At 33.2% G+C, this 72,089-nt stretch overlaps 2 protein-coding genes, 2 long non-coding RNA genes, 2 other non-coding genes and 3 pseudogenes across 6 annotated transcripts; 5 read left to right on the forward strand and 4 right to left on the reverse strand.

The window, feature by feature from the left end:
- The first annotated feature begins 136 nt into the window (after positions 1–136).
- Positions 137–7,586, forward strand: LOC120194696 (annotated as a pseudogene).
- A 743-nt stretch (positions 7,587–8,329) lies between these two features.
- LOC120194705 lies at positions 8,330–17,340 on the forward strand. Its single transcript, XR_005522998.1, has 5 exons — positions 8,330–8,592; positions 8,663–8,707; positions 9,103–9,230; positions 17,063–17,171; positions 17,255–17,340. It is a non-coding gene; the product is annotated as an uncharacterized LOC120194705 (long non-coding RNA).
- A 2,874-nt stretch (positions 17,341–20,214) lies between these two features.
- On the forward strand, positions 20,215–21,185 carry LOC120194721 (extensin-2-like). Its single transcript, XM_039196953.1, has 2 exons — positions 20,215–20,418; positions 20,494–21,185. Exons 1-2 carry the CDS (start codon positions 20,215–20,217, stop codon positions 21,109–21,111), a joined length of 822 nt encoding a protein of 273 aa, XP_039052884.1. The 3' UTR covers positions 21,112–21,185.
- A 2,761-nt stretch (positions 21,186–23,946) lies between these two features.
- Positions 23,947–24,747, reverse strand: LOC120194824. Its single transcript, XR_005523009.1, has 5 exons — positions 24,675–24,747; positions 24,486–24,644; positions 24,306–24,359; positions 24,090–24,209; positions 23,947–23,987 (listed from the first exon to the last, which is right to left on the reverse strand). It is a non-coding gene; the product is annotated as an uncharacterized LOC120194824 (long non-coding RNA).
- A 782-nt stretch (positions 24,748–25,529) lies between these two features.
- LOC120194730 lies at positions 25,530–32,503 on the reverse strand (annotated as a pseudogene).
- A 3,653-nt stretch (positions 32,504–36,156) lies between these two features.
- On the reverse strand, positions 36,157–37,563 carry LOC120194832 (annotated as a pseudogene).
- Positions 37,564–46,128: 8,565 nt separating this feature from the next.
- LOC120194712 (transcription factor MYB46-like) lies at positions 46,129–48,910 on the forward strand. Its single transcript, XM_039196947.1, has 2 exons — positions 46,129–46,421; positions 48,206–48,910. The coding sequence occupies exons 1-2, from the start codon at positions 46,129–46,131 to the stop codon at positions 48,837–48,839; spliced, it is 927 nt and encodes a 308-aa protein (XP_039052878.1). The 3' UTR covers positions 48,840–48,910.
- A 3,181-nt stretch (positions 48,911–52,091) lies between these two features.
- Positions 52,092–52,173, reverse strand: TRNAS-GCU. Its single transcript has one exon. It is a non-coding gene; the product is annotated as a tRNA-Ser (tRNA).
- A 2,192-nt stretch (positions 52,174–54,365) lies between these two features.
- Positions 54,366–54,438, forward strand: TRNAE-CUC. The gene has a single exon. It is a non-coding gene; the product is annotated as a tRNA-Glu (tRNA).
- The last annotated feature ends 17,651 nt before the right edge of the window (positions 54,439–72,089 follow it).

Below are 72,089 nucleotides of genomic sequence, written 5' to 3' on the forward strand. Positions count from 1 at the left end.
TTATCTAAGGGTAATAGGGGAACATAGAAGAGGAAAAAGGAGAAAGAAACCAACATATTAATAAAGGAATAGATGAATCCAAGCAAATCTATGAGTGATGAAAATCAAGTTAAAAAAAACCATTTTCCAAATCTAGATAAATAATTTACAATGGACTCTTGCATCTATACCATTGATTAAAGCCTTGCAACTCACTCTATCTTTCCTTTTCTAGTATTCATGCTTTTATCTTGAGCTATGCTCCCTGTGGATGACATTCAGAGTGTATATAACTGGAGTACTCTTTCAGATAGTTTCATTTGTTTCCTTTTTGCTCATCTCTTATGGCTACTGCATCACCTGCGAACGCCTTTCCATAACGGAGCGTAAAACTACTACTACACTCGAATGTGTATTTTACTTGACTCTTGTTGTCTATCGAGCTTTTGTACCTTATTTTAAGGTTCTGTTACTGTTTAATTACATGATTTCTTTTTATGTAATTTTTCACCATATATCACAAAATCTATTAGTGTTGCGGGAGCAATTGACCTATATTGAGGATGAAGAGGTCCAATTAATGCGTGATGTTGTTTATATGAAGTATAGAATGTTAAAAAAATTTCAGGGTGTTATGCATATAGTTGCAGTGGACAAAACTATGATATACATTAACATTGATGACTCCTCAGATAATTATTGGCTTTGGTCATTGGTTCGGGAATGGGCTCAATTCTGCATCTTTATGTACATTGGATGGACATTTAGGTCACAAGAATTGGCACCACGTTTTTCGGTTATGGAAACTTTGAAATCTAAAGTGGATTTAATAGTCCCTCCGATCCATCGTATAGAAAATTATTTGGAATCATATTTGTACGATGGATGGTCCGTGTTTGTGAGAAAACGATTGGAAGCTAGAAATCAAGTTGGTGAGATTAAACTTGAGAGTCATATTTTGGATTTTGTTGACATCCTGAGTCTGATTCTGAATTCTGTTTCGTCAAATTCGAACCCGATAAGCTATTTTTCACTGATTTATCACTCGATTCGATCCGTTTTTCGCAATTAAGCTCTATTTTTAATGAAATTTATGTTGATATGTATTCGAGGAATTATTGGAAGTTGATTTCAAGATCGAGGGTGTTCGAATGGAATTTAAACGGTCGATCGATATGGCACGAAAATCGAGATAATACATTACTACCTTTTCATGCTTTATGGAATATGCTGGTATTGGTAAATGCATGAATGAAAATTTTGGTTTTATTTGGATAGTTAATTAATTCCTACACTTGATACGAATGCGGTAAAAAGTAGGTAACTGAATATGGCTCAGATGACTAATATAAGAAATTGAAGGACAGTTGTAATTAAATTACAAGTTCTGGGATTAAGTTATAAAGGATTCAACCGTGGATTTGTAAATTATAATTTATCTCATTAAAGGTACTTTGATGATAAATTATGAGAATACTTCGATTATGTAAAATTACGAAAATACCCTTATATTGTAAAAAGATAAGAATTGACCTTGGAAGTTGGATAAGAACTTTGTAAAGACATATTGATATGATGAAACTATTGACGTACATAGAAAATACTAGTTTTTCTTAGTAAATCTGGATAACCGATTTCTAAACCCAAGATGGCTTGTACAAGATATTAGAAGTTTGATAAGGAATAATTTCAAGTTCAGAGATTATCCGGGAAAGAAATTTACCTTAGGATCTCCAAATTATATTTATTCTTGTTAAGAGTTTTAATACCAAAATTATCTGGTTACAAAATTACGAAAATACCTTTGAGAGGTATACATATTCTGAGTTAACTCTGAGTGAGACCTGAAGAATAATTTATCGAGGGTGCTCTTTTATCAGAATTGTTTGCAAGGACTGGAATAGATGATAAGTTTGAATTAAATAATAAGATTAGACGAAAGGAAAAGATTGAAATACCTTGGATCTGTATAATGACCAAAATACCCCTAGAATGGAAATGACTCAAGCCCATAAATAAATGGATATCCTCAAGCTTTGAATTGAATGGAAAAACATTAAACACTAAAATGACCAAAATGCCCTTATAACCTAAAATAAGTAAATATCTTGGATTAATTGAGAAATCCAAATAATCATGGATGTTGTATTGCTCTTAAAAGTTATCGAGCATAGCTTAAACTGGTCGACTAACGCGGGTGCCATATCAGTACCTGAATGGAATATGTACCACTTGAATGCTTGTTTGTCTCCTCAAGTTTGGATCGATGATAATTCTGAAAGTACTTAGCTTAGCTAAACTTTAGAGCGCATTCTATACTAAGAAGGGGATATTCGTTAGACAAATTAACCACGAAGACCAAATTAATCTGAATGGAAGTACAATATGTATCAAAATTCAGAAAACGTATGAATTACTCTGGAAAAATTCTAAAGTAATCGGGATAGACTTGACTGCTAAATGAACTAAGTAACCTCAATGATTGAGGATTAAATAAATGATTTGGATGAGTATGGGAATGCTAATGAACTTACATGATGTACTATTTTTATGGGTCATGAACAATAAATCAAGCACGTCAGCATTTCATGATATCGTGGAAGTTTGGAAATAAAATAAAGACCATTGGAAGATCTATTCAACGATGATTCTGAAGATGATCTATGGACAAGAATTTGTGATATTAAAGAGTAAATACCCTGGAATGACAATGAATTGACCAGTCGACAAGCATTAGTTTTGGGAACTATTCATCTAGAGTTATTCGATAATCCGATCAATCGACATAGATTGTAAAGGTCATGAATCTTTATTCTTCCCTATCAGCAAATCACTCTGGTCATATTTGAAAACACAAGTAACTCAGATGTAAAGAATTCTGAATACCCTTCTAATTACGTAGAGCTTCCGAAAAATATCCGAGTAAGATATGATCCTGATAAAACACATTTTTGAATAACTGATGATTCCGTCAGTTAATGAACTCTTCCAATAGTGATTCTAACTTCTGACATTCTATCGGCATACTGAAGATCTGTGTTTCTCTGCCCGATAATATTATCCAGTATCTCTGAATAATATTTATAAACACTAGTGTATTCTCTAATTATATGAATGTTTTATCTGATTTCCGATTTGAATTCTGTTCTGATTTCTGATCTGAATTCTGTTCTGATTTCTGATATGGATTATGTTATGATATCTGATTTGAATTCTATTTTGATTTCTGATATCTCCATTTACTGACGGAAAATGTTTTATTTGGGGGTATTATTGGAGGAAGTATTTCTGCAGGTTCCTCGGTTTTGTGCTCAGGGCCTTACAGGTTATGTGGGTTGGGTGTATGGTTCTGGGGAACCTACATAAACAGATTGTGAAAGGATGGAGGTAGTGTTATGTTTTTAAAAATATTTTTTAAAAATATATTTTAAAAAGATCTGTATCTTTTCACTGGTTTTACGGGAACACACTAGATAACATATTATGATCTCCTGAACTCAGTCATCCGAAATATTTCTCTAAACTTAAAGCTCACTGTCTGCTACTACCTGAAATGTCAGTAGGAATATCAGTAGGATTTCCTGTAACATCCTCAATACCGGGTTAGTGATTAAAGTGTAAGATTTTAAAATATCAGTGATCAAATTAAATTAATCGAAAAAGCGAAAGAATTAATTAAAGATGTTGGGTAGGATAAATTATTAAGTGAATGAGAATTAAAAGGGTAAAAGAGTCATTGAGCAAAGGTAATAATTAAATAATAGATAATGGGTATTATAATACCCAAGTGAAAGAAACAAGAGTTTCCAGATAACTCTTGATTCTTATTTCTTCTTCATTTTCTTCTTCAACGTGAAGAGCCCAAGCTAAGGTGAGTTTAATTTCTCTTGATTAATCCTTCAACTTCAAGCGTGGTTTTAATTATAGAAGCCTTAAGAAAGATTATAGAAGGAAAAAGAGGTGTAGAAACTCAAAGAATTGTAAGTTAAGGGAGATTAAATGTTAGAAGCCATTGAATTAAATATTGGATTAGAGGTTATAATAAGAATTAGAAGTTGGATTTGACTTGTTATCAAGCTAATTAAGAAGTATAAGGTAATAGAATTAAAGTTAGAACATGTTGGTATTTTAGTATGATTCTTGAATATCATGTAAAAGATAGGATTTGGAGTTTAAGGAAGTAATTATGGAGTAGAAACGAGTTTAATTATGTGTATGAAAGTTAGGAATATTAATGGAAGTGAAGTATGAGGTATGGAGCTGAATATGAAGGGATTTTCGAGTTCAAAAAAAATGATTTATGGGCTAGGGGAATCGATACCCATTCAAAGGGGTACCGATACCCTCTCAAATGAGCAGAATTCCAGAATGTCATGAGGGTATCGATTCCCTCATTAGGGTATCGATACCCCCTAAAGGAAAATGGAAATGTTGATTTCTTAAAGTCGTTTAAGCTTTTAGTATCAAATTTTAAGGTTACATTTTGATAGATTGCCTTAAATTGTATATTTGTGTAGATACCGAGCTTAAATCAGTTTTGGAATGTTTGGGAAGTAAGAACGATCGAGGGAAAAACAAGGAGATCTAGGTGAGAGCATATGCATAGCATGATTATAGAACTATACTCAATTCTAGACTTGTGATAAGTCTAGATTTTATATTTTGATACATGATCATATTCTGTATTATGAGACATGACATGAATTTATACAAAATGCATTACGTGATATGAATATGCATGAAAAGTTATATGAGCTATGTGAAAAGGTAAGAATTTACATGTCTACGCGATATAACTACGTGAAATATAAAAGCCCATGTTATGTAGATGAGAACTATAGGTATAGTTGGCATGCCAAGGGTAGAGGGTCTACGCGGTCCTTCGGGACAAAATTCTACGTGGTCCTTCGGGATATGTATATATTCTTTGGAACATGTGTGAAGTCTTGTGAGACATACTGATCCCTAGTATGTATATGATTCTTAAGAAATTATATGTGGTCCTTATGGACATTATTATATGGCACTACGGTGTAATTCTACGCGGCACTTCGGTGCATTTATATGAGCTGTGGTGACAACATAGTGCACAACCTCATAGTACTCACATACCTTAGGTTCTCAGTATGGTATCATGGGCTAGTAAACTTAATAAATTGAACTCATGAATGTTAATTTGATAAGTATACATGTATGAAACATGATTATGGTTATTGCATTGAATATATATATATTATCTTAATACTTCATCCCATGTTGACATTTCCATTATATTTCATTGTTATTATTATATTGCCTCACTAAGTCGATGACTTAGCGTGTGAGTGTTTCACACGTAGGATCCGAGAAAGTAGACGAGCAAGGTTAAGCAGCTGGACAATATTACTCTTGCAACCATCAGATCAGAAGCAACTTAATCAGTAGGTCATTTTGTTATGTAATTGGAAGTTGGCATGTAATTAAAGGGTTAAGTTGTGTATGCTCTGAATATTTTGGCAAACTTATATTACCATATATATATTATCGTATTTTCTTAATATAAGTTCAAGTATTTTGCTATTATTTGTTAAGAGTTGTGTTTTAAAAGTAAATGTAATATCTCTGACTCGTATCCGGGTCGGGTACGAGTTGGGGTGTTACATTTCCGCTCAACATAAAGATATGTAGATGTCTGAACCGATAAGGAAATATATGTTTATCTGTATCTGCACATTCTTCAGCATCATCTGGTAGTTCTGTATTATTGAGCTTTCCAAATCTCATTCTGTTACTCATATTTTCAGGTTAAAAGATTCGTACCAGTACATCTATTGACATCAGTAAAGAAGTTCTTCTGCATTGGTTGCAGAGTATGGTACATGTGATTATGGGGTATGTAATTGTATTTTGTTATATATATATGAGTTTGAAAATCTGTTTTATTTCTGAATACTGATAAATTTTATTTTGTATTAATAAATCATTTTATGAGTTTACATGTTTTGACAATGGTTTTAAATTTTCTGAGATTTTTACAGTGGGTTGCTCCGGTGGCCCTAATGTGACACTCCAGATCGGATAAGGTTACCCGCATCAGTCTGAGGGGGTTACAATTCTTCCTTCTATAGTCAATGAGATTCTGTTTTGAAGGTGGTATTAATGTGCTATTGTGAGGTAATGTCAGTGGGGTTGGTTTAAAGAAGGTATTGAGTTTGGGTAAGGTGGGTTTTTAAAAGGTTTCTGCATTATTCTATTCTCAAACTCAACAGATAATTCATACAACTTAGCTTGCATGTATACTTCAGGAAGTGTTTTAAGGTCTAGAGCCTTAACCATGTGTTTAATGTCTTCGTTGAGCCCAGTGATAAAAAGAGATACAAAGAATTCCTCACCTAAGGTAGGATTTTGTAATAGCATGTGAGGTTGTAACTCTTCAAATCGATCCTGGTAATCTTCCATAGAGCCTTTCTGGACCAGTTTTGTAAATTCCTCCACTATATCAGAAAAGGATCAATCAATGAACCTGTGACAAATATATGCCTCAAACTCATTCCACGTCACATGGTGTTTCTGCAAGATGTATCCATCAAACCAGATCACTGCCTTTCCCGTTAAATACATAGTGGCTACTTCTACCTGTTGATCTTCAGGAATACTACAGATGGAAAAATACTTAAAGGTATTTTTTATCCACCCCCGTAGATTGACCCCGTCAAAGGAAGATAATTTAATCTTAGGTCGATGCCACATAGAACCCGAAGTATTAAAGGAACCATTTGATTATCAGGCTTAAAATTGTTCTTATTGGCTGGAAAATCATCCGGTTTAGCTTTTAAAATCCCAGGTTCATTAGGCTTATAAGAATGTTGGTTCTTGTCATTAATCATCATGACCATAACATGTTTCTTCCCTCAGTTTTTGAAGTATTAGAAGTTTGTACCTATTCGCTAGCAGAGAGGTCCTGATCTCCATTTCTGCCCGTCAAAATCTTCAAAAACTCCTTCACATAACCCTGATTTATTGCCATTCTGGATTCCAATGAGGTAATATGTCTTTCCCGATTCCCACCATTTTGGAGGGTTAGTTTCTTCTGGGATTGTTTCACGAAGGTTGTTAAATCCTCCAACTGTTTTTGTATTACAACAAAGTAAGGAGTTTCTGGCATATTTTGATTTTTATTTGGCATACCAGACAATAATTACCAAGAATGAAGGATCTAGATACCAATTGTTATATTTATGAGAAAAGAGAAAAAAAAAGAAAAAGAATAAAAGAAGAGAGATACGAGAGAATTGAATTTCATTCAATATTTGCATAGTGTTTCTCTACAAGGTATTCGGTTTATTTGTTTACAATGGTACTGAGAATCTATGGAGTGCCAGGTGGATGTCCTTGCTAACTAACTCTATATCTCTTTTGCAGGTGTATTGGGCTCCCGAGTTTGGGTTGATCCAATAGCTTCTGGGTCAGCTGATGAGAGTCTTAATCTTTCCCGTGCTTTTCACATCCCTGCTGATACAATTCCTAATTTTGCTCTTTCAATCCTTAACCCTTGCTCTTCAATTCCCAATTCCTCTTCGGTTCCTCGTGTCTTCTTCTCCTGCTGTGACACTTGTATGCTAGCTTAGCTAACTGAGTTGTCAGATCAACATAAACACCAACTACTAACAAATATGCTGTCCAGTGTATGTTTTTTAGTCTTAGGTGCAGAGTTGTTTAAAACATTGATTGATCCTGATTTGTTATTTGTTATGATTTGTTAAAGAAGAAGTTGGTGTGGTGGGGCTTCATCAATATTAATTTTCTCTAATAGTGTAAATCAATCACAATTTCTTGTTGTCATTTGGTTGGTGGCTCCCTATTCTTGTAACAGTATTTAACTACATTTTTTGAAAATATTCCTCATTTGTGTCTTTCTATCACTTTCTTTATAGGCCCACGAAGACCGCATAATGCTTATGATTACCAGCTCTCTCTTCTCTCTCTCCCTCTCTCTTCTCTCTCTCTCTATCTCTCTTTCTCTCTCTCTCTCTCTCTCCCTCCCTCCTCCCTCCCCCCCCCTCTCTCCCTCCCTCCCTTCCTCTCTCTCTCCCTCCATCCTTTCTCTCTCTCTCTCTCTCTCCCTCCCTCCCTCCCTCCCTCTCCCTCTCTCTCTCTCTCTCCTCTCTCTCTCTCTCTCCCTCTCTCTCTCCCTCTCTCTCTCTCTCCCTCTCCCTCTCCCTCTCTCTCTCTCTCTCTCTCTCTCTCTCCTCCTCTCTCTCTCTCTCCTCTCTCTCTCTCTCTCGTTCTTTGTTGAATATATGTGTACAACTATCGTTCTTTGTTGAATATATGTGTACAACTCTCGTTCATTGTTGAATATATGTGTACAGTCTTTCTCTCACAAGGCCATAAGGTCTGAAGTGGCTGGAAAATAGGTTTACACAAGTGTTTTGCTTGGACTCAAGGCTAAGTATACAATATATGTATGGACTTTTAAAAGAAAGGAGGGGGGGATGGCTCTTTTTCTACCTTTTGGTTCCATCCTTGCTCACACACACTATGGATTTTCATATCCATAATTGTTAGTTGATTATTTGCAACAACATCTAATATGGATGAATTGAGTCTTCTAAGGTTTTATGCTTTATACATGTTGAGTAATTTAAATGCTTTCCCAAGAATAAGTACTTATAGGGTTATAGAGGCTTTTGATGCTAATGAGGTCATTTGGTAAGGTAGTGTTGATCCTGACAACATGACTTATGAGGTTACAGCAAAACTTTCCTAATTCTTTTTCTTGGTTAATTGTTGGATTCTTTTTTTACTATTTCTCTTTTGCCTTTCAATTGAATCATATTTTTAATTTGGTACAACTCTGAATACGAGAAAAATTGGAAGATGCAATGAATTTATTGGCCCAATGTTTGTGAGTTGCATTTGAAGATTGAAACCTTGTTTTTAAGATCTATGAAGTTATCTATTAGCAATGCTATCCTTTGCTAGGAGATTTCATTGAGTTTAATGAGCATGGAAAATTATGTTGACTAAACTTTTATTTAGTCGTACATATTTCTAGAAAATATGAGTTGTGTATTTGTAAACTTTTTTTTTGGTTTACTTTATTTTTTTTAATGTCATTCCATTATATAATTATCACTTCAGGAATTGCTTGAATTAGGGGAGACTGTTGGAACTCAAAGTCGAGCTCTCTCCCAATAACTTATTTCTTTGCTCCCAGTTTCAAAATACAGGTGCAGTTTTTTCTCGAGGAAGAAATCAAATAATGAGAGGTACTGCATGTGCTTTCTTGCTTCATATCCATTAAACTTGATTTGCTTTTATCAACTGATGGTTATGCTCTTTAAAAGAAATTAAACTAAAATACACAAACCTAGTGAATCTGTGGGTTTTTTTTGTTGCTAAACTGTGGTTCCTTATGTATAATCTTTCCCGCTTGCAAGGCGTTGTTTATATTTAGGTAGGCCTGTAAATGAACTGAACGTTCAGCGAATGTTCATGAACCGTACGGCAGGAAGTTCGTTTATGTGCGTTTCTTTATTAAATGAACGAACATGAACAAGAATTTGTGTTCGTTTAATTAAATGAACAAACATGAACATAGGTATCGTTCGTTCATTTACGTTTGTGAACGTTCGGTTATGTTCGTTCGGTTATGTTCGTTCATTTATGTTTAACTCAATATTCTTAAATCAATTTTGGTGACCAATTTGTAAGTATCTTAAAAATATTAATTAATCTGATATTCTGATGACCAACTCCATAATTAACCCAATTTTATTTGGAGATTAAATCCAATATGTTAACTCGTGAGGCACCTCGCACCTATATTATTTCCCCCTTTTTCCCAAACCCTAGTGTTCACTGGAGAGTGGAGACGATCGGTCCACTCTTCAGTGAAAGCTTCAAAACAAGTTATATTATAGTGCAATCTGAAGTTTTACAGGTCTGTTTTCATCTCTTTCTCTGTTTTATTTGGCTTAATAGTTGATATGTAAAGTTATTGTAGGTATCTTCACATCTAAAACTCAAGAAAACATCATACTTCTTTCTAGAAATAGATGGGAAGATAAAGGTAACAATCGGAAGTATATGAGCATCAGTAAAAAGAAAAATATATAGAATTTGCCAAAAAATAAAACAAAGGTTTCTATGTAATTTCTGAAAAAGAGTGTAATAGCGGAAGTAATGGGTTTTCCAGGAAGAACCCATTAATAAGTAGAAAATACACTTTGACAATGAACTTTTGTTTTCATAGTTCTTGTGTGAATCATTTAATATCTTTAAAAGATCGATTGAAATATCTTATATCTTCAAACATTTCATCACTGCTAATCAGCTCTTACTCTATTTATCACTGTAGATTTGGTTGATTTGCATTGTCGACTATTTTTCATGAAAGAAAAATAGAAGGTAGGGTCTCCAACGTTTATGTTCGTTTATGTTCTTTTTCATTTATGTTCGTGTTCGTTTATGTTCGTGTTTGTTTATGTTCGTTTATTTATGAAATGAACGAACATGAACAACCTATATTCCTTAATGAATGAACATGAACAAAAAAAATTTGTTCGTTTATGTTCGTGTTCGTTTATGTTCGTTTATTTATTAAATGAACGAACATGAATATACCTCCGTTCGTGTGCGTTTAGTTCATTTACAGGCCTATATTTAGGGTAAACTACCCTGTGGTCGCCAACTATTACGGAGATTTGAATTTGGTCACACAAGTATGAAGGCTTACAATCTGCTCACTTACGTAAATGACATTGAAAAATCAAGTCACTCAGCCATTAAGTGATAAACTGCTCGCCGACGTGGACTTTTTTTAATATAGCTGCAATGTCTGGCTAAAACCACCTTCATCATAGCACCACCATCATTTGGAAACACTTAAAACCTCCACCGTCAATACCATTGCTGAGGGCACTTTCATCTTTCCATCCAATTGCTGAGACCATCACCACGGTCTACCTCTCACAGTCATCGTCACAACAACGAACACAATCCAACCCCAATCTAGCCCTACCACAATTGCACTTACATTTCACAACACCCACGCGCACACCCCAAGCACACAATAAACAAAATAAAAGGAATATTCACCATGAAGTTTGGCCAAGCTTATGTTCGGAGATAGTTTCCTTGAATCCGAAAGGTGTCTTGTGTTGAAAGTGGACGATTACATGCAACAATTGTTGAACCATTGAAGCATTCTAGATGGTGTTTTGGAATTCAAAGGTGGGTTGCGTGGGCTGCTGGTTTTTGTTGAAAAATTAGCTTGGGTAAATTACACTTCAACCATTGCATTTTAGGGTATTTACAAGATTTAGTCCCTAAGCTTCAACTATAAATACCCTAGCTCATTTAGCTTCAAAATCATCCCAAAATCACAAATCATTTCTTTCTCCCAATACTAGAGAGTTTTCTTGTGAGTAGTGAGTGTTTTATAAACATCTGTAAATTTTCTCTCTTAGTAAAAGATCTACAGCAGTTCAGAGATGTAAGCAAATTGGCTGAACTCCGTTATCAATTTCAGGTATTATTTTTCCGCTTTTATTTCGCATTCTCACTAATTTGGTTATAGAAAAATTACTCGTACTCTGTTTATTTCCCAACAACTGGTAATTAGAGCTTTTGGTTGTGAATTTTTTCATTTTTTTGCGAGGTTGCTATTCATTACTATTAATATGAATAGTGAATTTCATAAATAGTGAAATTTTGTCGGCGATACGAATTTGTCAACGGAGGTGTTCTAATACACGGCGGTTCGCGAAAATTGTCAGAACGATCCAAAGAAGTCATATTCGAGTGGGAGTGATGGCTGCAGATGAAGGGAAGATGAAAATTAAAAAGTTCGATGGTGCGGACTTTGGCTTTTGGAAGATGCAGATTGAAGATTTTCTGTACCAGAAAATCTATATCAACCTCTCTCAGCAAAGCAACCAGAGGACATGAAGAATGAAGACTGGGCTCTTCTCGACAGACAAGCCCTCGGAGTTATCTGACGTTATCCCACAATGTTGCTTTCAACATAGCAAAAGAAAAAACCACAGCGGGTCTTATGGAGCCTCTCTCCAATATGTATGAGAAGCCATCGGCCTCAAACAAAGTGCACTTGATGAGGCGATTATTCAATTTGTGGATAGCGAAAGGGGCATCAGTAGCTCAACACCTGAATGAACTCAACACAATCACAACCCAGTTGAGTTCAGTGGAAATTGAATTCGATGATGAAGTTCGAGCTTAAATTCTCTTATCATCTCTACCAGATAGTTGGAATACTACTGTTACGGCAGTCAACAACTCATCGGGAAACAACAAATTAAAATTCGACGATGTTCGGGATCTGGTATTGAGTGAAGAAATTCGACGAAGAGAATCGGGTGAAACATCAACCTCCTCACCTTGCACACGGAGTCTAGATGGAGAACTTCATAAAGAAATTCAAATCATAGCAGATCCAAATCCAGAAGGGGAAAATCAAGAATGGGAAAGAAAGATTTTACCTATTATAATTACGGCAAGAAGGGTTACCTTAAAAGAGATTGTCGAGCACTGAAGAAAAATATCGGCACACAGGAATCTGCCAATATGACAGAGAGATAGGTGATGCCATGATTCTAAGCGTCAACAGTCCGATTGAATCATGGATCTTGGATTCAGGGGCATCTTTCCACTCCACCCCATGCCAAGAAATCATAGAGAACTATGTCAGTGGTGATTTTGGGAGGGTTCATCTAGCTGATGATGAAACCTTGAAGATCGTCAAAAAGGAGACATCCGATTAAAGTTGCTAAACCAGACCACCTGGACGCTGAAGGGAGTGAGACATATTTCTGGCCTCAAAAGAAATTTGATTTCTGTAGGACAGCTTGATGAGAAGGATATAACACAACCTTTTCAGGCTGTGAATGGAAGATTACCAAATGATCACTCGTCATTGCCCATAGTAAGAAGACTGGTACTCTCTATGTAACCTCAAACTTAGAGAATATCATTGTTGAAGCAGATGCTGATGGAAAATCAAACCTATGGCACCAAAGGCTTGGTATATGAGCGAGAAAGGGATGAAGACACTTTTTTCAAAAGGGAAGCTGCTAGATCTAAAGAATGTAGATGTCGGACTAGGCAAGGATTGCATCTTTGGCAAACAAAAGAAAGTCAGTTTTACAAAGATTGGTAAGACACCCAAGGCTGAAAAGTTAGAGTTGGTTCATACTGATGTATGAGGACATCTCCAGTTCTATCTCTTGCAGGCTCATTATATTATGTCACATTCATCGATGATTCTACAAGGAATGTAAGGGTTTATTTTCTGAAGAAGAAATCAGAAGTCTTTGATACCTTCAGAAAATGGAAGGCCATGGTGGAAAATGAGACTGATCTGAAAGTCAAACGGCTGAGGTCTGACAATGGAGGAGAGTACAGAAATAGGAGATTTAGAGATTTCTATGCAAACAATGGGATCAAGATGGAGACAACAGTTCCCATGACACCGCAGCAGAATGGCGTAGCAGAGCGCATGAACAGAACTATGAATGAACGTGCTAAAAGCATGAGGATACATGCCGGCTTGCCCAAATTTCTATGGGCTGAAGCTATCAACACTGCAGCTTACCTGATCAACCGTGGGCCATCAGTTCCTTTGGATGGCGAAAAACCAGAGGAAGTTTGGAGCAAGAAAGAAATAAACATTTCATACTTAAGAGTGTTTGGTTGTATTTCTTATGTACACATAAATTCTGCTGAAAGAAGTAAACTTGATGCCAAGTCCAACAAATGTGTCTTTGTTGGTTATGGTGGTGATGAGTTCGGTTATCGGTTTTGGGATTACGAAAATGAAAGATCATCAGAAGCAGAGATGTCATTTTCAATGAGAATGTGATGTACAAAGACAGGTCAACTGTAGAATCAAGTAGCTCCAATACCGAAGCTGAAACAAAGGAATTTGTTGAGTTTGAGGAGATTCCTGGAAATGATGTTCAGATCAGTCCTGAAGCAGTTCAAGAAGAACCAGGCACATCGGAACTAAGACGCTCCTCCAAATTCCTAAACCAACCCAACGGTATTCTCTTCTTTTCACTACTTGTTGTTGACTAACAATGGTGAACCAGAGTGCTATGATGAAGCAATGCAAGTGAAGGATTCAGTCAAGTGGGAGTCTTCCATGAAAGATGAGATGGACTCGCTTATGTCAAATCAGACATGGAATTAGCTGAATTACCACCAGGAAAGAAAGCGCTCCACAACAAGTGGATTTACAGGATCAAAGAAGAGCATGATGGGAGCAAACGCTATAAAGCAAGATTGGTTGTCAAAGGTTTTCAGCAAAAAGGAGGTATTGACTACAATGAAATTTTCTCTCCAGTCGTAAAACTGTCTACAATCAGACTGGTGTTGAAAATTGTAGCTGCAGAAAATCTATATCTTGAGCAGTTAGATGTAAAGACAGCTTTCCTTCATGGTGATTTGGATGAAGAAATCTATATGAGGCAGCCAAAAGGCTTCATAGTGGCAGGAAACAAAAACTTGGTATGCAGGTTGAAGAAGAGCTTGTATGGTTTAAAACAAGCTCCTAGACAGTGGTACAAGAAGTTCGATAGCTTCATGAGTAGCAGTGGTTTTATCATATGCCAAGCAGATCATTCTTGCTACATCAAGAGGTTCGACAATAGCTTCATTATTTTATTGTTGTATGTTGATGACATGCTCGTTGCAGGCTCAGACATGCAAGAGATTATAAACTTGAAGCAAAAATTGTCGAAGCAGTTTGCAATGAAAGATCTGGGCGCTGCAAAGCAGATTCTTGGGATGAGGATTAAGAGAGACACAAAGTCGGGGACTTTGATGTTATCACAGGCTGAGTACATCAACAAAGAACTCTCCATGTTCAACATGCAAGATGCTAAACCAGTAAGTACACCTTTAGGTGTTCATTTTAGACTCTCCAAAGAACAATCACCAAAGACGGAGGAAGAACGTGCACACATGGTGAAGGTGTCGTATGCCTCAGCAATTGGAAGTCTGATGTATGCCATGGTTTGTACCAGATCAGATATTGCTCATGCAGTGGGAGCTGTTAGTAGGTACATGAATAATCCGGGCAAGGTACACTGGGAAGTAGTCAAATGGATCCTCAGATATCTGCGGGGTACCACAAACAAAGCACTTTGTTTCAAAAGTAGAGATACGATACTGACAGGCTATGTAGATGCTGACTTAGCCGGAAATGTTGACATCAGAAAGAGCACTACAGGGTATGTCTGTACTCTAGGAGGTACTGCAGTAAGTCGAGTTTCTCAACTATAGAAGATAGTTGCTTATCCACAACTGAAGCAGAATATGTTGTTGTTAAGGAAGCCAGCAAGGAGATGGTTTGGCTCCAAAGTTTCTTGGAAGAGTTAGGCAATAAACAATAAAACAATGTCTTGTATTGTGACATCAAAGTGTTATACATCTAGCGAAGAATCCGTCTTTTCATTCCAGAACAAAGCACATATAATTGCGATATCATTTTATCCGGTCTCTTCTGGATGATGGGATTTTGAAACTTGAAAAGATTAGTGGAGCTCAAAATTCGGCAGACATGTTGACAAAGACGGTGACTACGGACAAACTGAAGTTGTGTTCAACTTCAGTTGGCATGCTAGAGTAACAAGACCAGAAATGATGCTGCATCGATCGAGGTGTGAAGCAGATTAAAATCAGTCTTCAAGTGGAAGATTGTTGAAAGTGGACGATTGCATGCAGCAATTGTTGAACCATTTAAGCATTCTAGATGGTGTTTTGGAATTCAAAGGTGGGTTGCATGGGCTGCTAGTTTTTGTTGAAAAATTAGCTTGGGTAAATTACACTTCAACCATTGTATTTTAGGGTATTTACAAGATTTAGTCCCTAAGCTTCAACTATAAATACCCTATCTCATTTAGCTTCAAAATCATCCCAAAATCCCAAATCATTTCTTTCTCCCAATAATAGAGAGTTTTCTTGTGAGTAGTGAGTGTTTTGTAAATACCTGTAAATTTTCTCTCTTAGTAAAAGATTTGCAGCAGTCCGGAGACGTAAGCAAATTGGTTGAACTCCGTTATCAATTTCGGGTATTATTTTTCCGCTTTTATTTTGCATTCTCACTAATCTGGTTATAGGAAAATTACTCGTACTCTGTTTATTTCCCAATATGTTGGATGTGGGTAGACTGTGACCAAGTTTCAGTCTGATCTGACATCTGAATTTGGATATTGGAGTGTGGGTGTTTCAGAATGTGGGTCTTGATTTTGTGACTTTTGGGGAAATGTTTTCGGATATCTAACAAGAGATACAGGATAAGGAGAGAATAAGGATTGTTTTGGCGTAAATGTCGGACTCAATGGAGACTGGTTAACGACGATGTGCAGTAGCACCAAGGGCAGCAAACAGCGGCATCTGGGTTTGAGGGTTGGCTTGACTTGAGGTTTTATTGAAAAAAAAGATAAAAAAATCAAAATTTGTTTTATGTTAGAAATATCCAGCTGGATAAAGAAGTCCATTTCAGCTATATGTTTATCACTTAACGGCCGACTGACTTGATTTTTCAATGTCATCAATGTATTGTAAGCTTTTATACTTGAATGTCCAAATGCAAAATCTGGTGGATTCATCAGATTTAAGATTTGTCATTGGTTTCAGCTTTCCATCAACTAACTCACTCTGCCTTTTCTTTGGTCGTATCATTTTTGTTGGTTCTTCTAAACAGGCCTCAAATTGAGCCTATAGACATTTGCGGTTATTGTCATGTGAAGCATTGAGAAGCTTGAAAATGGTTGGGCGATCACGGTAAATGATTTATTCATTTGAGATAATGCTTTAAGAGTATCTGTGAGTGTATTTACTTTCAAGGATAAAAATGAAAGGGATATCAACCATGTGCAAAATTCATTTTTTAAATTTCAAATCAATTAGACAAGGTCGTAGTTTCAGTTGTGTGAATAACAAGCATGCCTCAAACATCCTTCATATACCCGATATTTGCAGCTTGTTTTATAATGCATTTCTCTCCCTCTTTATCTCTAGGCTCTGTGTTTTTACTGGTGAATCTTATTATTGTGGTTTTCTTCCCCTTAATTAGATGTGTAATTTGCTAAATGAAATATAAAAGAGGTGAGAGACAGATTACCCTTCCTTGCAAACATGTCTATCATGCTGGATGCGGCACCCAATGGCTTAGCATCAACAAGGTAAGCCAATGATAATTTTCATTTTTTCCCTATATTTATTTTTAGAAGCTGCTAACTGTATTGTTAATTTATTATCTCTCCAGGCTTGCCCCATATGTTACTCCGAGGTGTTTGGCGACTCGAAAAAAATTGAAGAACTATAACGAGTCATGATGAACATAAAGAGAACCTTCGTATCTTCTTCTTCTTCTTTTAGATTTGATTTCATATATTTGGTTTTCGGTATTTTCCTTAAATACGGAGATGTTTGATTTTGTTCATGCATTTCTTAGATTAGCAGTCGAGAAATGAAATGCATGAACATGGTAGAAGATTATAGAGTTTTCCAGTGAGGTTTTTAGTCCTATTCCAACTGTTCATTCGTCTGAGTTCTGGCCTTCATCATGATTTTAATGTCTTTAATTTTGATATTTAAATTGATTATTCTAATAGTTGGGTTGTCAAATTAAACATATTGTTTAGTTGAGTGGTCATACATGAAATTCACATTTTTTCTCATCGACCATTTACTATTAAATTATCAATAGCTTATTTACTGATATTGTTCATGATCTTTAGCATTTATAGTTATTGTTCTTTATATTTATAAAATTTATTTTCAACATTTGTAATTATGTTTTTTGTCAATTGCTAAATATAAAAAAATAACTAATAATTTTATTACGAAAAAAATTAGAATCTTAGAAATGTGCAATCTCATACTTATGAACTAACTTGGAAAATTAATATAAATTTAAACTGAAATTGTTGCCATGACATGTAAATGTATAGGAAGTTATGCCAAAATTGACGATTTAAAGATGAAATTTATAACAATTGTTTTTATGAGTATTTCAAAGTTACTACTAAATAGTAGGTAGGCATCTGCTAAATCAATGGATTTCGAGAAATAATAGTTACTATTATATTTATGATTACTTTATTACTTATTTATTCTATCATTAACACTGGTAGTAATTTATCAAAAATTGTCAATTTATCACTTTTATTTCCTGTTAATCGTATGCCATCTCATATGAATGCAGCCTAATCGGCATGATAAGTTGACAAATTTTGAACAAAACACTAATAACAGGAACCGATGAATGATTTTATGTTATGTGTAAATTTATAAAACTTCAGAAGAATGTAAACTTATAAAATTTTAGGGATAAAAGTATATTGTCAATGGAAAATACATTGGAAAAAAATTAAAGTACAAGAAAATTTAAAAATATTAGGGATTCATCCCTAACTTGACTATGATTTTAGAATAAAAAAGCAAAAGCATTTGATTTTTAACTTTTAAAATATATGAACCAAATCTCAAAGCATGCCAAACAACAAGGACTGCAGCGCATTGTAACTCGAAAGAAAAGATACATAATTAGTTGAAAAAGAAGCGTGAGTTTTTAATTTGGTCATTGATTAATTGGATTAGGGGTATATTAAAACCCTGATAAATGTAAAGTCAACCAGATTAAACTAAATATAAGATGTTCGGTTCTGACCTACAAATTAAGCGCAAAATATATTCAATTTTTTATGATATATTTGAAGAGAAATTATCTCATTTACTACTTTAGGGAAAACTTAAAAAGATTAAAATATTAGTAATATTATTTTTAATATATATAGTTTAAAATTTGATGTTAATATATATATATGATACATGTCTCTAGTTTTATTAAAAATAAGAAATATTCAGAATTAATGAAGATTTACGATTATAACTGTGAACTAAATATATAACCTAACATTTTCATATAATCATCAATACAAAAAATTAGCCATTTAAGATCACTCAATGATCATATAAGGAAAATGTTAAAAAACCTAAACAAATAAACTCAAATGAAATGTAGATATGGACAAATTTGATAGTATCGGTAAAAGAATCATAAAAGATGATCAAATTATTGAAAGACTACCGATAAACCGCTAATCAAAGTCGAGTGACGTGAGAAAACAATTAACGAACTCAAATTGCATATCTAAATCCAATCTGAACGTCCAAAGCATGGAAGATCATCATGATAACAAATAATCGTCTTCTTGATTAGTTGTGACGATGTCAAATTCAACCATAATAAAAAGAATAAACGAAAAAGACGATCAAAAAATCAAAAACGTGTCAAACGACAGAGGAAAACATGTTATAAAGACAATTATTAAAAACCAAAGGGAAATCAAATATGTGTTAAACAATAAAGAGAAAAATAAGAAATATTGGTGATGACAATCAATACTGAAGTTAGTGCCGCCACATATCAATAAATGGAGTTCATAAATTAATGTTAATATATAAATATAATGTATAAGGATTTTTTTTTCATCTGTATTTATTTTTTCTTTAGATGTAGTGTGAAATTAAAATCGAGCTTTGACGATATGATTACTTAGTTCTTTTAAATTTCTTGAATGTGATTCCTCACCCGTAATTAGAATCGGTGAATTTTAAATTCTTTTATTACAATAAAACAGAAGCAATTTTTTTTGTTTATGGATTACACGATCAGACATGATCTTTTATTGCATGTTATTTTATGGTTTAATTAATATAAACTTATTAATAATTCGACTTAATTATTCTTTAATCAACAAAATTACTTTTTATTTAAAGGTGAATTATGGAAAAATAGATATTAACAAAACCATTTTTAATTTATGTGGAATTAAAAGTAGGTTTCGAAGTCATATGAATCAAATTTGATTTGAATTATAAAAATAGTATGCAGAAGCCTCATTTTGAAGTAGAAACATATTTGAGATACATACAAGCATGAATATAAATAGAAATTAAGCACCGTATTCTTTGACCTTTTCGTCAGAAATCATAAACTAATAAACATGGGCTGGCTGCTGGTAGTGGGAAAACATAATTGGGAGATCAAAGCATTTCTTTTTAAAAAATTTAATCCAGCCTGTTATGTATTATATTAAACGATTTAGACATTATTGAGATTGATCTATTGCTATAAAAGGGGAAGGTGTAGCTGCAAATATCACTACCAAGCAATACTTCTTACATCTATTTTCAGGTTTTAGAGTTCAAGCTATAGCAATGGGACAGTCAGGGCTGGTTTATGCCTTGGGATTTTGTCTCTTAATTTCGACTGTGGTAGCCACCTCTACTCCTTACAAGTATGCATCTCCTCCACCACCACCTTATCATTATAAGTCTCCCCCTCCTCCTTTGAAAACTCCAACTCCACACTACCATTATAAATCTCCACCTCCTCCTTATGTCTATAACTCTCAACCACCTCCTTATGTCTACAAGTCTCCACCACCTCCAGTCCACTCACAACTTCCACCCTACATTTACAAGTCTCCTCCTCCACCAGTTCACTCTCCACCTCCTCCATACGTCTATAAATCACCACCACCACCAGTCCACTCACCTCCTCCTCCCTACATTTACAAGTCTCCACCACCTCCAGTCCACTCCCCACCTCCTCCCTACATCTACAAGTCTCCTCCTCCACCAGTCCACTCCCCACCTCCTCCCTACATCTACAAGTCACCACCACCACCAGTCCATTCTCCTCCTCCTCCATACATTTACAAGTCTCCACCACCTCCAGTTCACTCTCCACCTCCTCCTTACATTTACAAGTCTCCTCCACCACCAGTCCACTCTCCACCTCCCCCCTATATTTACAACTCTCCTCCACCTCCTCCCTACATTTACAAGTCTCCACCACCTCCAGTCCACTCTCCACCTCCTCCTTACATTTACAAGTCTCCTCCGCCACCAGTACACTCACCTCCTCCTCCCTATATTTACAAGTCTCCACCGCCACCAGTCCACTCCCCGCCTCCTTATGCCTATAAGTCTCCTCCACCCCCTTCCCATCCCAAGCCCCACCCCGACCCTCACCCCTCTTATCCCAATACTCCTTCATCCCCATTCCCTAAGTATCTTTACAAGTCTCCACCTCCTCCAAAGATTTACTAAGTTGATGTTTTCTCTCTTTGATCATTTTACAATGTTTTTTCATGAATTTTTAAATTTCAATTTATCATTAAAAAGAATAAGAGAGGTTGAAGATGTGTACCGTTTGTTGAATTATTTTCAAATTGCATTGTGTCTTTCTTGTACTTTAAGCAATAAAGTATAATAAATGATTAATATCTTGAGCATCATTTTTGTTTTCTTCTTGTCGAGTGTGTTGCAATTTGGACCTTATGCAATTTACTTGGAATTTATATTACTCACGTCATGATATTAATGCTCAACAAAGTTAAAACGAGGCAAGAACCCAGTTGAATACAAACGATGTATATCTCATGCGAAAAGAACTCAATTTCGATCAATAACACAAACAATATACATATATTAGCAAAGGTTAAATAAGCTATGATTTGGATCAAAATAACTTGGTTTTATTTTTTTAATAGTACGAGGTGATTACAATGATAATATATATTCATAATTTTCTTAATATGTTAACAAAACACATACTGTAGACATAGATGCTCGAATCTATAATCTCTAGGAAAAATAACCTTCTCTTTTATCAGTGAAGTCATTTGACGAGTTCAATCCCATTTTTATTAAAGTAGATAATTTAGCTTTTTACATTTAATTTTTGAAATAAATGTGTAAAATTCTAATTAGTGATAAGGTTGAACAAAAATATATGGAATTGTTTGATTTTAAAAGAATAATTTAATCTTTTTTGTGTTTTACGAAATGCTAAGTTTAGGGTAAAGTTTTTGGTCCATTGACTATAGGATTTTATTTTGTTAAATATCTCGATTATTAAAAGTTAAAAAAATTCCCTCAACTATAAGACGTTACTTTTTCAAGTTCTCCAACTATTAAAAGTTACAAAATGGTCATCTGAATATTCATTATGTTCCAAACTCGTCCGTTTCCATTAAAAAAATAATAGTTGTCTGAGTTGGACGCTAACGTGATGACTGAGATATGATAGTCGTTTGATATTAAGAGATCAGATTTTATTATATCTCAGTCAACATATTAACGTCCAACTTCGATTGCTGTCAATTTTGAACGAAAAAGGACGAGATTGGTAAAAAAATGAATAGTCGAGTGACCATTTTATAACTTTTAATAGTCGGAGGACTCAACAAAGCAACGACCTATAGTTGGGGTCATTTTGTAACTTTTAATGGTCAATGACTCAAAAAAATAATATCTTATAGTCGAGGGACAATTTATGTACTTTACCCTAAATTTTAATTATTTTTCACTCACTAATAAATATGATAAATCACATTTGAATGTTCAAAATTAATATAGTTTAAATTTTGCTTTTTTAAATTCAAAATTAAATATGCTTAAACAAAATTATTCTTATTTTATAATATATCATCTTCCATAATATGCCATCTTTTATCTATTAGATTCAAATTTTAAACCACCAAAAATTCATATACGTTATTCTCCTCATATTTCTTCTCCTCTACTACTCTTCGTCTTCACCTCATATTTCTTCATAGGATCATTGACTGCAATTCTCAACTCAAACTAAAAAGGGTAAACCTTCTACAACCGCCACAACTCATATTTTCCCATCAACAAAGTCTAATTTATAAACAATAACAATAAAATTAGAACAACTAGGGACTCTATTACCAAAACAAGGAAAAGCGAGGATCAAAATATCAATTAAACATGTAAAATAAGGACTAAATTAAAGATCATGCAAACTAAGGATCGGAGTTATAATTAGTTATCTATATCAGTATTTATTTATTTGTATTAGTTTATACTTACAGATGAATTGTATACAATTGCATCTTCTAAAAATTTATTTAATTAAAAATATATAATAATAATTATTACTCTATTTTTATTAATCTGGAGTAAGTACAAGATAATATATGTTCAAAGATAACTCAATCATTTAACGTTGAATGTTCACACATTTGACATTCATGGTGTTTGAATCTAAAGCCTCAAGGAACAACAATAATTTCTTTATCCAAAGTTATTTACTTCGTACATATCTAATAATTATTAAATATAGTGCGAAACAATAACAATATAATTACTTAATTAGAGTATGATTACTTAAATTTCTTAAATCCCTCGAATATGATTCCTCATCCATAACTAGAATCGGTGAATTATAAATTCTTTTATTGCAACCAAACCGACAAAAAATTTTGTTAAAGGATTACACGATCAGACATGTTCTTTTATTGCATCATATTTTATGATTTAGTTCAGATAAATTTATTTATAATTCAACTTAATTATTATTTAACTAATAAAAAAATACTTTTAATAAAAGTCAATAATAAAAAATAGATTTTAATAAAACTATTTTTAATATATATAGAACTAAAAGGTAGGTTTCGAATTCATATGGATCAAATTTGGATTGAATTATAAAAATATATGCTGAAGCCACATTTTGAAATAGATACATACAAGCATAAAAAGAAAAGAAATTAAGCACCAATTTCTTTGACTTTTACTTCAAAAATCATAAACTAATAAACATGGGCTGGCTTCTAGTAGTGGGAAAACATCATTGGGAGATCAAAACATTTCTTTAAAAAAATTAATCTAGCCTGTTATATATTATATTAAAATGAGTAGACACTATTGAGGGTGATCGATTACTATAAAAGGGGAAGGTGTAGATGCAAATATCACAACCAAGCAATACTTCTTACATCTATTTTCAGGTTTTAGAGTTCAAGCTCCTTACAAGTATGCATCTCCTCCACCACCACCTTATCATTACAAATCTCCCCCTCCTACTCTAAAAACTCCAACTCCACAATATCATTGTCAATCTCCACCTCCTCCATATGTATACAAGTTTCCACCACCACCTGTTCATTCACCACCTCCTCTTTACGCATACAAATCTCCACCACCACCCAAACACTCAACATCTCCTCCCTATCTCTATAAGTCTCCACCACCTCCTTATGTCTACAAGTCTCCACCACCTCCTTATGTCTACAAGTCTCCACCACCTCCAGTCCACTCTCCACCTCCCCGCTACATTTATAAGTCTCCACCACCTCCAGTCCACTCACCACCTCCTCCCTACATTTACAAGTCTCCTCCTCCACCAGTTCACTCTCCTCCTCCTCCATATGTCTATAAATCACCACCAACACCAGTTCACTCACCTCCTCCTCCCTACATTTACAAGTCTCCACCACCTCCAGTCCACTCTCCACCTCCTCCTTACAACTACAAGTCTCCTCCACCTCCTCCCTACGTTTACAAGTCTCCTCCTCCACTAGTTCACTCCCCACCTCCTCCCTATGTTTACAAGTCTCCACCACCTTCAATCCATTTTCTACCTCCTCCCTATGTTTACAAGTCTCCACCATCACCGGTTCACTCCCCACCTCCTCCCTATGTTTACAAGTCTCCACCACCTCCAATCCATTCTCCACCTCCTCCCTATGTTTACAAGTCTCCATCACCTCCAGTCCACTCCCCACCTCCTCCCTATGTTTACAAGTTTCCACCACCACCAGTCCACTCCCCACCTCCTCCATACATTTACAAGTCTCCTCCACCTCCTCCCTATATTTACAAGTCTCCACCGCCTCCAGTGAACTCCCCACCTCCTCCTTATGCCTACAAATCCCCTCCACCTCCCTCACATCCCAAACCTTATCCCCATTCCCAACCCTCTCATCTATACCCTATCCCTCACATCCTAAGGCTCCTTCATTGCCACACCCTAATTATCTTTATAGGTCTCCACCACCTCCAAAGATTTATTAAGATGATGTTGTCTCTCTTCCATCGTTGTACAACGTCTTTGATAAATTTGACAGCTTTCAGTTTATCATTAAGAAGAATAAAAGATATAGAAGATGTGTATTTGGTGACTTTTTTCCTTTCAAATTGCATTGTGTCTTTCTTGTACTTTAAGCAATAAAGTAAAATAAATTATTAATATCATGAGCATAATTTTTATTTTCTTCTTGTCGAGTGTGTTGTAACTCGGACCTTATCCAATTTACTTGGAATTTAGATTACTTACGCCGTGGTATTAGTGCTCAACAAAGTTAAAATGAGGCAATAACTCAATTGAATACAAACAATATACATCTCATGCGAAATGAACCCAAATTCGAAGGATAATACAAATAATACACATATATTAGCAAGCTAGGAGTTGGGAGCAAAATAGCCCCAATATTTACAATACTGTCAAACTATTTCCTGCAAAATGATTAATGGCCCCAGAACAATTATTTTCAACTGTTTTGAGTAAACAAATGACTTACATGACAGTCCAAATCAAAAAAGTGCTTGACCATATATCATTTCGGTACAGGGGGGAAAGATTGTTAGATTCCAAGTTCTTTACATAGATTAGCATAGGGTGCTAATATAGTTTTTAATTTTTTACTTAAATGTAACTACAGATTGGCCTCTGCGAATGCACGAGGGTGCCATATAGGCAAGCTAGAGCTTGGAAAGACTTTAGCAGTGAAGAGCTTAGGAGGCGGAGATGGCCGATAATGGGGAGTGCCAAAAGGCTGGGTCGGTAGCTGATGGAGGATTTCAGTTTTATCCATGAGTTTGATCTTGATCACTTCTGTGGACTGAACAGGAATAATGATAAACCTTCTTTTCAGACTCCGATTCTCCTAATCATGCAACACTAGAATGCACAATGCTGCAGAAGAGGCCAATATTGATGAATTCAAGAATCAGTAAGGTGCATTTTGTGTGTTATTTTTTTTGCCACTCTCAAGTCTCAACCATAATACCAAAATAAAAATATAACACAGAAGGCAAGAGTGCATTAGTATTTTATCAAATTGGAGAATGAACAATCGCATCCTCGATTTTTTTATTTTTTTCTTGAAAGAAAAAGAAGAAGATATATTGGCTTAAGAACTCTTTTGTATATCAATTTGCTTGATATATGCTTCTGCATCAAGGACTTCGCCTCGCAAAGCCACTTACATTTTTGCATTTTTCAACTTTCACCATATCATGTGGCTTGCTTGGCTAATTATTACCGTCTAGTAATGCATTTAAATATCAGAAATGGATAAAAAAGAATTGTCTACTGAGCTGAGAACTACTAGAATGTTTTTTATTAGCAAGAGTCCATGCAATGGTCAGAGCTAGGTACGATTTTGCTCTTCGCCCATCCCCTTCAGCAGTCTCTGCTTGACCATTTGAAAAGAATGCTCTAGGTTCATCAACTGCACATAGCGTTTCTAAATTTGTAAGTAGAAAGAGTTGATGCTTGCTTTTGGTTGGTTACATACCTCTTGTTGAGCAAACCTGTTATGGATGAATAATCCGTTGAACAGATCGAAACTAGCATTGGCCATGCTCTCTTTCTGCATACAATATCATATTACTTCATCCCTTTAGCTACTCAACGTTCCCAGTTCTCTTTCTAAGAAAATTGCAATACTTTGAGACAACTCATTGTGAACTTACCAATTTAACTAGTGTTTCGAAGCTTTTCGTGTTCATAGTGTTGAAAATCAATTCCACCAAATGTGCAAGTGGAATGTGAAAGTTGGAATATATATATATAAATCCACCGAAAATTGCATAGTCAAAAGTGGCATCTATTTGGTTGAAATTTGTAAGGGTAAATTACACAATTTAGTCATTGTACTTTAGGGTATTTATAAGATTAGTCCTTAAGCTTCAACTATAATAACCCTAGTTCATTTAGCTTCAAAACCATCCCAAAATCATTCTAGCTTTTTCTCAATACTAGAGAATTTAGAGAGTTTCTTGAGAGTTGTTTTCTCCTTTTTATCAAGAGAGAATTATCATTGTTTTCTCCTTGGTAGATCGAGAGAGGTTGTAATTCTTAATTTCTCATAGTGAAATTCTTCTACCGTTGCCCGTGGTTTTTACCCTATATTATTTAGGGGTTTTCCACGTAAATTTTGTGTCTCTTTTATCTTCATTTTTATTTTCTCAAATTATCAGGCAACGAAATTTGATATTGAAAAGTTCAATGGGAGAAATTTCTCATTATGGAAATTAAAGATGAAGGTCATCCTGGGGAAAGACGGGTGTCTAGCGGCTATCAGTGAAAGGCCGGTGGATTTCACATATGAAAGAAAATGGATCGAGATGGACGGGAATGTTATGGCAAACTTTCATCTAGCATTAGCAGATGAAGTATTGTCAAGCATCGAGGAGAAAAAGACAGCTAAGAGATATGGGATCATCTCACCAAATTGTACGAGGCCACATCGTTGCACAATAAAATTTTACTTAAGAGTAAATTATACACTCTCCGTATGCCAGAATCTACTTCAGTGGCGGAGCACTTAAACAGACTGAACATATTATTTTCTCAGCTTACATCCTTAAGATGTCCAATAGGAGAACAAGAACGTGCTGAAATTCTACTTCAAAGTCTATCTGATTCATATGATCAACTCATCATCAACTTAACAAACAGTAATGTCACCAGTCTAGTCTTCGATGACATTGCAGCTGCTATTCTACAAGAAGAAAATCGGCCAAGAACAAGGGAGACAACAAGTAAATCTGCAACAAGCATAAACATTGACAACGATGAGAGGGAGACAACAGAACGTGACCAAAGCAGTAGTCACAAACATGGTAGATCGAAGTCGAGAAGCAAGAAGAATTTAAAGTGCTACAACTGTGGAAAGAAGGGTCACTTGAAGAAGGATTGTTGGAGTCTAAATAAAAACTCTAATCCATAAGACAATATCGCAAACACTTCAGATGATGGAGATGCTCTATGTTGTGAAGCGTCAACCACCGTGGAAGGTAGAAAAAAATATGCAGATATATGGCTCATTGATTCGGGAGCAACATATCACATGACCTCAAGAGGAGAATGGTTTTATTATTATGAACCTGTCTCAGGAGGATCTGTGTATAGTTGCAATGATCATGCCTTAGAATCATTGGCGTGTGAACCATCAAATTGAAGCATCAAATTGAAGATATATGATGGAAAAATTAAAGTTGTTTGAGATGTGTGACACGTGAAAGGCCTGAAGAAAAATTTATTATCCTACAGATTGTTGGATAATAATGCAAGCAAGATTGAAACACAAAAAGGAATCATGAAGGTGTTCCGTGGAGCGCTTGTGGTGTTGAAAGGCAAAAAAATAGCAGCAAACTTGTACATGCTGAAGGGATAGACTTTGCTAGAAGCAGAAACCTCTATTGCCTCATGTAGTTCAGATTCTACAATGCTATGACATCAGAAACTTGGACACATGTCAGAACAAGGAATGAAAGTCCTTGTGGAGCAAAAGCTACTTCCAGGCTTAACAAATGTATCACTTACTTTGTGTGAGAATTGCATAACAAGTAAGCAGTACCGGTTGAAATTCAACACATCAAATTCTAGAGGCAAAAGTGTTCTAGAATTGGTTTACTCTGACGTATGGCAAGTACCAGTTACATCCCTAGGTGGAGCAAAATATTTTATATCATTTATTGATGACTACTCCTGGAGATGTTGGGTATACCCTATTAAGAAGAAGTCAGATGTGTTTTCCACTTTCAAAAACTTCAAAGCGTAGGTAGAACTTGATTCTGGAAATAAGATCAAGTGTTTCAGAACAGATAATGGAGGAGAATACACAAGCGAAGAATTTGATGAATTTTACATGAAATAAGGCATCAAAAGACAGTTCACAGTGGCGAACACTCCTCAACAAAATAGAGTGGTAGAGCGAATGAACAAAACCTATTAGAAAGAATAAGAACAATGTTGAGGGATGCAGGCCTAGAAAAATCATTTTGGGCAGAAGCAGTCAATACCGCCTGTTATTTGGTGAATCGAGCTCCATCAACTGCAATAGAGCTGAAGACACCAATGGAGATGTGGACTGGTAAACCAGCTGATTATTCAAACCTCCATGTATTTGGAAGTATTGTGTACGTGATTTACAACTCCCAAGAAATTTCAAAGTTGGATCCAAAATCCAGGAAATGCAAATTCTTGGGATGTGTTGATTGTATAAAAGGGTATCGCTTGTGGGATCCCACTGCCCGCAAAGTGATCATTAACAGAGATGTTTTCTTTGTAGATGATAAACTACAAAGAAAAGAAGACGGTGATAGCGCTGAAAAGTCAGAGACTACACAGATATATGTGGAAAAGGAGTTTGAACAAGGAGATTCTTCTGAAGCAGAACCAAGTCATGATGAACAAGAACCAGAGAGTTTTGAAGCTCTAACAACTCGTCAATCATATCGTGTGAGAAGGCATCCCAATTGGCACTCAGATTATGTTATAGAAGGTAATATTGCATACTGTCTTTTAACAGAGGACGGTGAGCCATCAACATACCAGGAGGCAATAAACAGCTCAGATGCTTCACTGTGGATGATGGCGATGCAAGAAGAAACTGAAGCCCTTCATAAAAATAATACATGGGAACTTGTGCCACTACCACAAGGAAGGAAGCCAATTTGTAACAAATGGGTCTTCAAAATCAAGAGAAATGGTGACGATCAAGTGGAGAGATATCGTGCAAGACTGGTGGTCAAAGGATATGCTCAAAAAGAATATATTGATTTCAATGAAATATTTTCTACTGTGGTTTGACTAACAAAGTTCGAGTAGTTTTGGCAATGTGTGCTATATTGAACTTATATCTAGAGTAGCTAGATGTTAAAACAACTTTTCTTCATGGAAATCTTGAAGAGGAGATTTACATGCTCCAGCCTGAAGGTTTTGAAGAAAAAGAAAAGAAGAACTTGGTTTGCAGGTTGAACAAATCTCTGTACGGTCTAAAACAGGAGCCGAGGTGTTGGTATAAGAGATTTGATTCCTTCATTATGTGCCTTGGATACAACAAACATAATGCATACCCTTGTGCTTATTTCAAGAGGTCTGGTGATAAAATTTTGTTATATTGTTGTTGTATGTGGATGACATGTTGGTTGCAGAACCCAACAAAGATCATATTGAAGAATTGAAGGCACAACTGGCTAGGGAATTTGAAATGAAGGATTTGGGATCAGCAATCAAGATTCTAGGGATGCAAATTCACCGAGACAGAAGTAATATGAAGATTTGGCTTTCACAAAAGAATTACTTGAAAAAGATTTTGTCACGGTTCAGCATGCAAGATTATAAGCCAATTTCTACCCATCTTCCTATTAACTTCAAATTATCCTCCAGTATGAGTCCTAGCAGTGAAGAAGAGAGGATGGAGATATCTCGAGTACCGTATGCATCAGCAGTGGGAAGTTTAATGTTCGCTATGATATGCACAAGACCAAACATTGCACAAGCAGTGGGAGTGGTTAGTCGGTACATGGCGAATCAAGACAAAGAGCATTGGAATACAATAAAAAGGATCTGAGATACATCAAAGGACCTCAAATGTTGCATTATGTTACGAATGATCAAACTTATTTATCAATGGGTATGTCAATTCTGACTATGCAGGAGATTTGGATAAAAGCAAATCTACAACAGGATATGTGTTCAAAGTTGCTGGTGGAGTTGTAAGCTGGGTTTTAAAATTGAAGTCAGTTGTGGCTACATCCACAACAGAAGCAGAATATGTAGCAGCTACACAAGCCAATAAAGAAGCAATCTGGTTGAAGTTGCTATTGGAGAAGCTTGGGCACAATCAAGAGTATGTCTCTCTGTTTTATGACAGTCAAAGCGCCTTGTATCTAGCAAGAATCCATCATTTCATTCAAGGACAAAACACATACGAGTTCAGTTCCACTTCATTCGTGAAAAAGTGGAAGAAGAGACGATAGATATGAAGAAGATCCATATCAAAGACAATATATCAGATTTCATGACGAAGGCGATCAACGCTGATAAATTTACCTGGTGTCGATCCTCCTGTGGCCTTTCAGAGACGTAAGCAACATGATGGTACAAGATAGAAAGAATTGTGTGAAGATATGATTGTTCAATCAAATCTTCAAGTGGAAGATTGTTGAAAATCAATTCCACCAAATATGCAAGCCGAAAATTGCATATTCAAAAGTGGCAGCTATTTGGTTGAAATTTGGTAAGGGTAAATTACACAATTTAGTCATTTTACTTTAGGGTATTTATAAGATTAGTCCTTAAGCTTCAACTATAAATACCCTAGTTCATTTAGCTTCAAAACCATCCCAAAATCATTCTAGCTTTCTCCTAATACTAGAGAATTTAGAGAGTTTCTTGAAAGTTGTTTTCTCCTTTTTATCAAGAGAGAATTATCATTGTTTTCTCCTTAGTACACCGAGAGAGGTTGTATTTCCTAATTTCTCATAGTGAAATACTTCTACCGTTGCCCGTGGTTTTTACCCTATATTATTTAGAGGTTTTCTACTTAAATTTTGTGTCTCTTTTATCTTTCTTTTTATTTTCTCAAATTATCAGTTGCGATTTTGCTCTATCCGATAGCCGTCTTCCGCAACACATAGATGTCGGTTTGATTCCCTTTTCTAACAAAATCCTGTTGAAGAAAATTGCATATAATGAGGTTTGAATCTTAAGATTTATCTGAGATTTCAAAGTAAAGGTTCATCTCAACATACCTGCCGATAGTGTGGTAAGAAACTGACTTCTAGCAGCCAGTCTGTCATGTTCTTCACAAGACATTTCCACCATTCTGCAACCCTTTTTTTCCCCAACATACGGAGATTAGTTAGCAAAACTCTCAACTCAGTGCAACCCCTCAGTAAATTGCATTAAAAGTCCAAGGATTTGATTTCCATTACCTCAGATTCAAAGATTTGTAAGAAGCTGGAGCATCTGGGTTCATCTCTCACCCGAACTTTCTCGTACACGAAAGGAAGATCTTTCCACCCATTTTTGCCACTTTCAGGTCCAAACATCGGATGAGTGCAGAGAACATCCATCTCCTCTGGCAAAACCTGCAAAAAAAAAAATAGCCCACCATTTTCAACCTGGACATAAGAAATATGACCAAGGATTGAAGAAAAATGCATATATCATACTTGCAATAGAACGTTTCTGGGGTGCTCTTTGACCGAAAGCACATCGACGAACAATGTCCGGCGTTTAAGGCAATGTAAAGGTATTGACCTGAGCACCTCCGATGGCGATAGAATTGATGTGGATATCAGTATCACATCATTATCTGCTTCAAGAAAAACAAATACATCCCTACAAATTGCAACAAGTAAAAAACATGATTTTTTTTAAAAGAATCAATATCCATTTATATAATATAAATGAAAGTTGGCCGGAAAAAATCTACCTGAAGAAGGAAATACCCAATTTATGGGAGATGTGGGAATAATCAGTCCGAGAAGTAGCCTTTAGAGTATGGCCTTGTTTGATGATTGTTTTTGCCAGGAACTGCCTAAACGTGCCGAAACCCACGATGCCTACTTTCAGACCTTGTGGAGGCAAGGAAGAAGATGAAGAAGACATGGTTAACTAAAACTCGGCAAAGAGAATGTTAGATGTGTCTTAGTAAGAAAAATATGAAAAAAAAGATGTTGGTATCGAAAACCATATGTGATTATATATGTAGTTTTAATTTAATTATATATTTAAACTATATAATAATTTTTTTTATTTTAATAAAACATAACTACTTGTATATTGATTAGAATATCAACTATAAGTTAGATTTAGTTTGATTAAGTGTTAGATCTCTGAAATAATTTCTAAATTCTAAATTTTAACTGTATATAAAATAAATTAGGTCAAGAGAATCATTTTTATATTAGACATTTATAAAAGTTAATATGAATTAATCGATTAATGATTCATATATATTTAATTATATACAAAACATATAAACAGGAAAAAATATTATGTCGATAATAATAATAGTGATCTCTAAAATCAAATCAAAATATCATATACATATCAACTAATCAATTAGTATAATAGGATAAGATATTAAATTTTTTAAGTAAGACTAAGGATTCACATCTTAACATTGTGAATGAAACAAATTAAATTAAAAGTACGTTTCATAATAAATTTTTATAATACTTAATTTAAAATAATCAATTAATAAATTAAATATAAATATAATTTACCGGTGTGGGCATTTGACAAGGTACTGGAATCAACATTCAACAGCATTTGTCGGCCTATAATTTGTGGTTCGCTTGCTGCTTTTACAAGTATTGACCCACAAATTTCTGGACCATGATCCAACTAGTCTATCCTTTTTCTTCGTTACCCAGAAATGTATGGTTTTCGGATTTCTGGTTCATTATATCTAAAAAATTAAAAGGATAAAATAAACAGTCGGCTACTTAGTTATTACAAATATATTTTCATTTTGATTATCTAAATGAAAATTTTATTTAATCACTACTCTTATAAAAATTAGTCATTGATCACCTATCATTAATTAGTTAATAGAATTATTAATGTCTTATTTTAAAATTGTATATTTATAATTTTAGTCAACAATATATAAACACCTATCAATTTTATCATAATTATAGATAATTCATCAAATTTAGTCCCCAGACATTTATAAATTCTATCGATATGATCCTCAAATACATCATCATCTCAACGTTAGAACATTGATTGACCACCATTAAGTAGATTCATGATCATCCTGATAACATCAAAGTTATTGTACCAAGCAGCTATCATCTTTGTTTTGGACCCTCGTTCACTCCAAACATAATTTAAATTTAGACTGATCGAACAATATATGTGTTAGATCAAAATTAATCTTTTTTTTAAAAAAAAGATATTTTGGTAGTTTTAAAAGGTATAGGAAAATTAAATTGACAAAAGAAAAATAGAGGAAAGAAAGAAAAGATCATATTGATGGTGCTAGTGATCAAAGAAGACCCATCAAATAATGACAACAATGAGCGCTCAAGATTTTTTCAGACGAAGCTATGAAAAAAAAAGCAAAAGTAAAGAAGGTTTTGGTTTGATTTAAAGAGAATCAATGGCACGATGATAATGGTGTGTTTTGAGGATCAAATTGATGATTTTTTTAAATGTTGATAGTTAAATTCATTTAATTATTTAGAATTAGAGCTAAATTGATAGAATATATAAAGGTTGAGGGTTAAATATTATTATACCAATTAAATATAATACATGTCAATAATTTCTTAATTATTTAATAGTGGATGAAAAAAATATTCAATTTTCGAAGCTTTAGTAACTAAATTGAAAAAATAGTTTCATGACCAAAATAAAAATACACTAATAATTGGATGAACAACTCCATAGTTTATCCTTCTAACCTCATTAAATTAAATAATTTAATATCAATTTATATTTGATGATGTAGTGACAACTTGACAAATATATGCACAGACGGATCTATTATATATATATAAGTGAGAAAAGCAATAGCTCCCAAAATTCTGATGATCTAATTATTTCTTAAACTACTAGTAATTCTGAAACCGTTATAATTAAGTCCTTGTCCTTCCCAAACTTTTTTGATATTCAGATCCTGTCATATTTAAAATTAATGGAATTAAGTCTTAGGTGGCGTTTGATTCGCTGGAATGTTTATGAAGGAATTGGAATCTGTGAAGAATTGGAATCTGTCAGGAATTGAAATCAAATTCCATATTATGTTTGGTTGGCAAGAAACTGAATTGGAATCTAATTTCATATTTTGTTTGGTTCGCAGAATGTCAAATAAATTTGATTTCAGTAATGTAAAATGACATGATTACCCTTCTTGTTTTTTTGCTTAATTTTAGTTTGTTTTATAAATTACATGTAGCAATATATTATAAAATTTTAAAAAAGATTAAATTTTAATTTTATTGATTGATTATTCATTTCAATAAATTATAAAAATCATGCTAATAAATATCATAAGTTAAAATCATCCCAATTAGGGATGGCCATGGGTTGGGTTTTTGGTCCAGCTGACCCGACCCGAGAACAAGGGAACCTCCATTCGAGACCCGACCCGATCAATATAAAGTTTCACCAGACCCGACCCAAATATATGAATTAGAAACTCAACCCGACCCGAAATAATAATAAAATTATTTTTATTCAATAAAAACAATGACTTAATTGAAAAAAATTATATATAGAGGGATATTATTGTAATTATTCCTAAATATATAAGGTAAAATTATATATTTTTGGGTCGGGTCGAGTATTTTTCACCCTAAACCCGAACCCGACCCGACCCAAATATCACACTTAAAAAAAATGGACCCGACCCGATCAAAATAAAGTTTCACCCGAATATATGAATTAGAAACCCGACCCGACCCGAAATAATAAAAAAATTTAAACAGTGACTTAATCGAAAAAAATTATATATAGAGGGATATTATTGTAATTATTCCTAAATATATAAGGTAAAATTATATATATTTTCGGGTCGATTCGGGTTTTTTTCACCCTAAACCCGAACTCGACCCGACCCGAATATCACACTTAAAAAAACCGACCCGACCCGACCCGAATATATGAATTAGAAACCTGACCCGAAAGAATAAAAAAATATTTGTATTCAATATATGAATAAGTTACCAAAAGATTGATAAGAGTAGTATGGTCAAATTTCAATTCCTCCAACAAGGAATTGAAATCCATCATAGAATTGATGAAATTCACTTTTCCTCATTTGATAGAAAGTTGAAGTCACGAGAGATTTCAATTCCCTTTGAAAACTTAAACCAAGCATGAGAAATTGGATTCCAATTCTCCCTAATTCCAAGGATTCCTGCGAACCAAACGCCACATTAATTTCAAATTTATCTAGTTTGATTACATTTTAAGACCTTTAAATTTTAAAATTAATGAAATTAAACTCTTAATTTTTATGGTTTAATTATTTTTAAGGCCCTATTTATTTTGAAATTAAATAATTTACCTCCTCAAAATTCAATCTTTACTCCATTAATAAGTATATGAATTTATACACTAACAATAAAACTATTCTAACCTCATTAAAATTTCTTAAAAAATTAATTTTTATCCCTTAATTAAAATATTTTAACCATCATGTAATTCACTGTCGTGAAGGTGACGAGCAAATTGTTGGGGGTGATTTAGCTTCGGAAGGTGATCTTGCGCAAAAATAAAAGACTAGTTTGGTATAAATTGCATTATTTTGCATCTTTGGTATTTAAGCACACATAAATCGATAAAACAAAACACGAAAGTATAAATCATTAATATAATTTAAAGTTCTTGAGAGCATAACCAAACCCTAACGCTTAGTACGTAATAACTGGGGTTTACTGAAAACCAATATTGATTGCTGGTGTAATGGCTTGCCTTTCTCTTATTACATCAACAACAAGCATATGCATCAATCTTAGACAAACCAAATGACTGCAAGGCGATTAAAGACACGGCAAATGTAGTAATATGTTGTCGCACGGAATCTAGATTGTGGGGGTGGAGGTGATGAAAAAGGTGGTCGTAGAAAGTTGGGAGTGAAATGAGATATAGATGGAAGAGGTGACGACCTTTTAACTGAGGGAGAGACCAGAGTTTACTTGTAATATGGGGGAGGTGGCGGTGAATTGTACATGTATCGAGGTGGTGGTGGTGGTGACATGTAAATATATGGAGGAAGTGGCGACAACTCATACATGTATGGTGGAGGAGGTGTTGACTTGTAGATATATGGAGCAGGTGGAGGTGAATTGTAAACATATAGAGGAGGAGGGGTGATTTGTACTCATATGGAGGTGGAAGAGGAGACTTGTACACATACGGAGGTGGTGGTGGTGACTTATACTCATATGGAGGGGGAGGAGGTGACTTGTACATATATGGAGGTGGAGGAGGAGATTCGTACACGTATGGAGGAGGAGCTGGTGACTCATAAACATATGGAGGGGGTGGAGGTGACTTGTAAACGTATGGAGGAGGAGGCGGTGACTTGTAAACGTATGGAGGGGGAGGAGGTGATTTGTAAATATAAGGAGGAGGAGGAGGTGATTTGTACTCGTATGGAGGTGGAGGAGGAGACTTGTAGACGTATGGAGGTGGTGGTGGTGACTTGTACACATACGGAGGGGGAGGAGGTGATTTGTAAACATAGGGAGGAGGTGGAGGTGACTTGTACTCATAGGGAGGTGGAGGAGGAGACTTGTAGACGTACGGAGGAGGTGGTGGTGACTTGTACTCATATGGAGGGGGAGGGGGTGATTTGTAAACATAGGGAGGAGGAGGAGGTGACTTGTACTCATATGGAGGCGGAGGAGGAGAGCTATACACATATGAAGGAGGTGGTGGCGAGTTGTACTCATACAACGGAGGCGGTGGTGATTTGTAAACATATTGAGGAGGTGGAGGTGGCGCATAGTTGTAGAGTGGTGGAGCACCATAAGGCTCAACGTCGGCAGCTACATTGTTGATTATCAAGCACAATGCCAATGCACATGCTAAGTGTGGCCAAATCTTGGCCATTTAGGGCGGAACGAGGCACTTAAAACTTCCACTACTTTGCACTTCTATTCCATACAAATCAAGGACTATTTCTATCACTATTTTGTGCAATACAATGGGCAGCTTGCCAGATTTTATAGTGAGAACTCGTATATCCAAACGAATTTTAAATCCACGTACGAAACTTCATGACCAGATCCATCAATTACTTTATTTCCATAAGCACGTAATGTTATGTTATTTATTGAGGAATGGATTTGACATGCCACTTGCTCCTGTAAGACTTTTGTATATTAAACTTGAAGTAGTCAGAAAATTTTACTTGAACAATTCTCGGGAAGTTTATTCCATAAGGAAATTTACTTTTATTTTTTTATTTATAAATATTAGTATTATATTTAAAGAAAGCAGCAAGTTGTTATAAGGGAATATGAATATCAAACAAAAACTCGATACACAATAAAAAATATCTCATATTATACATAATTGAGAGTTTACAAAATTCCCCCTATCAATTTCTGTCCATGAAAGCTTGATACTCACAATCTACCTAATACAATCCAAAATCTCCTCTTCTTCCTAACCAATGCTCCAAACAATCTTTTATTTCTTTTCTCTCAAACAAAGTAAATGAATACACTCTAAACGATCCTAAGAAGAGGACAATGAGAGACCTACCCTTCATATAAGAACACGTCCAATCTAACTCTAGCGTTCACGACATCATTGTTCTCCTCAACTTGAAAAGATTAAGGACTTTCTCTAAATTTCTACGAAAAAGGAACATTCGAAAAACACATGATCTCTAGTCTCGGTAGTTAGACCACACAATATACAAGAACTATCAACAATAATCCCCATACAAAATTAACTTGTCTTTGGTAGCAAGATGATTCAAGATAGCAAGCCAAACAATAATTGAATGCTAAGGCATATGAATCGAAACCATATCAATCTGTGTCAAGGAACTTTGATCCCTTTAACCCGCATTTCATTTCATTTTACTTTAATTTTCATTTTATATAATATATCATATTTTCATCGTTAATTTATTTATATTTTATAATAATTGATTTTGATTATGATCTGTCCGATTATATTATTAATAATTATAATTACAACTTGTATTTATAACATAGAAAAAGAAACTAATTTGTTGTCAATTTCATTGGGAAAGGCAACTTCTCACTCAGTCCTCTCCTAGACCTCGTCAAAATGTAAAAACAAAAAATTTCAATTTTTTAGGTTTAAAATAATTCTTGACTGAAGCAGTAGGAGTGTGCAGGCTGACTTGGTTAACAAAAAAATATTTCAAGTAAATTTTATCATAAGAAAAGTTAGAGTAGACTTATTCCCGTTTGCTGAGCCACTAATGGAACAAAAAAATATTTGCAAAATTCAACTAATAACATTCTAAATAATTTTAAGTTGTATTTTAGTTCTGTAAATATTAAAAATAAATTATTAAATATTTTTTGGATAATAATTTGATACATTCATGATGGTAGAAATTGTTAATTCTAAAAAGATTAAAATATTACCGAGTGTCTTTAAATTATACATATATAAATAAAATAAAAATATTTAATAGTATTTTAACTTCGTTAGTAACATTAAAATTTTGTATAGTGAGTATATTAAATAATTATTCTTTTTATATAATTATTTATACATAAATAATATAAAATTTTAGTTTCACAGACAAAATTACAAAACTATCAAATGTTTTTAAATTATATTTAAGAAAAATAACCATTTAACCATATTTTAATTTATAAATTTACTATGTGACAGAATCAAATGGCTCTTGGGAGAGGGTTGGCCCCTAATCTTTTGATTTAATTATAATTTAAGTCTTTGCAAATTAAATTAATTTTTATTCTTTAACTTTTTAAATATTTAATAGTTATATTTTCTAAAAATTAAGTAAATTAATCTCTTTTAATATTTAATTTTAAATTCCTCTTTATTTATAATATTAATGTATCAATTATTATTCTCTACACATACTTTTTAACAACGATGTCTAATAGTTTTAGAAAATTCTGAACTCATCAATTGGTCTCAATAGTTAAAAGGGATGTTGTTGTTGTTTTCTAGAAATCATGAGTTTACGTAGTTATATTTAAGGGTATGTTCCTATTAGCAATGGATAAGAAAATTCTAAAAAAATACTATCTTATAATACCTTAAACTATTATAAAAAATTTAGAAAACTTTGTATGAAGTTATGTATGGAATAGCTATGGACGTCTTGATTTTTTTAAAAATTTCTTTTCCTTTGGAGATTAAATTCATTTACTCTTAGTAATTGATCGGTTAATCACATTTCATATTGTTATTGATTTTTATCGGTCACATCTTACTTTACTCATGAAATCAGTATTATATTTTAATTTTATCAAAGAATAAATATTCTACTAAAATTTAAACTTCTTAAAATTATTAAACTCTTATTTAATTGTTTTTAAATAATTAAACTCATGTATTACCATATGAGTAACCCTTAAAAGTTAATATCTTATTTAAACATTTAATCTTCAATAAACCTAATCCCTATGCGTCACAAATATATAAATATCTATTTAACTAGTAACTCCATTAGTTTGTGTTGTTATACGTTGATGATATGACAATAATTAAAAAGTAAATATGATAAAATAAATAAATATGTTAAAACTGATGTAATATATTATTAGATTATAAAATACTATAATATAAAACTGCACAAGTAGAAGGATATAGAAATTATCATGGTGGAAGAAAAAGTCTAGAACTTGCGTATAATCATTTATCTTTGGTTGTTCCTTTGATCAATATAATTAAATTTAACGCCTGATGTTGATTGTTAAGTAACATTTCATATTTGATTTAAAACTTTACTTCATAAAGTGAAAATGATTAAATTAAGAAAGCATTTATCTGTTTAAATAATTGAGGAAACTAAAATAAATTTTGAATAAGAGAATGTAAATATCATGTCACCTATTAAATTATAAGTTTACTAAATCCTCCACCCGCTTCCCCTCTCGGTTCATTAGATCATGGCATAATCGAAGCTCTGGCTGTAATGGTACAGAGTATCCATGACTGCAACCACCGTCTCAAACACTAAGCTTGGGGTGGAGCAGTAAATTCATCTAAACACGCCATCCTGATTCGTTCCGGTGTTGCCGGATTATCAAGTGGAAACCACCTGGTATGACCTGTTTCAGCTCTGGCAGCTAAAATGACATCTTTAATGGCGAAGAAAACAGATGAAGCCATGAAAAAAGGAGGCTCGCCGACGGCTATTGATGAATGAATGACTTTTACGTTTGGATGACCCTACACATAAACATATAAAAACAAAGACTTCAAATCATATAGAATCAAAAGAACAACTTTTCAAATCAACTACATTACCTTCAATAGAGAAACATTAAAGTTGAATGGGATATATCGTTTAGAGAAGGGATTTTGTATGTTCCAGGACCACATCTTTACAAGCAGCCTGGTTGAATCCATTTATGAGAGCGTTCTTCCAAGGCAACCCATCCCAACCTTGGATAAGCACCTTCAGCCTGTGTTAAATACAAGATAAGCTGAGGTGATGCAATATCAGATTTATTCGCTTAAATAAATATTATTTGAAAGATTATTTATTAGTTGATCTACTTTGGTAAATAATTTGAGTTTGTTGAATACGGAATTGTGAGCAACAACTACTACAGTTTGAATGAAATCAAAGTTATAGGTAGCCTTCAGTTATGAAGAATAGTTACTGCTTATTTTTTTTTACTTGTGGTTATTTTTGTGGCATAGTGAAGGGCAGTTTGCTTCCGATGTTCATTTGCTGAAAAACGGCGTTAATTTGTTATTGTTGAATATTGGTTACTACTACTATAGTGTAGTGTTGTTATTCATTGCATGTTTGCTTCTTATACAAGGTATACAAGGAACTTGATGTTTAACAATCAAGTTTTCATAACAGAAAATCTGGGGGGGGGGGAGTTTAACAGCCTTGCTCTCTGTTAACTAAATAAAGCGTGTTTTTTTGTTCGAAGAAGGGCTTTAAATTGCACAGAAAATCTATCTCATTGTAAAAAGAAAGTTTGAAAATGCAGAGAGAATGTTAAGATAGTTAAATTGGTTTTTAATTAGTTGTCATTTAGAGTTGTTTGTTGGTTAAGTCGATAGTAAGTTGGGCTTCAGCTAAAAATTGAAACCAAATGTAATGGGCTCAGCAGCCTTTATTTGTTTTTCCAATAAGTTCATTTAATAAATTGAAACAAAATGATGTTAATTTATGATTAATGTTGAGGATTTAAATTCTAAACAAATGAGTGAAAACAGAGGGAGAGGGAGGATAGTTGAATCACCTATAAAGGAAAAACAACTTTATAGAATTCGATGTGATCTAAAATTGCAGTAATCAAAGTAAATAACATAGATTATGTTATGTAAGAAGAACAATATAAATATATGAATTAAGATACAGCTAAATATATGAATTAAAATCAATGGCAAAGTATACAGCTCTCGTGGGATTACAGAAAATTTGTACATACAAGAATTTTATGATGTTAATATATATAGAAGTTTACGCTCAAAAATATTTTCTAGATCCATCATTAATTCTTATTATATCATTGATCTAACCTTAAAGAAGTGTTATCATAAAAAATTAAAAAATATAATCATGTGAAAAGACAAAAACATACAGAAGTAGGATACTTTGTGAACTCTTTTAAATGAGTTTGAATAGGATTGTGTCTTACATTAAACTTCGACCTTACTGTAAAGCAGGATTAATTTCCTTACCACTGCTAGGGTTAATGAGTTTCCGACCTGTCGTAAAAGTAGGTTTCACCGCCTTATCTCACTAAAATTTCTATTGCAATCATGATAATAATTGAAGTCAAAAACAGCATTATGTGTTTTAACGAAACATTTTTAAAACACACACACACACTGATATGTTAATCTTTATCTTAAAATTTTGCATTCACATAAAACTAAGATTTTTATTTATATTTAGGAGAAAAAATATCCGAACCCAACCCTAAATTGACACCAACATTAGTTGCAAAAGTAGTTTATGCTATTCATTAAAACATTTAGTTTTTAGTCAAAATATTCATTAATATATTTAAGGAATCTCAATGGATAGTTCCCCTTTCATACTTGGCATGGAAATTAATTTCTTACTTTTTTTCCCCTATTTACCGCATTTGGACACCCAATTTCTCATATTGACAGCTATTATTCCAATTTACATAACATCTTAATTTTAGTTTGATTGATATCATTATTATAATATTTAAAATAATACGAGTCTAAATATATTTAAGCATATATTATTTTATGATTTATGGGAGGAGTGGTGTCTTATTAATTTGTGCAAACCTCTAAATTTAAGGATAATATATGTTTAAAAATATTAGAAATTAAATTTTTTTTAATATTACAATAATTAAGAAAATTGAATTAAAAATTAAACAACAAATATAACCTTTATATAATAATAATTATAATTTTATATACTTATTTTTACATAATCTAAGCAGAGGTGAGTGTTTGATCGAGTCGAATAAAATTCTTTGAGTTGTTCGAGTTGACGAGTCCTATTTTATAACTCAAACTTGATTTGAAATGCTTTCGAGCCAAATCGAGTCAAGTTTTCGAGTTTATATTTAAATTTAATTGTAAATATTTATAATATTATGATACTATTTGATTTCAATTTAAATGGTTTTTAATAACCATATACAATGCATATATATTTATTCATATTTTTTCATATGTGATATACATATATCATACAAAGTTAAGAAATTCGACTCAAACTTAAAAATTAATCTATCAATTACTAAAAAATTTGAGTTATTTGAGTTGTATTTTGTAACTCAGTTTAAACTTGAAATCTTTTTCGGGTCGAATTTATAAAGTTACAACTTGAAGTCAATTTGAGTAGAAAATTTTGAATTAAGTCAAATTAAAGAAATTAATTTTTTGAGCTGAATCAAATTTTACCTCCCCTTAATCTAAGCACTTTAGCCAACATAGATCTGTTTGGCAGATAAGGAATCTTTATACTGCCTCCATAGTATGTTCCTCAATTCTAGAAGCTAAAACTTGTTGCCTCCTCATTGGGTTCTTTTCCCTCGAATATATATTGTAAAAGGTTAAAAAGGGTTTATCTATCCCTTAATCCAATTGCTTCTAAAAGGTACATCTGGAAGGTCAATCATATATGTTGGTCCATTTCTTTCCTTTTTCTTTTTTTTTCTCTCTCAACTCAGAAATATTTTTAAAGGTAAGAAAAATATAAATATAAATTTATTACGAGGTTCATGCATTAATGCATATATCACAATATGTCATTTTTAAACTTATGATTTTCTCTTATATAGTTAACCACATGATTAAATAGTTATTTTCGAATTTTAAATGATTTATAGAAATATACAACACTCAAAGCAATAATCTACACTGCTTTATTTATGATAAATTCATACATTTATAGCAAAAAATTTATTCTAAACTCTGATTAATGTTAGAACATTGATTGTTAAATTGAACTATTGAGATAGTGCTGTAAAAATTGTTTAGACAATATAATTTCATGGTGATTGTTTGCGTTTAACAGTTTTGGATGTTGACTATTTTACTTGTAATATGCTATTGTTTTGATTATATTTGAATAGGTATTACGTGTGCAAAGAAACTAAATATTCATAGACGTGGATGAACCAAAGAGAAAGCTGGTGGAAGCAGTTGTCCCTCCTAAAAAATTTATATTCTTATATATTTTTATTAAATATATATTTACATCCTCTTAAAATTTTATAAGTTTGTCATCTTTTAAAATTTTATAAATTTACTCTCTCTAACATAAAATCCTATGTCTCCAAGAATCAAGGGATTTGATATTCTTGAAGAGCCCATATAGCTTTGTTTTATTTCATTCTACATTTGCTATAAGATTCTTTTTATTTAAGGAATATTACTGGTATATTGTGAAGACAATATTCTAAACTTTATGAAGGATATTGAAGAGTTTGAAACCCAATACAATTTGCTCTTCTTGACGTGGTGTTTTACGTGCCTTTCAGCCATACACGATTTATCGGTTTGACTTAGAGATAAGGAAGGAAATTAAATGATTTGTTTTTTTCTTATATAAAATAAGTAGTATTTTAATTTTGATCTGAAATAATAACAGTTTGTAAGTGTTATATTTAACTATCCAAACTATCATTAATTTTGAAATTAGGTATTACTTTTAAACTCCAAAGTTTCATAAATATGTTTAATTATAAGTATGATCATAAATATTTGTGTTTGGATATATTTATAATAAAATCAATTTTCTACTAAAAAATATAAACAAAATATTTTAAAATAGAATTCATAAACCAACATGAGGATTAAGGTTCATACGAATATATATGTCCATAAAGGAATATTATATTTAATGCTAAAGCTTCTTGCATATATTATGGTTCTGACTCAATTATCAATAATCTATCAACCTGAACACGAAAAAAAAAATTGAACGATGAGCTTTACGGAGCTAAGTGGTTCAAAACTTAATATATATGTTAGAACATTTGTCCCTTATTGATTTTTTTATCAATTTTTTTAAATTTTGACTCGTTATTATTTAATATTTATTATTAATAAAAATATGTAATTTTTTAAATCCGTCAAGTAGTTTTTAAATATATATTTTATGAAATTTAATTATTTAAAATATATAAAATAATTATAGTTAAAGTTTAATTTTTTTATTTTTAAAAAGTCAATAAGGGATAAATTTAGTAGGACAGAGAAAATATTATATTAAGTTAAATCATTCTACCGTTAGTATAAAATTTAATAATTGAGAGAACTGTTAACAATCTCTAGAGTATGTGTCGTTAAAAGCTCTTACTTGACACGTTCCTTCTTAAGTTATGAATTCATTATTTATTATGAGCAAAATTCTCTTTCACATTCCATAAATAAGAATTATTTAAATAATTGAGAGAATTTAAAACATTATATCAAGTGTGTAGGAGTAATCAGATAATGTGGTATTATATATACTACTCACTCGTACCCGTATCTATAGCTTCAAGGTCACGTGTACGTTGGGGTTCATGAGATGGAAAAAAAGAAAAGAAAAGAAGATTATGTGAATTTGAAGCAAATTAAAATCTTGGCTTGTTTACAAACCAAACCCCATCTTTTCCAATATTTTGTTTGCTTTTTTATTCATTTTTCTTCAATTTGTATATGATTAATAATTTCATATATATATGATGCATGACTGCCTTGTGAGTGAAGAAATAAAAGAATAGGAGTAGAGTCAACGAAAATGGCATCAGACTCCTCTCTCTTTTGCTTTCTACATCATTCTATCTTTAAAATATTTGTGTTTCAAGTCCCATTCGAAACCGTTCTCTACTTAGACCCATCAACCAACTCTCTCCTTCCCTATATTCTAAGCAAACCCCACATCCATCACCACCATCATCACCACCATTTCCCACTCCATCTCTCTTTTCTTTCCATTCTATAAAAGTGGTGTCCACTTATCATTAATATCATCAAACTTATAGTTTCAACACTTAACGAAAATAACCCACCCAGATTATTGTTCTTGTTCGGTAGCATCCGAGGTTTATCTTTCTTGTAGGAGATATTGATTGGATTTGATGATGAGGAAGCCTGATCCATCGATGAAGAGCCGTGACAACAGTAACGGCGCTACTAATAACCATAAGAAAGGGTTATGGTCGCCGGAGGAAGACGAGAAGCTCGTCAACTATATGTTAACCAATGGCCAGGGTTGTTGGAGTGAAGTGGCTAGAAATGCTGGCCTGCAGAGGTGTGGCAAGAGCTGCCGACTCCGTTGGATCAATTATCTCCGACCTGATCTCAAACGGGGTGCGTTTTCGCCTCAAGAGGAAGAGCTCATCGTCCATTTACACTCCATTCTTGGTAACAGGTGTGCTTCTTTATCTTGCATGCTAAGCTACTTATATTTTATTAGATCTTTTTCTCCTGCAAAATTTTATGAAGAAACCCTTATTGACAACTCTTCATTTTTCTTTGCCAATCAGCTTTTTGTGCAAAACCCTAGTTTTAAATCACCGAGCTAGCAGGTTATTAGGTGCTAGGTATATAGTACACAAACCTTAATTTCAATGGTGAGTAGTGGTAATTCGTTAGAAATATTCTAATTGCTTGCTTCATCAGGTAAAAAGTCTTTTCTACCTTGTATATATCTTTCATTTCATTGACAAAATAAGCTCTTTATAGTGTGTAGTCCTTAATTTCAATGGTGAGTAGTGGTAATTCGTTAGAAATATTCTAATTGCTTGCTTCATCAGGTAAAACGTCTTTTCTACCTTGTATATATCATTCATTTCATTGACAAAATAAGCTCTTTATAGTATGTAGTCCCCTAAACCCTGATTAAAGAATAAAGAAATTTAGGGGCGGCCATCAGGGACTTGAAAATATGGTATAATTTTGTCCCCCCCCCCAAGCGAAAGATTTTCAGTTAATTAATAGATATACAATAGTTCTGTTAGTAGTTTTTCCCCTAATAATAGAGAAATAATTAAAAAGAAAGTTAATGAATAGCTAAAATCACATTCAAGTATTGAATGGGGTAGTAAGATACATTATAGTAATCGTTGTCCCTTTTTCCCATATGTATGGGGTAAGGGGGAGTCAAGATAGTAGGCTACCCCCAACACCAGGTTGAGAACAGCTTTCATAAGAGACCTCCGAATTATGAAATGCCCTCCGTGGGACTCGATCCCACAACCTCAAGGTTAAGAACCTTGTGCTCTACCAACTGAGCTAGATGGTAGTCACAACCTTAAACATAAATTGTAGAATAAATTCAAATTTTGATTTCCGCACATGATGTAAGGGAACCAATAACTTAAAATTATAAATACCATGAATATATATATATATATAGTCGGAAGTGATTACAAGATTATATATGTTTAAAATATTTCTTAACTATTGACAACGTATACACACTCTATAGACGCAGCTCCTCGAATCCGAAACCTTTAAGGTAGACGCAGCTCCTCGAATCCGAAACCTTTAAGGAGAACAATATTCCCTTTTACTACTGAGATTACTTAATGATTTATATATAAATATATACACATGCATGTGTGGAAAAGGTAAGTTTAGGGTTTCAAGATAGAAGATGGTTTTCTTTCTTGTGTATATTTATACCTACATAAAACGATACTACTTCTTAGGCTCCCAAAGCTTATTATTAAGAAATTATACTGAGACAAAACATGAAGGGCTGAGTGATGAGAAGATGATGTGGTAATGACGTTTAGAGTAATATCAGGATCAAAAAAGATAAGCACCAATCAACAGCTCTCTTTGTCGTTTGGTCTCTAATTTTGCACATGCATGCCATAAAGCCCTCTAATCATGTAGTTGGTGGAGAGATAAGAAGCAAAAGTAACTATTAAATTAAAAAAAAGTGTTACGGGGGAAAACATAATCCATACACGTAAATTAGTCAAAGCTTGTTCATTGTTAAGTATTTTGTGTACTCTATTTATGGAAATATAAAGTTAATAAATGGTGTGAATATTACAAGTTGTTTGTAATTTTTGTATCAAGAATCTATATCAAATCTCATGTGTAGGATTTAAGCATCCATGCATTTTATCTATGCAATAAACATGCAAAAACCTAATTGATGGAAATAGACTGACCCTGACCCTTTTCAAACCCTTCAATTAGGTGGTCTCAAATATCGGCTCGTCTTCCTGGTCGTACCGACAATGAGATAAAGAATTTTTTGAATTCAACGATAAAGAAAAGGATGAAGCATCTGTCATCTACCGCCTCGTTCAACGCCAGTGATTTGGCGGCGTCAGAGCATAACAAGGATGTCATGGTAGGGACGGGGTTCATGTCGATGCTTGTTGAACGAGAGATTTCCCCGATGTACAAGGATTTATCATCGAATTCTTTCTTTCAATCCATGGTCCCGAACCACACTGAAAATCCTTTACTGATGCTTGAGCATGGTCGGAATGAGTTCGGGGCAGCTGCCGGATACTTCGATCCGACAGGCTCGGGTTTCTCCGATGATAATGAGATATTTGCAAGTGTTGACAATGGGAGAAAAAGGGAACTATATGATCCTCTATTAGAAAACTTTGGAGATGACCTTAAAAGCACTAAAAATACAATTCACAGGAACATCAACGTCAGAAACAATAACAATAATAACATGTCGGAAAACATGAACAACGCCGATGTCGGGAGCTTTTGGATAGGAGAGGAACTAAAAGTTGGAGAATGGGACTTGGAGAATTTGATGAATGATGTTTCTCCCTTTCCTTTCCCTGATTTCCAGAGCTCCATATAATTCATTATAATATAATGTATGTATTTGAGCAGATTGTAGAAAGGAACATCTCAAGGAATATTATTGAGATTGATGTACAAAGCATGCCAAGTGGAGAGAGAAAATATGTTAGATATAGATTATTATTACATTGTGGTCAAAAAATATAAATAATAAAACCTTAATTAATTTCTACCTTGGAAAGGAAGCATTACATGCATATAACTTCATTAATTGAGATTAAATGTTTATAATATTTTTATTTAGATTTAGATTTGATCATTGGGATGGACTAATAATTTTATGATAGGAATGTGAACTTCTAGCGAATTTATAAAATTTTAAAATAATAATTTTCAGAGATGATTGTCCCGACCACCATGTCGGTTCATCATTGTTTAGTCACTTAGTTAAGCTAAGCTAATGGTTGAGACGTGGATTTGTATAATAAGTACTCCTTCGGCTAGTCTTTAGTTAGCTTTGACTTTAATTGTCAATTTGTATCATTTTGCATTGCATAAGTTGTTAGTTAGCTAGCTTAGCCGTTAATGGTTGGCTCTCTAGTTATAAGACTAATTATAAAGGTGGTGACACTCTCATTGATATCCCCAGCTGGAGATGACAATAATATCAAAGGATAAAAGCTTTATTATTTTAAATTTATTTTTTAAAATTATAATTTTAAGACTCAGTATCTATATATATTATCTTTTATATAAAAAATTGATTTTTTTTAAATTTTTCTACAATTTTATCATTAATTATTGGCTTGAAAATTATAAAAAAAAAATTAGTCTCGTGCACTTATACCTTTTTTTTAAGTAAACTTGACCTTTAATCTTTAAAATATATAAAAAATTATCATTTTTTAGCTATCTAAATTTATATTTTTTAAAAGATCAGATTCATAAATATTAGGGTAAAGTGCACAAATGGTCCTCTGATTATAAGATGTTATTTTGTTGAGTACCCCAACTATTAAAAGTTACAAAATAGTCCTTCGACTATAGGGAGTTACCTTGTTGAGTCCCTCAACTATTAGAAGTTACAAAATGGTCACTCAACTATTCATTATGTTACAAACTCATATTTTTCCGTTAAAAAATTAACGACATTCTGAGTTGGATGTTAACCTGCTGACTGAGATATGATGAAATATGATATCATAATCTTTAACGGTTATTATATCTCAATCAACATGTTAACGTCCAGCTTAGATTGTCGTTAATTTTTTAACAGAAAATGACGAGTTTGGAACATAATGAATAGTCAGATGATCATTTTGTAACTTTTGATAGTCAAATAACTCAATAAAGTAACTCTCTATAATCGAGGGAATATTTTGTAACTTTTAATAGTTAGGGGACTGAACGGAACAATATCTTATAGTCGGAAGACCGTTTGTGTCATTTACCGTAATTACTAAAAAGACTAACAAGTTATTTTTTTATATATATAAATGTTAGTTCAAACAATAAAATTAAATAAAAATTTATGAATGGACTAATATTTTTAGATTAAAAATAATATAAAAATCAATTTAGTAAAATTAAAATACAAAAAAATTATATTAAAATATTAAAATAAGATAAAACCCTTCAACATGCTGGAACAAAAAAAAATAAAAGGAAGAAAGAAACCAACTTTATGAAAGTAGTGCGTATTAAGAAAATGCTTGAACTAGTTAGACACTTAGGTGGTGGTTGGTTCGTAGGAATCTCTTGAAATTAGGGAAAATTGAAATTCAATTCTACCATTTTTTCATGTTTGATTCAAGTTTTCAAAGGGAATTAGAATCCTAAATGACTTCAACTTTCCATCAAGGGAGGGAAAGTAAATTTCATCCATAACATGAGAGAATTAAAATCTTTTTGAGGAAGGAATGTGGAATTTGATCATACTACCCTCATCATTATTTTCCATATTTTTACTTTTTATTTTTCTTATTTTATTTGTTTTTCTTCTTTTCTTTTTCTTTTTATTCTTTTCTTATTTTATTTTTTATAATAGTTTTATTTATATATTTATTTTCATTTGTATTTTCCTCTTGTTTATTTATTTATTTATTTATTTATTTATTATGTATATACAATTATTAGTATTTTCTTTTATTTTATTCTTATTTTTATTTTATTTTGCTTCGTTATCTTTATTTTGATTATTTTATTTATTTTTCTTAATTTTTTTATTTCTTTTGTTTTTATGTTCTTTATTTTATTTAATTTTTTTATCTTTATTTAATTTTTCATGTTTTTTCTTTATCTTATTTTCCTTTTTTCATTTATTTTTATTTCCTTTATTTTATTTTTCTTTAATTTATTTATCTTCATTGCCTTTTTTTCTAACATGCTTCTTGACTCTTTTAAGGGTACACTTCCAAATCCATCAGAGGTAAGTGATTGAGATAGTTATTTTTACCTTTTAATTTAAAGTTACAATCTTCTTAATTAAAGACAACTGAAAATTATGTAGTACCGAAAGGGCAGTTCAAGGGTGCTAACCCTTCCTTGACTTGTAATTTTTTGGTATATTTTTTTGTAACTAATTGACATACTTCGATTGGGATGTATCGAAATATTGCTCTATCTTTTGGTAACTTATTAACATATTTTGATTGAGATGATTTTAACGTATGATGTTTATTAGCATGATTTTTATAATTTATTGAAATGAATAATCAATCAATAAAATAAAAATTTTAATATTTTTTTAAAATTTTTTTATAATATATTGCTACATGTTAGTTATAACACAAACTAAAATTAATCAAAAAAACAAGAAGGGTAATTCAGTCATTTTACATTATTGAAATCAAATTCATCATATGTCTGTGAACCAAACAGAATATGGAATTGGATTCCAATTCAATTTTCTGCCAACCAAACAGGTTTCAGATTCAGATTCCAATTCCTTCACAGATTTCAATTCCCTCAAAAACATTACAGCGAACCAAACGCCACCTTAGACTATGAGTAAAAAGATGAGTTAATAAAAGAAATACATTTAAAGTAAATAAATGATAATTAAAGCAACATATATAAACATTAGTTAATGGAAGCATTCGATTTTATTTAGAAAGTAATAATGAATAAAGCAATGGATGGTTGTTCTGTTTCAAGGTAACTCGTGATTATAACGGAAAGTGATGTTTGCTTGCTATTAATATATGATAGTATTTACTTATTTTCTAATATGAATTATTCCATAAACTTTATATTACAGGAAGAAGACAGAAAATTTCTTCAGAAAAAGGAGGAAAAAACAAAATGATATCGACGCCTGAGAGATTCGAACTCTCGCGGGGAAACCCCATGTACTTAGCAGGCACACGCCTTAACCACTCGGCCAAAGCGTCTTTTGATGGTTGTTTCGACTCTTTTTATATTAAATGTTTGAATAAAATTAACGAAATTATCTGCTACATAATTACATTATCAGTTTATATACATATATGTCTCAAATCAAAAGAAACTAGTTAACAAGCACAGTTGCTTGCTAACTGAATCTCTTCCATTGGCCAGACGGCCTTTGCCCCTAACAATTTTGAATAAATTAAAATATTTAATTATTTATTTCATGAAAAAAAACCATTGTAAAAAATATATACTTTAGCTCAATATAATAGAAATACTAAATTGATTGAAAGTTTGTATGTATAATACCTACAATGAAATGGATAAATACAACATTATATTGTTGAAATATTAATCATTGGAAAAAATGTTACGTGTGCCAAATTCATTTAAGTTTTAATATTTAAAATGTTAGTATCAAAAAATGTCTTTAAGTGTCATATTAACATAGGATTTATCAAGACTTGTATTTGACAGCTCAAAATCAAAGTGTTTGGCCATAAGCTTCTCAAATCTCATATTGTATAAATATGAGGTTTTTTTCAAGTGTTTAAATATAACATTTTAAACATGCATTTAATGAGTGATTGAACATAAGGTAAATATATCATCATAAGATGATTTTTACTGTGACACAAAAGGATATCAATTTGAGAAATAATTTGAAATGAGTGTTATTCATCCCCAAAAAAAACTTCTCATTTTCAACATTTAATCTCAATCATCAATTTTCAATCATCTAATGGTCCTAAATCAGTGTAATACAAGAAAATTTTTATGTTGTGTAATTAGATCCTACCTCATATATATATAATTGTATTTTTATAAATATAATATATATAATTAAATAACTCATTGAGTGGCCTCAATAACTAAAGGGAATGTTGTTCTCCCTTAAAGTTCTGGGTTCAAGTTGTAAGATGTGTGTGTTGTCAATGGCTAAAAAAATTAAACATATACTACCTTGTAATTAGCTCAGACTATTTAAATATATATATAATAAAAAATACATCAACTTGATAATTTTTTTATCTAAACCAAAATTCGCCCGACACCAACTTATCATTCTCAACTCCTGCTTCGATCTGTTTCGAACCCGAATTTCAAAAGAAGAAAATATGCATCATAGGGTCAGAACAAAACTCATCATGTTCGAGTCAAATTGTCTTTCCTAAACGAAACGACATGTATTGTAGCCTATGGATTTGATAAAATTATACTCAAAATATAAATTATAAGTTAACATATGACAAAATTATAATCCTAAAAATACAAAATAAGATTAAAAACCAATACAATAATAAAATCATATTTTAACTTTCATAAAATCTATAATTCAAGTTTGACCCTAAAATAAATTTCTGACACCGTCTCTTGCTTAAAAAAGGAAGTGAATTAACCCATCTTCCATGGCTACCATTGCTTCTGCCTCGGTATGACTTTGTATGAGAGGCTTTTAACGAAGCTCCTATTGTTATGGAAAAAAAACAATCTTCTGAGATAGAAGATATTAAATGTGTTAAGAACAACCCTTGATTGTCTTATCGTAATTCATATTATAAACTCATAAACAATCATTCTTTCGGTTCTACCGGCTCTTCATTTTCATTTATAGACGCATGATGCATCTGAAGACATTTAAAAAATAAAATATATATTGAGATCTATTAATTGACAGAATAGTTAAAAATATTCATATTATCTTATTTTGTATGTATAAATTATAATATTTATCTTGAAATTATAATATTTCTCTACTTAATAAAAACAAACAATATGTATATTAAAATAAATCCGATAATAGAATTGTGATCATTACTTTATGATAACATTATTCTTCATGATAGGAAAAAAATGTTATATAATGGAAATAATAGTAATGTTATACTATTTTTTCTATTTATTGATTTTTTGGAAAAATATAAGTGGTATAAATTAATAAAATTATTACCATAATGAGTACAATAACATCAATTATATTTTCAATTATGATAAACATAATACAACTAAAAACACAAAAATAAACACGATTTAAATCTGACTTACCTAGACAATCAGGCAGCCTATCGCAGTTAAACAACAAAATTTATTTGAATAACTACCATTTGTCTGAGCATTCATACCAAAAAGGGATAGGAACTTGTCGCATAAAGTCAAGAAATGATAAACTATAATTTAGGTTCAGCAATAAGGTTCCGTTGTAGTCTAGTTGGTTAGGATACTCGGCTCTCACCCGAGAGACCCGGGTTCAAGTCCCGGCAACGGAATAAAATTTTTAAACACAATTTTTGGGCTGTGTATGCGGAACTTTGGGCTATTTATTGTATGCATGATGGGTCCAAAAGTAGGGCATTACTTCTTGTCGGTTGAGCTGAGCCGAGTTTAAAGCTCAAAGTCCATGCTTATTTTTTTTTTAATTTGATCTCGACTAAATTCATAAACATTTTTATTTGAAGATGCAATTATACGTTTAAAAATGCAGTTAAGAACATCCCGTGGTTGAAAATGGAAGGATCGAAATATAAATTAATCGATTTTCATAATTACTTTAAAAGAATGCATAAATAATAAGTTAGATTTCGAATTTTACTAGACCAACATATACTTATTATATTATATTTATACACAATTTCTTTAGAAAAAAAATTGAAAATAGTGAAAAAAATTCAAAGATTATTGTTTAACTATTTAATATAAACCAATTTTGCAGTGGAGATATTTGGGATAGAAATCCCCTCAAATTGAAGTATGATAGAAGTAAGGCTCAAAATTAGTGTTAGAGAAGAGGAATTGATCAAAGTGTTAAGTGAGAAGGCAATGTTAGATATCCTCTCCTCTGGGCTGTGTGTTTCCGTAGCCACAAAAACCCGACCCTTGGCCTTTCAGAAGAGTCACAAGCCTCATACTTATAAGTCATAAGCCGAGTAGTCAGTCAGATTGCCAATACAAAGAAGAAAGATGATTGTACTGCAAGGTTTTCTTTTTACTACCAAAATGGCTCTTCCTAGGTTTTAAGAGTTTAAATTCACATTTTTTTGCAAGTTTAAATCTAAGATGATATTCATATTGATTCTTTACTTTAGTCAAATAAATAAATATTAAATTATGTTTCTATTATGTATAAATTATAAATTTAAATTTAAATATTTTACATGTTGCTATTAGTAACTCAGCAACAATGGGCTCCACCGCCCACTGCGCCTCCTCACATGCTGAATTGAAATCTACGTTCCGCTTCCAGTATCGGCGCACGTGCTTTTCTGTGGCTCTTGTTCTGCCGCTTGAGGGCTTTCTTGTCATTTCCATTATCACCTTCCAAACACCGCCTCCCATTTTCTTTTTCTTTCTTTTGGATAAGTAGAATTTATTATCCAAGAATAAGGTTCAACAAACAACAATCATCCCATTTGGGAGTATAAACACCTATTTACAACAAAAAATGATTAGTCTATACTCCAATAATTACATATATTAGCATTAACATTATCAATTCTATTGATTTCTTTGTCATTAAGTTGGATACGAACAAACTCCTTAATAGACTTAAGAACTTGATCCGTTGAACTTGATCCGTTGTTCTTGATCCTCCTTTGAAAATCCTTCTATTTCTTTCCTCCCAAATCAAGTAGTTAAAAGCGTTCCAAGCTATCCTTAGGATGGTGGAAAGTAAGGATTTGCCCTTCCATTTTTTTGCTGCACATTCAATCCTTGAATCCCATGTCCTGTGAGTATCTCGCATGTTAGTAAGATTCATGATAGAGTTCCAAAGAGAATAAGCATAGGTACAGTCAAAAAACAAATAGTTTCTAGATTCAAGGTCCTCATTGCATATGATACATTGCCGATCACTAGTAATTCCCATTCTGAATAGTCTATCTCGAGTAGGAAAGCGATCTAGGATAACCATCCATGAAATCATGCTTTGCTTGGAAATGTGAAGGGGAGACCAGAGCACTTTATGCCATGGAACCTTGTCTCTATGTTCTCTTATTTCTTCCCACATGTCTTTGGTTTTCATGATTCCAGCAATAATAATTGGAAGGGCTTCTCTTCTAAGTTTCAAGAGTTTTTTGATGCTCCAGCTAGAGGAATGACTTACATTGATATCACTTAATTCATTGTTTTTAATAACATAACAATGAATCCAAGCAACCCATAAAGATCCATTTCCTGTAAGAATTTTCTGAATGAATTGAATTATGCAGGCTTTATTCCAAGAATTAAGATCTTTCAAGACGATGCCTCCTTCAGATTTAGGACAACATAGTCTTTCCCAGCTAATCCTTGCACTTTTGGTAGCTTTGTCAGTTCTTTTCCAAAGGAAACGTAAGCAAAGTTGTTATAATCGGTTTATAACCTTTTGGGTAAGAATAAACTGCTGACACCAAAAGTTTGCAACACTGTAAAGGACAGTTTTAATAAGCTCAAGTCGCCCATCATAACTTAGTAATTTTCCTTACCAGTATTGAAGCCTTCTGGGGAAGAATAAACTGATGACACCAAATGTAACATCCCAAAATTCGGGTTAGTACCTAAAATGAGAATTTTTAGAATTTGAGAATCAATTTAAGGAAATTGATAAGTTCAAGGATTTAAATAGGACTATTTCAGTATTGGATTAAATCATAATTATGGAATAAGTAAAGGGCATTATGGTAATTAGTTTAAAAAGATATTTTCTTTCCCTTATTAAGAGTAGACACGTGGGATGTGAAGAGTTATCTAGAACTCTTTTTTTTTCATTTCTTCTTCTCGTGGGTTCAAGCTCAAACCTCAAAGGTGAGTTTTAATTTTTATGATTAATTCTTGAATGTTTAAGTTAGGGTTTATTCCTTGAGTGTTATATAAGCTTAAGGAAAGCTTATATAAGCTTAAAACACCAAAAGGAGAGAATTAGAAAGGATATTTGATTAAGGGTTGAGAAATGAACTTTTGTTATGGAAATGTTTTTGAAGTTCTAAAGATGGATTTGACTTGTCAAAGGGTTAATTAAGACGTTAGAGGGGATAAAATTGAATTAAGAACACATGTAAAAATTAGATGCAATTCTTTGATTCAAGAACTATGGTGAATTATGTGAGATGATGAAGTGTTATAGTGTTATAATAAGGTTTATAGATGTATAGATAAGTTTTAAGGCATAAGGAGGGGTTAATAAGTAGAATTTGAGGTCAAAGTAAGAATTTTTGGGCTCAAAATGTATTTCTGGGTTGTGTGCATCGATGCATCTTCAATGTGCATCGATGCACTCTCAAGTAAATAAACATCGACTACAGTTGGTGCATCGATGCATGAGGAGTGCATCCCCTTAAAATGGAAACATTGAATGTAAATTGTGTATCGATGCATGGTAGTGCATCGATGCACCTGTTAAAGAATGCATCGATGCACTGTAGAATGCACTGATGCACTTCAATGGGAAATGAAATAAATCGTTATTCAGTCTATGAAATGATAGATTAAAGTATATTAATTGAATACTGATAGTATATATATATATGATTGTGTAGACATTGATCGAAAAAAAAGTTCGGATAGGTCGATAGAGTAAGATACGCAACGGAAACAAGAGTTTAAGAGGGTTCATTGAGACAAGGTGAGTACATGATCATAAGTGTATGTTATGTTAAGGAATTAAGACTTGCGATGAGTCTAATTCTGATATTATATGATATAAGTATTAAAGCATAAACATGTAGTGATATGGTGTTAGATGTATCGTATATGAGAAAATGCACATGGCTAATTGTTAAATGCATCTATATGTGTGAACTATGTAAATGCATGTATTTATGATAATAGGTCATGTGATCATGAGATATTGATAATAAGTCATAAGATTACATACATAGGTAATATGAGTTAAAAGATAATAGATAATATGTTATATACATATGAGAAAAAGGTATATGTGAACTATATGAAATGGAATAAAGAACTATGTGATGTGACCATGTGTGAAAAGGATGAATAATGTGAATTTCATGGGAAAATGCTACGTGAAAGTAAACTACGTGACTATGTGATCATATGAAATGTGATAAAGAGCTATGTGAAAGAACTATGTGATGTGAATATGTAAATGTGTAATGAGGTAAAAGATAATGCCCATGTCATGTGTTATGAGAGCTATAGGTATAGTTGGCATGCCAAGAGTAGAGGGTCTACGCGGTCCTTCGGGACATATGTGTTATATGTGGTCCTTCGGGACATCTACGTGGTCCTTCGGGATAAATTCTACGTGCCCCTAGTGGGATTTATACGAGCTGTGGTGACAGCATTGTGCACAACCTCTATGTACTCACATACCTTAAGTTCTCAATAGTGTGCATGGGATTTGAAAAAAAACATAATTTGATATAATGATATGTGTGTTTCTCGTGAAATGGTACATGTGATATGCGATATGTATAAGTGATAAGTTAGGATCATATGATAATAATGGTAACAAGTGTATATGGGTAATAGTGATATGAGATGTGATATGGTTATGTATGATATGATCATAGTAATTATTCATGTATTGTTGTGTTTGAAGACATATTATATGATTATGTTCAATATATGCTCATATGATGGAATTGAATCAATGACAAGGAAATAAGTAAGGATAAACCGATAAGTGATGGGTTTAATAGGTATATAAGTATAATATGTGTTACATGGGATGTCCATGCATTTGTTAGTTTACTTTATGTATTTACATGTCTCACTAAGTTTATGACTTAGCTTGTAAGTGTTTTACACGTAGGTGTGAATAAGTCATAAGATCAAGCTTCGGATCCGTAGAGCAGCATATCTCCGCACAAAGTTCAGATCAAAAATATTTTGTAAAGTATGTTTTGTTATGTAATTCGGTATGTTGGCATGTAATTAAGTCATTAAATATGTATGCTCTGATGGAGTCAGTTAAGGTTTTAAACATGTTTATGTAAAAGAATAACTCGATAAAATAGAAGTTTTAAATTTTCTATGGTTTCTTTTATAAAAGTATGTGCTTTGACAAGTCAATGTGACACCTCGGATTCGTATTCGGGTCGGATACGGGTTGGGGATGTTACACCAGAAGTTTGCACCTTTGGTAGTTTTATATCCCTTCATTCGTATATACATGCAATATACTCACAAATACCGCCACACATAAATTTAAATCCCTTGTGTTCAGTGCTCTACTGTCAGTTACACAACACGAAAAAATCACCCCTAACTTTTCGGATCCCTCTCAGCTCCCAATATCTCAATCATACCTCGCCACGTGGAGTTCTATATTCCCATTGGTCCACTTATTCCCCCACACTACCACGTCACTCGGAGGTATCATTCCATCTAATAACAGAAAGACGCATACGCACTTAGAATAATTGCAAAACCATAGGAAAAAAAATGGACGTAAATCCCAACCTCTAAAACTCTCTTTGTAGACCACGACGCCCTCGTCAATCATCATTGTCATTTCCTATTATATGAAATATAAAGTTCCCACCTCAAAAACCAAGCATATGCTCCTAAACCTCGCATCCACTGATTGATTAAAATCAAAACGACCATATTTAACCCTCTCTCTCATTTCTCTTTATAAATATAAATCTCCGCTTCCTTTACCCCATTCCTCCATTTCTCGTTTCTCTTCTTTACCGTCGAAGCTACAGTTTCAATGATGGTGTCCGTCGCACTTGCCTCATCCTACCCTCTTGACTATTCCCGTGTTAAATCCCTTGCTCTCTCTTCCAGGTCGCGACTGAATCTGATTTTTTCGCCTTCGGTTATCTCCAAATCCACTTCGAACAATTCCAGCTTCATTAAACCTTTGAGACTCACTCCAATCATTTCTACTATCAGAATCTAGAAAAATACTAGAAATTAACAGTCAAAGTATCGGCATCAAGTCCAGCTGCCGCTACCCCGCTGCCTCAGCAACCATGGCAATGTGCAACAATGAAGCCATTGATGGCGTCGATTCCTAGAGGTATTATCCTATGGTTCCTTCCCGTCCTATCCGGAGTCTCCCGTAATACGTGGCAACTACTTTCCATTTTCTTAGCTACTATCGTTGGCATCATCACTCAATATTGGAAGTATGGTAAACAATTGAATATAGACTGATTTTATTGAAAGTGAATGAATCTCAAGTACAAGATCAATGCTCTTTATATAGTGTTGTACTTAACATCTACTACAATCACCTTAACTAAATAACTAATCAAAAACTAACTTGTTAACAACCTTAGCTACCATAACCGCTTCAGTTTCAGGAAGCTTCGAACTGCACTGCTAATGTACATCGAGCAGAAGCTGATCTAACATGCTAACATTCCCTCTACTTCCTCTTCTTTTCCTCTTTTGATTGTGAATTCATTTGCACTCCAAGCTTCTCTCGAAACACTTTAAAAACGACCTTAGTCAATGATTTTGTGAAGCCATTCGCCACTTGATGAGCTGCAAACACATAGTTCACACACAGTTGTTGAGCAGCTACCTTCTCCCGAATAAAATGTACATCAAGATCAACATGTTTCGACTGAGCATGATAGATTGGATTGGCACTCATTGCCACTGCTCCCGTATTGTCATACCATATCACAGATTTATCAAGTTGCTTTAAACCAAGCTCGGTTCGCAAGGTATTAACCCATGTAACCTCAGTAGTGGCATCAGTGAGGCTTTTGTACTCAGCTTCCATCGTCGAGCGTGAGACAGATTTTTGCTTCTTTGAGCTCCAGGAAACTAGGTGACTTCCAAGGAACACCCCATAGCCCAAAATTGATCTACGATCAGTTATGTTGGCACCCCAAACAACATCAGCAAATGCATATACTGTAAATATCGACTTAGATGGTAGATACCCCAAGCCATAATCCATAGTTCCTGCAAGATATCTCAGGATTCGTTTTACTGCCACTAGATGACTTTCCCGAGGGGCATGCATAAACTGGGCAACCTTTCCCACACTAAAGACAAGTTCAGGCCTAGTGCGGCAAGCATATAAGAGAGACCCAACAATAGATCGATACATAGTTGCATCCTTTAATAAATCACCATCCTTAGATAGTTTGCAAGCAAGGATCATAGGGGTTTCACATGAGGAGGCATTCTCCATACCAACTTTTTTAGAAGCTCCAAGATAAATTTCTTTTGACTAAGCATCAAAGCACCATTGTTTCACTTTACTTCAATGCCTAGGAAATAGCTAAGTGGTACCAAATCTTTAAGCGAGAACATGTCTTGTAGCATGTATACGATCTCAGCAATCTTGGTGGATGATGAACTTGTGATGACTATGTCATCCACATAGACCAGAAGGTAAACTCGTTCTGCACTCGTGTTTATAAAGAATAATGAAGTGTCAGCTCGAGACACTTGAAAGCCAATCTGCAACAGTGCATCCTTGAGCTTGGCATGCCAATTGCGAGGGGATTGCTTCAGGCCATAGAGTGTTTTTTGCAATTGGCAAACGAAAAGTTCACCATCAGCTGCTGTCTCCTCAAACCCTGGTGGTTGTTTCATAAATATTGTCTCTCTTAAGTCACCATTGAGAAAGGCATTGTTGATGTCAACATGCCTCAATTCCCAATTGTTAGCCACTGCAATAGACAAGATTACATTAAGAGTTGTAAATTTTACAACAGGACTGAATGTATCGAGATAGTCTTGCCCAGGCACTTGAGAAAATCCTTTTGCAACTAGTCAAGCCTTGTATTTTTGAAGCGAGCCATCTGGGTTGTGTTTCACTTTGAACAACCATTTACACCCTACTGCAACTCATCCAGGGGAAAGTTTAACAAGCACCCATGTTCCATTTCTTTGAAGGGCACTAAACTCTTCTTGGACAACCGCTGTCTAAGCTGGGGACTGAAAAGCTTCAGTAACATTTGAGGGAACTGCCTCATCAAAGTAGCTGGAGTAGGCTTTAGGTTTAAAAATACCACGTTTACTTCTCGTAAGCATAGGATGATTGTTCAGCCGTGATGCACCAGTGGACAAATTTTCAATACAAGATGAGATAACATCATTATTTGCTATAGCTAGATTAGGTGAGATTTGCACTGTAACACCCTCAACCCATACCCGACCCGGATACGAGTCCAGGATGTCACATTGACTATACAAAACAATACTATTAAAAAAACGATAAAACATTTGAACTTATATTATTAAAATACAATAATATACATATGTTAATACAAGTTCATCAAAATACTCAGAGCATACACAACCTGACCCTTTGATTACATGCCAACATTCATTTACATAACAAAAGGACCTACTGATTAAGTTGCCTCTGATCTGATAGTTGCAGGAGTAGTTTTGTCTAGCTACTTAACCTGTCTCGTCTACTTTCTCGGATCCTACGTGTGAAACACTCACACGCTAAGTCATCGACTTAGTGAGGCAATATAATAATAATAACAACAAATAAATGTAATGAAAATGCCATAATAAAATGGAATGAGATGAAATCAAATACTTAACCATGCAGTTTATATCACCATGTTCCTTACCTAAAAGCATAGTACATTAACATTCATGAATTCGTATTAATAAGATTATTGGTCCATGATACCATACTGAGAACCTAAGGTATGTGATTATTATGAGGTTGTGCACTATGTTGTCACCATAGTTCGTATAAATGCACCGAAGTGCCACGTAGAATTACATAGAAGTGCCGCTTAGAATTGCACTGTAGTGCCATATAAGATTGTCCCTAAGGACCACGTAGAAAACTCCTTAAAAATCATATACATATGCCAAGGATCAAGTATGTGTCTCAAAAAACCTCACACGTGTTCCAAAGAATACATATATGTCCCGAAGGACCGCGTAGACCTTCTAATCTTGGCATGCCAACTATACTTATAGTTCTCATCTGCATAACATGGTCTTTTCCCAAATTACATAGTATATCACATAGACATATTATTTCCTTACCTTCATCACATGGCTCATATAACTTTGCATACATATTCATTTAAAACATGTTACACAATGCACATAGTATGAATTCATATCATCTTCACGATATGAAATGAATCATGCATCAATATATTGAATCTAGACTTCTCACAAGTCTAGAACTGAATATATCGCTATAATCATGTTATGCATATGCACTCACCTATATTTCTTTGTTTTTTCCTCGATCGATCTTATTAGGTAATCTCTCTGGAACTTGTGAGGCTATATATCTACATAGTAATTCATTGATACTTATCAGCATACTAATTAATATATTCTAAAATATCATTCCTTAGGCTAAAAGAAAAGCCATTTTCATCTTTTAATGAAGGTATACATCGATGCACTACACCATGTATTGATGCATCCCTTGAAAGGTGCATCGATGCACTATCTATGCATCGATACATAAATCCCATTCGATGTTTGTATTTAAGGGGGTGCATCGATGCACTACTTGTGCATCGATGCACAGATGGCATTCGATGTTTTTATTTTAAAGGACTGCATCGATACACTTAATGTGCATCGATATTCCTTGAACAATTTTTGGGATTTATCCTTGATGCATCGGTACACATTGAATGTGCATCGATGCTCATTGCCCAGAAATGTCATTTTTAGCACGAAATCTCTTCATAATCCCCTCAACACTACATAATTCACCTCCTTTTATATCCCTAATTTGCATATTCTTACTTAAACTAATTATTATCAATTTCATACCTCTAAAACTTAAAAATTCAATTCTCCATATAGAATTTAAGAATCTCACTCAAATTCCAACATGTTCTTAATCTAATTCTAACACTTCCTATTCCTTAATTAGCTTGATGACAATTCAAATCCCACTTTCAATTCTTATTATGAACTCTATTACAAGATTTCACTTTTCTACTTCTTTTCTTTAATCCTTCTTAACTCCATCATCTTTTGATTTTAAGATAACCTAAGTTTTCCTTAAGCTTAGTTATCATCTAATGATCAATAAGCAACCTTAAATTCATCAAGAATTTGATCAACAAGAAAACTCACATTTAGCTTGGCTTCACGGTGGAGAAGAAGAATGAAGAAGAAGAGAAATCTAGAACTTTGGTTTTCCCCAATTGTCTTCCACGTAGGTATTAAAATATCCCTTCAAAAGTAATATTTAATTGCTTCCCTTATTAAAAGACTTATTTACCCCTTTAGTTCATCTTTCTTTTCTAATTGCTCCTACACAAAACATTTCAATCAATTCTGTTAAGTTAATCGATTGACGAAATTGGCCAAGAGGGGGGTGAATTGGCAATAAAAATTTTGGTGGAAGCTTTTGCAGAAAATTGAAAGAAATTGCACAGTGATTTAGAGTGGTTCGACTTTCTCAACCAAAGTCTACGTCCACTACCTTAGCTATCCACACTAAGGATTTTCCACAAATTCACTAATTTGTCTTTCTTTTGAGGACAAAGAGTACCTCAAGAATTATACCCCAAATTCTTGAGAACACTCTCTCCCAAAGAGAACAATACAAATTTGCAAACTTACAAGGAAATCCTCACAAGGTAGATTGTTTGCACAATTCTAGAACAAAGAAAAGAACACTAAAAAATGAATACAATTGAACACAATAAGTGTTCTTGAAAGCAAGATGAATATTGAATGAAAAATAGGCTTGAAATGCTCAAACTTGAGGTTTGATGCTTTCTCTTTGATTCTCTCTTGATTCTAGTTGCTTGATATTTCTTATTTTTGATCAATGGCTTCTAAGCTTGCTTAAATACACCTTGAATCACTTCTAAACATTGGGGATGATTAGAGAAGATAATATAGCCGTTTTAGAGTGAAAACAATTAATAAAACAGCTTGGAGCATGGGGGAATCGGTACCCGCTATGGGGAATCGGTTCCCTAAGTGTAAAATTCAAATATTTCGACCGTTACACAGGGGGGAATCGGTACCCCCTGGGGGGAATCAGTTCCCTCCAAGCATACTGGAATTCTCAGAGCCAAACCATTAAGGGGGGAATCGGTACCCCCTTGGGGGGGAATCGGTTCCCTCTGAGAAATCTGGAATTTTTGGCTTTGAAATGGTTCGAAATACTTTGTAAAATTATTTTGAAATTGTTTTAAGATTAAAACTTAATTTTACACTTAAGTAAGGATTAAAAATGATTTTTGAAAGATTTAGAGTAATGTTTTGATATTCGAATAATTATATCGAATATACTTAGAAAACCTTTATAGCACAATCTTAAAATTCATTTAACTTAATTTGTTATATCGAAATATCAAAATGTTTTCAACAATCTCCCCCTTTTTGATATAACAAAACATTTTAGTAATTTTAAGATTTTGAAATCAAAAACCGACGTTTTTTAAAATTACTCCCCCTTACTTTAACACTTACTCCTCTTTTAAATCATTTAACACTTCTCCCCCTTTTTGTTAAATCAAAAAGACATTTGTAAAGAATTTAAACAAGGTTTTGAAATCATTTAGCCAATTGAATATAGTTTAAGCTGCTAAGATCACAATAAAGAGAAACGTTAGCCATTATTTTCATAATCAATATTCATAATTAATGTGACATGACAAAATTGGTCATATTGCTAAAATGATGTAAATGATGCAGTAATGAATAAATTTAACCACACCAAATATATAAGTTCTCACCATTCATAAATCCCAACAAATTCAAAATCAATCAATCCACAAATTCAAACATTCCAAAATAAAATAATCCATGAACATCAAAATGTTTCACAATTCAAAGTTTTGAGTTCGGGATGATAAATCCATTGGCTCGTTTCCTTATCTTTTTTCCATCTTGATTTCTTCAAGGAAGTAAGATTGATTTGGTTTTGAAGAGGGATAGGAATATCTATGTTCCTAAGGGAGAAGTACCTACCTCCGAATAGTCTAAACCACCAAGAGATCATATAATGAAGGAATCTATCACGATAAGTTCTTAGGGTACTCTCACTATCCTTAGACTTTATAGGGTGAATTAACAGTCTCTTTTTCATTAAACCTGAATTATCTAGTCCGAAATGGGTAGCGATTGTGACGGATTCAATAAAAATTAATTGTCCTAAAAGATAGGATCGAATTCCTATAATTTCATATCGGCGCTCGTTTTGGACACATACCACATTAGAATAGAAAAATGCTGACTAATTGATGATAAACCAAAGGTTTGAGTTTAAAGAGTTTATCAAACTTCTAGGATTTAAGAGTAGGAAGATATTGGAAGTCCATATCTTCTATAGCTTGAATCGAAGGGATACGTTCTTCCCGGATTTTGTATGACTCAAAACAAGTATGGTACATATGGTATAGATCTTGTCTATGACTAGGTAAGTTAAACAAGATTTCAAAATGTTCATATTTGGGTTATTTGATTGGGTGGAGGAATAAGAGGTCGGTTTTGACTTGAGCAACTAGACAATGCCCTAAGTCGTTTAGGATTTGACATGGTTTAAGAATCGGAATAGAATATGTAACCTGCAAATTTAAACACATGTATGTAATATAATCAAACCCAAAACTCAAATGAGTCCTCAATATTTCAAGTTTCTCTAAACCGAATACTAAAGGGCAATGTTTTGAAAAACTATTTGGAAAATAATGTTTGAAAATCATAATACGTATAGTTTTTATGAAAACAACATAATTGAATCAAAAACATCAATTAAAACAACAATTTTTTATTTTTTTTTAAATTAAAAGATAATTTTGAAAAAATTGAGTGTTTTATACGAAATTGGTTGTAAAATCATCATATAACCAATGCCCGATGTAATGTTCATCTTAGAACTAATCAAAACTAGTCCTAAGTTCAAAAATCAATGAAATAGAGGATTTTGAAATATTATCTTGAAAATTTGAATTTTATGAGAATGTGATGTTGTTTGCAAGGATTAGAAGTTGAAGAAAGATCTAATTTCGACTTGTATTTGATGATTTTGGCAAAAATGGAGATTTAAAGAGAAAGAGAGGATGAACAACGTTTAAGAAAGAAGAGAGGGTTTGAGAAAATATTGGGTTCTACCCGTGTTAAAACCAGAACCCCATGGGGGTATCGATTCCCCTATGGGGGAATCGGTTCCCCTTCAAAGGGGGAATCGGTTCCCTCATGGGGGTATCGATTCCCTCTGCACCAAAATGCTAAAATCCGATTTTAAACACATAAAATGCTAAATTAATTTTCTCTAGTGGTATTGGCAACTCATATATTGAGAATTAATCATGTTCAAATAATCAAATTATTCTTTAAACAATATTTGAACATAAAATTAATTTTTCATCAAGAATCATAAACCCCCTAACTAATAGCAATGAATGCAATTAAAAATTAGCATTTTTCATTTAGTCTTAAAAGTGCTAAAATTATTTTAAACACTAAGTGAAGATAGGTTGGTTAAACCTAATTCTCTCCTAAGTGTCCAAAATTTTTCCTTGTCTAAAGGTTTTGTAAAGATATCCGCTAATTGGTGCAAAGTATCAACAAATTCTAGAACTACATCTTCCTTAGTGACATGGTCTCTAATGAAGTGATGTCTTATTTCAATGTGCTTAGTTCTAGAGTGTTGGATGGGATTTTTAGTGAGACAAATAACACTAGTATTGTCACACCTGATAGGAATGGTACCAACTTCAATTCCATAATCAAAAAGTTGTTGTTTCATCCATAAAACTTGTGCACAACAACTACCAGCTGAAATGTATTCGGTTTCAGTGGTAGATAATGCAACACAATTTTGTTTCTTTGAAAACCAAGAAATCAGCATATTTTCAAGGAATTGGCAAGTACCGGAGGTGCTTTTCCTATCTAATTTGCATTCTCCATAATCTGCATCAGAAAAAACATGCAAGCTAAAGCTAGAGTCTCTAGGATACCAAAGTCCTAAACTAGGAGTGTCCTTAACAGCTAGTAAATGTGATTCCTTAGGGCATGATTGAAATCTAGCACATAAGCAAACACTAAACATAATGTCCGGTCTACTTGCAGTTAGATAAAGTATAGATCCAATCATTAACCTATATAATTTAACATCTACACATTTACCTCCTTCATCTAAGTCAAGCTTTGTTGAAGAGATCATTGGAGTGTCATGAGGTTTGCCATTTTCCAGTCCAAACTTCTTGAGCATATCTTTGACGTACTTAGCTTGATTGATGAAGATGTCATCTTTTCTTTGCTTGATTTGGAGTCCCAAGAAAAATGAGAGCTCCCCCATCATGCTCATTTCGAATTTACTTTGCATTAGCTTGAAAAATTCTTGGCAAAGAACATCATTAGTAGAACCAAATATTATATCATCAACATAAATTTGAACTACTAATAAATCTTTACCTTTATGCTTTAAAAACAATGTAGTGTCAACCTTCCCTTTTGAAAAACCTTTTTCAATTAAAAAATTTGACAATCTTTCATACCAAGCTCTTGGAGCTTGTTTTAAACCATAAAGTGCTTTTGTCAATTTAAGAACATGATCCGAAAATTTTGAATCTTCAAAACCTGGAGGTTGTTCCACATACACTTCTTCTTTTATAAAACCATTTAAGAATGCACTTTTAACATCCATTTGATATAATTTAAATTCATGAAAACATGCAAATGCTAGTAACATTCTAATTGCTTCCATCCTAGTTACGGGAGCATATGTTTCATCATAGTCTATGCCTTCTTCTTGAGTATACCCTTGAGCAACAAGTATAGCCTTATTTCTCACTATATTACCACTCTCATCAAGTTTATTCCTAAATACCCATCTAGTACCTACAGTAGATTTATTACTAGGCCTTTCAACTAATGTCCATACTTTACTTCTCTCAAATTGATTTAATTCTTCTTGCATAGCCATAATCTAATATTCATCTTTAATGCTTCTTTAATATTCTTAGGCTCTATGCATGAAATAAATGCAACATAATTACAAATATTTCTAAGAGAAGATCGAGTTGTTACCCCTTTGGATGGATCACCTATAATTTCACCATTCTTGACATAGTTGTACTCTCTTGGATAAGATACTTCCCTTTCTTCAATGGTTGGATTCTCAAGAGGATCATGAGTTTCCTCATTTTTTGTTTCTTCCTTTGATGATGGTTCTCCAACGTCATGTCTAACGTCATTTGTATTTATAACACCTACATCATCATTCACACAAGAATCCTTCCTCGGAAGGGGATTATCATCGAAAACAACGTGTATAGACTCTTCTACAACTAAAGTTCTTTTATTAAATACTCGATAAGCTTTAGAATTTAAGGAATAACCTAGAAAAATTCCTTCATCACTTTTAGCATCAAATTTGCCAAGGTTCTCTTTACCATTGTTTAAAACAAAACATTTACATCCAAAAGGATGAAAATAACTAATGTTAGGCTTTTTATTTTTGAAAATTTCATATGGAGTTTTCTTTAAAATTGGCCTAATCATTACTCGATTTATAACATAACAAGCGGTATTTGTGGCTTCCGCCCAAAAATATTTTGGCAAATTATTTTCACAAAGCATGGTTCTAGCCATTTCTTCTAAAGTTCTATTTTTCCTCTCAACAACTCCATTTTGTTGAGGGGTTATAGATGCTGAAAAATTATGACTAATACCATTAGAATTACAAAACTCAGTAAATCCAAGATTTTCAAATTCAGTGCCATGATCACTCCTAACACTAGTTATAGAGTAACCTTTATCGTTTTGGATTACTTTTGAAAACGTGATGAATTTTTCTAATGCTTCATCTTTAGTACTTAAGAATAGAACCCAAGTATATCTAGAGTAGTCATCTACCAAGACAAATGCATATTGTTTTCCACCCAAGCTAGTAGTCCTAGTTGGCCCAAAAATATCTATATGGATCAATTATAATACTCTACTAGTTGATACGTCATTAATGGATTTAAAAGAAACTCGCTTTTGTTTTCCTTTAGCACAAGCATCACAGATTTTATCATTATCAAATTTAAGCTTAGGCAACCCTCGAACTAAATCACCTTGAATTAGCCGTTGCAAAACACTCATACTAGCATGTCCTAGTCTCCTATGCCATAACCAACTATCATGTTCATCCTTAGCAACTAGGCACAAATTAGTCATATCAATAGAATCTAAATACACCATGTATATGTTTCCTATTCTATGACCAACAAGCATAATCCGATTAGATGCAATGTCAATGACTTTACAACCATTAAAACATGACATTGAATCCCTTATCACAAAATTGACTAATACTCAATAGATTATGCTTTAATCCATTCACATATAAAACATTCTTTATTTGTATGGAAGAGATATTACCAATAGTACCAATACCTTCAATGTGACCTTTTGAATCATCACCAAAAGTCATTTCTCCTCCATTTTTGGAATTAAGCTCAATGAACCGGTTTTTGTCTCCGGTCATGTGTTTTGAGCATCCACTATCAAGGTACCATGAATTTGGATTTGTTTCTCGTGCCTTGTAGCAATGCTCCTTTTCCTACAAACGTAGATTAATTTCTAATTTTTGGTACCCAAATTCTTTTGGGTCCATATTCATTAGTTTCCAAAATCCTAGTCCCCTTAGGTATCCATTTGTGTAGGATATCCTTATATTTAGTAGTAAAGAGCTCCTTAGGAACCCATATACTTCTAATGATTTTTCCATTAGAGGTTCTTTGGGGACCTTTATGATTGTAGTTTTTAAAACTTTTTCTAACAAAGTTGGATTTTGAATTTTCTCCACTTTCAAAACGTTTTCTTCCAACTTTATCAAAAGAAGCTTTAAGATCATCAATTTTCTTTTGATGATCATCATTGACCTTTGAAAGTAAATTTTGCAAATCTAAATTTTTATTTTCAAATTCTTCTAGTTTGATTTGCAAATCTTTGATTTTACTTTCAAGATCGTTGTTGGTTTTTGATATGAGTTTATTTTCATTTTTCAATTTTGAAACATCATTTTTATATTTTAAAAACAATTTCTCATAATCCGAAGCCAACCCATTATATTCCTCTAATAGCTCATCATAGGATAAATCATCAAAATCAGATGAGTTAGAGGTTACCTTAGAATCTTCCCAAAATGTCATTAAGCACAAGTTTGCTACTTCTTGTTCCTCTTCATCGGAACCTTCTTCATCGCTCCATGTAGCCACATGAGTCTTGTGCTTATTCTTTGATTGACTCTTTCTCTTCAATTGTGGGCAATCATATTTGACATTCCGGCTTTTTGCATTCATAGCAAATGATTGGGTCCTTCTCTTTTGGTTCATTTTTAGGCCTTCATTTCGTTTGAATTTTCTTCCTCGGTAAGGTCTCATCATTTTTCTGAACCGTTTGGCAAACAATGTCATTTCCTCATCATCGTCATCTTTATCCGAATCACTCTCATTTTTTGTGGATTTGAGAGCAAATCCAATGTTTTTCTTCTTCTCCTTCTCTTTTGGTGTCTCTTCAATCTTATCAAGATCTTCAAGCATCATTTCATGAGTGAGGAGTGAACCGATTAGCTCTTCAAGAGTTAAGGATGTTAGATCCTTAGACTCGATGATTGTCGTCTTCTTTGATTGCCACGATTTTGGGAGGGAGTAGACTAACTTCCTCATAAGCTTTTCATTTGAAATGATCTCTCCATATGATTTTAGACCATTGACAATCATTGAGAATCTATCCGTCATAGCTTTGATATCTTCATTTGGTTTCATCCTGAAATTTTCATAGCTATGCGTTAGAATACTAATTTTAGATTTCTTTACCTCATCGGTACCTTCATGAGTGACTTGAAGTTTGTCCCATATTTCTTTGGCGGTTGTACAAGATGAAACTCTTCCGTATTCATCTGGTCCAAGAGCACAAAATATGACATGGATGGCTTTGGAGTTGAGCTAGAACATTTTTGTCTCTCCTTCACTCCATAATCTTGGATGAGTGAGAGGCTTGAAGTATCCTTCTTCTACGACATTCCATGCTCCCATGTCACTTGCTTGAA

The sequence above is a fragment of the Hibiscus syriacus genome, unplaced genomic scaffold (genome assembly GCF_006381635.1).
Source record: "Hibiscus syriacus cultivar Baekdansim isolate YM2019G1 unplaced genomic scaffold, ASM638163v2 tig00004502_pilon, whole genome shotgun sequence".
In the NCBI taxonomy this organism is placed as follows: Eukaryota; Viridiplantae; Streptophyta; class Magnoliopsida; order Malvales; family Malvaceae; genus Hibiscus; species Hibiscus syriacus.

Excerpts from the sequence above, each read along its gene's own strand:
- LOC120194712 (XM_039196947.1), top strand. The coding sequence starts at position 46,129 with ATGATGAGGAAGCCTGATCCATCGATGAAGAGCCGTGACAACAGTAAC. Across the intron at positions 46,422-48,205 it reads CACTCCATTCTTGGTAACAG|GTGGTCTCAAATATCGGCTC; the intron begins GTGTGCTTCTTT and ends CCCTTCAATTAG.
- LOC120194721 (XM_039196953.1), top strand. The coding sequence starts at position 20,215 with ATGGGACAGTCAGGGCTGGTTTATGCCTTGGGATTTTGTCTCTTAATT. Across the intron at positions 20,419-20,493 it reads TCTATAACTCTCAACCACCT|CCAGTTCACTCTCCACCTCC; the intron begins CCTTATGTCTAC and ends TCTCCTCCTCCA.